Source organism: Salmo trutta, chromosome 26 (genome assembly GCF_901001165.1).
Source record: "Salmo trutta chromosome 26, fSalTru1.1, whole genome shotgun sequence".
Classification (NCBI taxonomy): domain Eukaryota; kingdom Metazoa; phylum Chordata; class Actinopteri; order Salmoniformes; family Salmonidae; genus Salmo; species Salmo trutta.
In genome coordinates this window covers 35,885,915-35,958,003 of record NC_042982.1, presented here as the reverse complement: position 1 = coordinate 35,958,003, position 72,089 = coordinate 35,885,915, and the positions used below count along the sequence as shown (strand labels likewise).

At 44.5% G+C, this 72,089-nt stretch overlaps 1 protein-coding gene across 1 annotated transcript; it reads right to left on the bottom strand.

The window, feature by feature from the left end:
- Positions 1-39,885: 39,885 nt before the first annotated feature.
- Positions 39,886-46,868, bottom strand: LOC115163703 (frizzled-4). Its single transcript, XM_029715807.1, has 4 exons — positions 46,133-46,868; positions 43,442-43,969; positions 42,242-42,387; positions 39,886-42,073 (listed from the first exon to the last, which is right to left on the bottom strand). Exons 1-4 carry the CDS (start codon positions 46,397-46,399, stop codon positions 41,410-41,412), a joined length of 1,605 nt encoding a protein of 534 aa, XP_029571667.1. The 5' UTR covers positions 46,400-46,868; the 3' UTR covers positions 39,886-41,409.
- Between the last annotated feature and the right edge of the window lie 25,221 nt (positions 46,869-72,089).

The following is a 72,089-nucleotide window of genomic DNA, read 5'->3' as shown; positions in this document are numbered from 1 at the left end:
CTATATTTGTATTGGCGCTTTAGTCTTTTCTCTCTAGAGTCTCCTCTGTAATTTTATCTGTCATTGATTCTTGTGAGACGGAAACTCTTCAGTGGTTGTTAGAGTACAGACAGACCATACATGTGTGTGAATTGAGAGCGCGTGAGTGCGTGGGGCAGAAAGTGTGAGTGTGTTTTCAGGCCCGGTGTATCTCCACAGCATGCATCTCTGGAACAATTTGAGGGAGGTGATTTCATACATTTTTCCAGGAATCGCTCTGCTCTCGTTCCGAGTGGAAAATAACTGTAATTACTGCTGACTGCTTACCTGGCGCACCACATGATGCTATGACGAGCTGTCACCGTTTGACAACCTGTAGTGTGTGTGTCAACCTAAAGCAGGCGTGACAGAATGTAATCACTATGCGTGTGTCAGCGCCGCTGTAAAACACATCAAGCACATGCGTGTTTCATGGTAATAGCATGATCTACAACCACACAGGACAACAATATCTTTATGTGGCATGGTGCTTCACTGTCTAATGATCTCTGGTGTCAGACGTGTGTCTGTGTTTGTGTGTGTGTGTGTGTGTGTGTGTGTCTGTGTTTGTGTGTGTGTGTGCGCACATGTGTGTGTTCGAAAATCAGTCACACCTGCACTTTGCAACTCCATTGAGAGTGTTACTATGAGAGATCAGTTATACACACTGAACAAAAATATAAACGTAACATGAAAAGTGTTGATGCCCTGTTTCATGAACTTAAATAAATGATCCCTGTCACGCCCTAGCCCTCTGGGTTCTTTATGGTGTATAGGTCAGAGCGTGACTAGGGGGTTTCTAGCGTTTCTATTTCTGGTCCGCTCCTTTCGACGATCGTGACAGAATATCCCACTACTACAGGGCCAAGCAGTGTACCATAGAGGTAAAGGAGAGCTGGACATGGGAGGAAATAATGGGTGGATGCGAGACCCTTCCTTGGAGGGAGCCGCCAAGGAATCTGGAAGGACAGCGACGACGCCAGGGTCCGCAGCCACAGAAACCCTAAGATTTTTTTTGGGGGGGGCCACAAGGGGCTGTTGGTCGAGCCGCGGAGAGAGCCAGAGACCGTCGATGAGTCGATGGAGCTGTTGGAGGAGAGAGAGCAGAGAGAGATGTTAGTTAGATGTATTCTGCAGCACATTCGCCCTGAAGATCGCCTCCCCAGCCCGGTACGTCCTGTGCCGGCTCACCGCACTCGCCCTGAAGAGCGTGTCATCAGTCCAGTGCCACCTGTGCCGGCTCCACACACCAAGCCTCCAGTGCGCCTCCCCAGCCCAATACGTCCTGTGCCGGCTCCCCGCACTTGTCCACCAGTGCGTGTGTACAGTCCGGAGTCTCCAGCGACGGTCTACAGTCTGGAACCTCCAGTGACGGTTCACAGTCCGGAGCTTCCAGCGACGGTCCACGGTCCGGAGACTCCAGTGCCGGTCTACTGCCCTGAACCTCCAGAGACGGTTCACAGTCCAGAGCTTCCAGCGACGGTTCACAGTCCAGAGCTTCCAGCGATGGTTCACAGTCCGGAGCTTCAAGTGACGGTCAACGGTCTGGAGCTTCCAGTGACGGTCAACGGTCCGGAGCCTCCAGTGACGGTCAATGGCCCGGAGCTTCCTGCGCTGGTGCCCAGTCCAGGCACGGCGTCCAGTCCCGCTCCATGGCCGGAGCCTTCCTCTGCGCCGGTGCCCAGTCCAGGCACGGCGTCCAGTCCCGCTCCATGGCCGGATTCTTCTTCTGCGTTGGTGTTTAGTCCAGGCACGGCGTCCAGTCCCGCTCCATGGCCGGAGCCTTCCTCTGCGCCGGTGACCAGTCCAGGCACGGCGTCCAGTCCCACTCCATGGCCGGATCCTTCATCTGCGCTGGTGTTTAGTCCAGGCACGGCATCCAGTCCCGCTCCATGGCCGGAGCCTTCCTCTGTGCCGGTGCCCAGTCCAGGCACGGCGTCCAGTCCTGCTCCATGACCGGAGCCTTCCTCTGCACCGGTGCCCAGTCCAGGCACGGCGTCCAGTCCTGCTCCATGGCCGGAGCCTTTCTCTGCTCCGGTGCTCAGTCCGGGCACGGTGTTCAGCCCGGCTTCAGGGCCAGATCCGCGGTCTGAGCGGGGGCTACGTCCCGCACCGGAGCCGCCACCAACGCTAGTTGCCCACCCTAACCCTCCCCATCTAGGTTCAGGTTTTTGCGGTCGGAGTCCGCACCTTTGGGGGGGGGTACTGTCACGCCCTAACCATAGAGAGCCCTCTGGGTTCTCTATGGTGTATAGGTCAGAGCATGACTAGGGGGGTTTCTAGCGTTTCTATTTCTATGTTGGTATTTGTGTGGTTCCCAATTAGAGGCAGCTGATTATCATTGTCTCTAATTGGGGATCATACTTAAGTTGCCCATTGTTCCCACTTTTGTTGTGGGATATTGTTTTCAGTTAGTGCCTAAGTGCGCTCTGTGCTGGACGTTTGTTTATTCTTTGTTTGTTTTGTTAAGTTTCACTTTGAAATAAAGTATGTGGAACTATATGCACGCTGCGCCTTGGTCCGCTCCTTTCGACGATCGTGACAATCCCAGAAATTTTACATATGCACAAAAAACGTATTTCTCTCAGATTTTGGGCACAAATTAGTTTACATCCCTTTTAGTGAGCATTTGTCCTTTGCCAAGATAATCCATCCACATGGCAGGTGTGGCATATCAAGAAGTTGATTAAACAACATGATCATTAAACAGGTGCACCTAGTCAGGATCGATTGAAAGATGAACGGAGCAAAGTACAGAGAGATCCTTGATGAAAACCTGCTCCAGGGCTCTCAGAATCTCAGACCTTGGCGAAGATTCACCTTCCAACAGGACAATGACCCTAAGCACACAGCCAAGACAACACAGGAATGGCTTTGGGACAAGTCACTGAATGTCCTTGAGTGGCCCAGCCAGAGCCCGGACTTGAACCCGATCGATCATCTCTGGAGAGACCTGAAAATAGCTGTGCAGCAACGCTCCCCATCCAACCTGACAGAGCATGAGAGGATCTACAGAGAAGAATGGGAGAAACTCCCCAATCTGTGTGCCAAGCTTGTAGAGTCATACCCAAGAAGACTTGAGGCTGTAATCACTGCCAAAGGTGCGTCAACAAAGTACTGAGTTAAATATCACATTATGGAAATGTGATATTTCAGTTTTAGATTTTCAATAAATTGTCAAACATTTCTAAAAACCTGTTTTTGTGTGTAGATTGAGGAGGGGAAAAAACTATTTAATCAATTTTAGAATAAGGCTGTAGGGAAACAAAATGTGGAAAAAGACAAGGTGTCTGAATACTTTCCGAATGTACTGTATATGAACTGTAACTCAGTAAGATCTTTTTTATTCAATGTATAAACATAATGACACATAATCCCACCCACACGCACACATAGTGGCCCAAATACACGAATACCATGTATAATTCATGATGGTTTTGCATATCGGTCATGCTCCTGGTTTGCATATGTGATTAATTATATCAGTTCAATCTGTCAGCCGACCTCCAGCCACTCACCGCTAATACATTACCCCTGGAGAGAGAGAGAGGTAGAGAGAGGTAGAGATAGTTAGAGGTAGAGAGAAGTAGAGGGAGAGAATTAGAGGTAGTGGTAGTGGTAGAGAGAGGTAGAAGTAGAGAGAGAGAGGTAGAGGTAGAGAGAGAGAGGTAGAGGTAGAGAGAGGTAGAGAGGTAGAGAGAGAGGTAGAGAGGTAGAGAGAGGTAGAGAGAGAGAGGTAAAGAGAGAGAGGTAGAGAGAGGAAGCACAAGCCAATGGCATGTACCAGATGCTCAGCAGGCTCTGCTCACACTTACTGGCCTGAGGCCAAACCACACGACCAAAAACATTGGACACTTTAAGGAACTCAAAATCTTCAATATCTCATCCTGGAATATCCAAGGCCTGAGGTCATCTGCCTTTGACCTAAAGAGCAGGAACCTGGACTTCATCAAAGAAATCAGAAATACAGACATTGTCATCCTACAAGAAACCTGGTATAGAGGAGACGGTTGGTTGCCCTCTAGGTTACAGAGAGCTGGTAGTCCCATCCACCAAACTACTAGGTGTGAAACAGGGAAGGGACACAAAGGGGTATGCTAATTTGGTATAGCGCAGATCTAACTCACTGTATTAAATGAATCAAAACAGGAACATTTTACATTTGGCTAGAAATTCAAAAGGAAATGATCTCAACAGAGAAAAATGTCCTCCTGTGTGCTACCTACTGTATATCCCCCCCCCACTAGAATCCCCATACTTTAATGAAGACAGCTTCTCCATCCTACCTATATCCCCCCACTAGAATCCCCATACTTTAATGAAGACAGCTTCTCCATCCTACCTATATCCCCCCACTAGAATCCCCATACTTTAATGAAGACAGCTTCTCCATCATACCTATATCCCCCCACTAGAATCCCCATACTTTAATGAAGACAGCTTCTCCATCCTACCTATATCCCCCCACTAGAATCCCCATACTTTAATGAAGACAGCTTCTCCATCCTGCCTATATCCCCACAGTAGAATCCCCATACTTTAATGAAGACAGCTTCTCCATCCTACCTATATCCCCCCACTAGAATCCCCATACTTTAAAGTAGACAGCTTCTCCATCCTACCTATATCCCCCCACTAGAATCCCCATATTTTAATGAAGACAGTTTCTCCATCCTGGAGGGGGGAAATCAACCATTTCAAGGCCCAGGGACATGTACGAGTCTGTGGTGACCTAAATACCAGAACCGGACAAGAACCTGAAACCCTCAGCACACAGGGTGACAAACACCTGCCTGGAGGTGACAGCATTCCCTCCCCCATATTCCTCCCTAGGCACAACTATGACAACATAACCAACAAAAACGGGTCACAACTCCTGCAGCTCTGCTCACAAACACACCCCACAGAGCCCCAGAACAGCAACACAATTCGACCCAACCAAATCATGAGAAAACAAAAAGATAATTACTTGACACATTGGAAAGAATTAACAAAAAACAGAGCGAACTAGAATGCTATTTGGCCCTAAACAGAGAGTACACAGTGGCAGAATACCTGACCACTGTGACCGACCCAAACTTAAGGAAAGCTTTGACTATGTACAGACTCAGTGAACATAGCCTTGCTATTGAGAAAGGCCACCGTAGGCAGACCTGGCTCTCAAGAAAAGACAGGCTATGTGCACACTGCCCACAAAATGAGGTGGAAACTAAGCTGCACTTCCTAACCTCCTGCCAAATGTATGACCATATTAGAGACACATATTTCCCTCAGATTACACAGATCCACAAAGAATTCGAAAACAAACCTCATTTTGATGAACTGGGTGAAATACCACAATGTGCCACCACAGCAGCAAGATTTGTGACCTTTTGCCACAAGAAAAGGTCAACCAGTGAGGAACAAACACCATTGTAAATACAACCCATATTTATGCTTATTTATTTTCCCTTTTGTACTTTAACCATTTGTACATCGTTACAACACAGTATATATACGTAATATGACATTTGCAATGTCTTTATTCTTTTGGAACTTCTGTGAGTGTAATGTTTACTTTCATTTTCATTGTTTATCTCACTTTTGTTTATTATCTACTTCACTTGCTTTGGCAATGTTAACATATGTTTCCCATGCCAATACAGCCCTTGAGAGAGGGGGAGAGATGTTGAGAAAGAGAGAGAGAGAGAGAGAGGTTGAGAGAGAGAGAGAAAGAGAATGAGTGAAAAAAGAGATGATTCTGGTGTTAGAGTTCAGAGAGAGAGAGAGAGGGGGAGAGATGTTGAGAAAGAGAGAGAGAGAATGAGAGCGAGAGTGAGAGAGAGAGAGGTTGAGAGAGAGAATGAGAGAGAGAGAGAATGAGAGAGAGAGGTTGAGAGAGAGAGAGAGGTTGAGAGAGAGAGAGAGAATGAGGTTGAGAGAGAGAGAGAGAGAGGGGGAGAGATGTTGAGAGAGAGAATGAGAGAGAGAGAGAGAGAATGAGAGAGAGAGGGAGAGAGGTTGAGAGAGAGAGAGAATGAGTGAAAAAAGAGATGATTCTGGTGTTAGGGTTTAGAGAGAGAGATACCATTCTGAATCTCTTGTGCTTATGGAGGGTGAATAATACTTCCCTCTTTCTCTCCCTCCCTTTGTCATGCTCTTATCTCGTTCTTGTCCTCTTACTCTGTCCCTCTCTTTTCAACATGATCTCACACAATTTGACTTCAGATTCTGACGTTCATCCCCGTTTCTATAAACGTGAAAAGTGTTTTTGTCACCCTGGGCTGACTCTTCCTGCTCAGTATCGTTCTGTGTCTCCAAATGTCAAATTTCGAGGTGGCCAAATTTAAGGGTGAAAGGGAAATGTCAAACATTTTCATCTTCATATTCATCATCTCCAGCACCAACCCAACATACACTGCTTGACCAAAAGTATGTAGACACCTGCTCATCGAACATCTCATTCCAAAATCATGTGCATCAATATGGAATTGGTTCCCCTTTGTGGCTATAAGAGCCTTCACTCTTCTGGGATGGCTTTACACTGGATGTTGGAACATTGCTGCAGGGACTTGCTTCCATTCAGCCACAGAGCATTAGTGAGGTCGGGCACTGATGTTGGGTCTGGCTCACAATCGGCGTTCCAGTTCATCCCAAAGGTGTTTGATGGGGTTGAGGTCAAATCTCGACAAACCACTTCTGTATGGACCTCTGTGCACGTTGGCATTGTCATGCTGAAACAGGAAAGGACCTTCCCCAAACTGTTGCCACAAAGTTGGAAGCACAGAATTGTCTAGAATGTCATTGTGTGCTGTAACGTTAAGATTTCCCAACACTGGAACTAAAGGGCCTAGCCCGAACCATGAAAAACAGCCCCTCCTCCGCCAAACCTTACAGTTGGCACTATGCATTTGGGTAGGTAGCGTTCTCCTGCCATCTGCCAATCCCAGATGAATCTGTTTGGACTGCCAGATGGTGAAGCGTGATTTATCACTCCAGAGAATGCGTTTGCACTGCTCCAGAGTCCAATGGAGGAGAGCTTTACACCACACCAGCCAACGCTTGGCATTGCACATGGTGATCTTAGGCTTGTGTGCGGCTGCGGGGCCATGGTACTCTGAGCTTGTGTGGCCTCCCACTTCGCAGCTGAGCAGTTGTTGCTCCTAGACATTTCCACTTCACAATAATAGCACTTACAGTTGACCGGGGAAGCTCTAGCAGGGCAGAAATTTGACGAAGTGACTTGTTAGAAAGGTGGCATCCTATGACGGTGCCACGTTGAAAGTCACTGAGCTCTTCAGTAAGGCCATTCTTCTGTCAATGTTTGTCTATGGAGATTGCATGGCTGTGTGCTCAATGTTAAACACTTTTCAGCAACGGGGTGAGGCTGAAACAGCTGAATCCACTCATCTGAAGGGGTGTCCACATACACTATATATACAAAAGTATGTGAAAATATCACATTTCTATGTTTAGTAGTAAAAAATATAGAGGAAAATAAGTGTTCCCAATTATATCATCAGTGTGCATCATGTGATTTTAGCCAATTAGGCGTAGGCATGTAATTGGTTGATGATGTCATTGGAAACCATATTTTTTACTGCAATACATAGAAATGTGTCATTTTCACATATGTTGAATTTTGGGTCATTATGGAGATGATGAACATGAAGTTGAAAATGTTAGAAATGTCCCTTAAATGTTTTTAAAACATTAAGTTTAGGCATTTTTTATTTAACCTTTATTTAACTAAGTCAGTTAAGAACAAATTCTTATTTATAATGACTGCTTACACCGGCCAAACCTGGACGACGCTGGGCCAATTGTGCACCGCCCAATGGGTCTCCCAATCACGGCTGGTTGTGATACAGCCTGGATTCATTCAGACTGGTGAAGGTTAGGGTTGGGATAGAGTTAAAACTAAACAATAAACAACGATAATCTTCCACATTGAACACGCAACCTTCAGATCTCGAGTCATGGGATGACACATGTCCCCTTCCACAACGCCTTAGCAAAACACAAGCCTCCTAGATGGCAATAGCGCTCACCGTTGCCCCTAGTGGATGGTTCTGAAGGCATTTTCCAACGTCCAATTTCAAAGTCAATCTTGAGCAATCTGCCTGCTCTTTCTCCATACAATGTCAGATCTCAATGGCCAGGGATTACTGGTGACTCATATCGTCAGTAGTTTAAGTGTTTTGAGATAGACATACACCATACACCATAGCTTCCTATTTCGCAACAAAGCATCCTTCACTCACGCTGCCAAACATACCCCTGTAAAACTGACTATCCTACCGATCCTTGACTTCGGCGATGTCATTTACAAAATAGCCTCCAACACTCTACTCAGCAAATTGAATGCAGTCTATCACAGTGCCATCTATTTTGTCACCAAAGCCCCATATACTACACACCACTGCGACCTGTATGCTCTCGTAGGCTGGCCCTCGCTTCATATTAGTCGCCAAACCCACTGGCTCCAGGTCATCTATAAGTCTTTGCTAGGTAAAGCCCCGCCTCATCCCCATATTGTTATTTTTGTTGTTGTTGCTCCTTTGCACCCCAGTATCTCTACATGCACATCATCTTCTGCACACCAATCACTCCAGTGTTTAATTGCTAAATTGTAAATATTTCGCCACTATGGCCTATTTATTGTCTTACCTCCCTAATCTTACTACATTTGCACACACTGTATATAGATTTTTCTATTGTGTTATTGACTGTACGTTTGTTTATTCCATGTGTAACTCTGTGTTGTTGTTTGTGTCACACTGCTTTGCTTTATCTTGGCCATGTCACAGTTGTAAATGAGAATAAAGGTGAAATAGTTATTTTCTCCAACCAAAATAACTGAGCTTGTGGTAATAATGACTCTGTGGTTGAAAGCATGTATTTACCTCTTAGCAGTTAAATATTAGGCACCCACGCACACACACCCACGCACACACACCCACGCACACACACACGTGCACACACAGACGCACGCGCACAAAAAAAGTAAAAGTGGCTAATCTCATCTGAAAGGCGTCCTAATTGCTGATGACTCATCGCTTGTCGTCCAGCAGGCCCTTTGACGGCAACAAAAGAGAACTGTCTGAAAAAAACATGAATACCCCCCCCACACACACATACACAAACACATACACACACAAACACACACACACACACACACACACACAAACACACACATACACACAAACACATACACACACACAAACACATACACACAAAAAAATACACAAACAATTGCATGCCCACGTACATGAATGCTTCTATACAAACCCGCACACACACACATGGCACACTCTGATCTGATGGCATTGTATCACAGGAACGTCATCAGTGGGTATGATCTATTCACAGAGTAATTGAAGGAGAAGGGAGTGAGGGAAAGTGGAGATTATGAAAATGGTCACACACACATGCCCACACAAACACAGCAGAGATAAATATGAGCGTGTTTGTGTGTGTGTGTGTGTGTGTGTGGTGGGGCCCGAAAGATGTCTCATGCTGCGTTTACAAAGGCAGCCTAATTATGATATTTTTTCCACTAATTGGTCTTTTCACCAATCAGATCTTTTCACATCAGAACTTTTTCTGATTTTCTGAATGGTCAAAAGACCAATAAGTGACATTCAGGCTACACAGAAAACTAATGGGACTGTAGCAACTGTGTTGACATCAAAATCTGGGGTGTGAACTACGTTTCTATTCAAGCGTTGATTGACATGGTAATGGCTCTATAGTATTGGAGAAAAGTTGAAAAAAACGGCCCCTCCGATGCTGTACGCTACATCGTGACGTGCCATGGCGTAACAAACAGCACGCATAAAGCAACTATTTCTGTCTTACAGCCTCTCTCCACCAGGTGTAGCACTTCTCTCACCGTTTAATAACAAGAAAGGGACAGAGACAGGGACAGGGGGGATACCTAGTCATTGTTTGCATCATCACTGCAAGCTATAATGACTCTCAAAAGCCACTGTTTACTTCTGAAGATCACTTTAGCACCGCCCTAAAAACATGATTCAAATTCGACACAAACCTTCAAATAGGTATGTAATGACACATTATATAAACTCTTTAGTGTTTTATTTACATTTTAGAGGCGATAAGGTGATAAGTTGGACAGATCGAGTGAAAAAAGCCGTTTCCCCACACGACATCTCTCCTTCTCACTATCACGCAAATGGTTTAGCTTCCCCACCCGCCATTTTTAAAAAGACCAGACGGAGCTCATTGCCTTCTTGAATCATGCAGAGACGGGCATCATGAAGGTCTCGTCACTGATTTTGTTGGAGCTTTACAATGGTATTGACATTACAGTTGACCTGGAAGTATTACGGTTTTTGGCCGCTAAAATAAGGTCAATTGTATGGACCAAGGCGATGTACAAGAGTGAGTTAGTTTACATTACTCCCTCTGTTTATTTTACTCTCTTTCTCTTTCCACAAACCCATACATCCACACACACATCACATCTTCTGGCACACACGTGGGACTCCTGACACAATTATCAGACCTCCATTTAACACATTGGAAATGAGACGTTGGATCAAAATAAGTGGCTGTAGGAGGGGCCCCAATTCAAAGCCTATACAGTGTTACATACAGATAGTTCTATATAGCTGTGGGGAGGCATCAACTTGTCTGTTTCACATGAGATTTAACCATGCGGGTATAGAAGCACCACAGAATTTTAAAAAGCCTATTATATTAAATTAAGTGCCCTTTAAATGGATAATTCAATATATCTTGCTAAAGTGCCAAAATTCACAATGTGTCACTTCTAGGAAGATTTTAACCCACTTAATCCCAAAATGTCTCCAAGTTTCAGCCTCATTGTAAAGCCATAGCTTTTGTTGCTTTGACAAAGTTATTTCTGAAGATTCAGATTTATTTCTGTCCCTTATTTTAAGGTTACCCTGGATACAGTACGTGAAATTAATTCTCGTTTTAATATGGTGAAACTATTCCTTTTTAAATATTTATTTTAAAAGAAACATTGAACATCTAATATTCAAATCACAGTGTAAAATCAGGAGAGCTGGTCCTACTCTTGTTGGAAATGTTCTGGTGTTTTGTGGTGGAAAACTGAGCTGTTCGAGCATAACACGTCAACCCTGTTACCCATAGAAAGACTACGATTAGGTGAAATCAAAGGTTTTTACACTCAAAAGGCACTGAATTAGTGGAACGACCTATCTCTTGTTTTAGGGGCTGGACAAAAGAAAATGCTTGAAAATATGAATGAATGAATTCTCCAGAGAACAATTATTGGGGAGGGCAGGGGATATAAAGAGTGGGCATGGGGGAAGTGGATGGTAGGATTGGACATCAGGGAAGTGGATGGTAGGAGTGGACATGAGGGAAGTGGATGGTAGGATTGGACATGAGGGAAGTGGATGGTAGGATTGGACATGAGGGAAGTGGATGGTAGGAGTGGACATGAGGGAAGTGGATGGTAGGATTGGACATGAGGGAAGTGGATGGTAGGAGTGGACATGAGGGAAGTGGATGGTAGGATTGGACATCAGGGAAGTGGATGGTAGGATTGGACATGAGGGAAGTGGATGGTAGAAGTGGACATCAGGGAAGTGGATGGTAGGATTGGACATGAGGGAAGTGGATGGTAGGAGTGGACATGAGGGAAGTGGATGGGACAGGAGTGTGTCTGCATTCTCTAATCAGACCTGTGTGTGTGGTTAAGGGTGTAGCTGTAAACCTTTAAACCCAGCCGGTGGCTAAATGTCACTGGATCTTCCTCAGCTGGAACCAGCTGATCTTTAAAAACACACACCGCTACGCTCTGCTTGAGCCGACTGTGTGTGTGTGTGTGTGTGTTTATGGCCACACGCCCATTAATTTCTGTATTTGTGCATTTTATTTTCATGGAACACTAACTCTGCAAACAGTTTGATTGCTGACCAGAATGCCAATGAGACAGTAGTCCAAAACCCTCTGATCCCACGCCTTCACTGTTTCCTTCTTATTAGTCCTGGACAAACTCACACAGAATGTAAATATAGCTATGTTTATTGGCCTAACTCAGTGGTGTGTGTGTGTGTGTGTGTGTGTGTGTGTGTGTGTGTGTGTGTGTGTCTGGATCGCCCGCTTGGTCCTCATTTCCATCCAGGGAAGTGGGATTTCAGTTTAAAATCGTGCCATTTGTTACTCCATTGAATCACCTCAGCTAACAGAAAACTCCAGACAGTTTTAATCTGTCTCACTGCAGAATTAGACATTCCAGAATTGGAAATCGGTTGCCGCTCAAAACCCTCAATGCAATGCTCTCTCTATGGGCTGGCTGGCTAGCTAGCAAACGTAGCTACACACAATAATACTACAGTCAATATCAGCATGTGAAGTAGCTAGTTAGCTGTAAAATCACCTGAACAAACCGCACTATCAATTTAGGAGTCTACAATTTCACTGAGTGGAGTCTGACATTTGCAACAGCACCATGAACTGCACCCTGGATTGAAGAGGCAGACAAATAAGAGAAATGTGTTAGACCCTCTGATAAATAAAAAAAATCTTGAGGTAGGAATATCGCAAAAACATGATCAATAGCTCATTTGAGAGAAGACAATGTCCCGCGTTATGACACTGGCCAGTATTGTAATCTGACATGTATGATAGACGTGATCACCATCGAAAAGTCGTATTCCTATTAACTTCCAGTGTAGTGAGAGACTTTATCACAGTACTATGTCATACTGGACGGATTGCTACCTGTTTGAACAGCAATAGCTCAGCTACACATGAAAACATAAAATGACCCAGGGAATCGATAGAACATCGCTCAGAGATGCACAAAAACAATATAACATTCAAAATGGGTGAAACTTTACTTAAAGTTTCGGCACACCCTCCAAATGGTTAAGGTCAGGGTTAAGGTTTAAACCAGTGTCCACGACTGGGATTAAACACACAACCTTCTGATTCAGTGTCATGGGACTCTACCTATCCACCACCCCGTCCACAACACTCTAACACAGCAGTTCCCAAACTAGGGGTCGCGACCGCCTGATATGAAAATGGGGTCATGGGAGAATTTCCAAAATCCTGGTAAAAATAAGAATTATTATAAAATTGTCTTTGTCTCTCAAAATCCTTGTAATGTGGTTAACCTTCAAAATCTAAAAGAAAATCATTCAAATCTAAAAGATAGAATTCAACCAGAGAGCGCCCTTAGATCGTGGGAAAAGGCTGCACTTGAATCATTCCCACAGTGAATGGCTAAGCCCGCTACGCTATGAAACCACACACTGTTGAATCATTCCCACAGTGAATGGCTAAGCCCGCTACGCTATGAAACCACACACTGTTGAATCATTCCCACAGTGAATGGCTAAGCCCGCTACGCTATGAAACCACACACTGTTGAATCATTCCCACAGTGAATGGCTAAGCCTGCTACGCTATGAAACCACACACTGTTGAATCATTCCCACAGTGAATGGCTAAGCCCGCTACGCTATGAAACCACACACTGTTGAATCATTCCCACAGTGAATGGCTATGCCCGCTACGCTATGAAACCACACACTGTTGAATCATTCCCACAGTGAATGGCTAAGCCCGCTACGCTATGAAACCACACACTGTTGAATCATTCCCACAGTGAATGGTAAGGCCCGCTACGCTATGAAACCACACACTGTTGAATCATTCCCACAGTGAATGGCTAAGCCCGCTACGCTATGAAACCACACACTGTTGAATCATTCCCACAGTGAATGGCTAAGCCCGCTACGCTATGAAACCACACACTGTTGAATCATTCCCACAGTGAATGGCTAAGCCAGCTACGCTATGAAACCACACACTGTTGAATCATTCCCACAGTGAATGGCTAAGCCCGCTACACTATGAAACCACACACTGTTGAATCATTCCCACAGTGAATGGTAAGGCCCGCTACACTATGAAACCACACACTGTTGAAACATTCCCACAGTGAATGGCTAAGCCCGCTACGCTATGAAACCACACACTGTTGAATCATTCCCACAGTGAATGGCTAAGCCCGCTACGCTATGAAACCACACACTGTTGAATCATTCCCACAGTGAATGGCTTAGCCCGCTACGCTATGAAACCACACACTGTTGAATCATTCCCACAGTGAATGGCTAAGCCCGCTACGCTATGAAACCACACACTGTTGAATCATTCCCACAGTGAATGGCTAGGCCCGCTACGCTATGAAACCACACACTGTTGAATCATTCCCACAGTGAATGGCTAAGCCCGCTACGCTATGAAACCACACACTGTTGAATCATTCCCACAGTGAATGGCTAAGCCCACTACGCTATGAAACCACACACTGTTGAATCATTCCCACAGTGAATGGCTAAGCCCGCTACGCTATGAAACCACACACTGTTGAATCATTCCCACAGTGAATGGCTAAGCCCGCTACGCTCTGAAACCACACACTGTTGAATCATTCCCACAGTGAATGGCTAAGCCCGCTACGCTATGAAACCACACACTGTTGAATCATTCCCACAGTGAATGGCTAAGCCCGCTACGCTATGAAACCACACACTGTTGAATCATTCCCACAGTGAATGGCTAAGCCCGCTACGCTATGAAACCACACTGTTGAATCATTCCCACAGTGAATGGCTAAGCCCGCTACGCTCTGAAACCACACACTGTTGAATCATTCCCACAGTGAATGACTAAGCCCGCTACGCTATGAAACCACACACTGTTGAATCATTCCCACAGTGAATGGCTAAGCCCGCTACGCTATGAAACCACACACTGTTGAATCATTCCCACAGTGAATGGCTAAGCCCGCTACGCTATGAAACCACACACGATTGAAGAGACTTTGATATTACCGGCCGCAATATGTTGAAAACAATGTGTGGGGAGGCAGAGGCACAGAAATTCAAATCAACACCTAAGAATTATGCTATAGCCAGCAATCAAGAGGCAACTCTTACTGAACGACTCAAAAACCCGTGGGCTGTGAGGGCCGAGATGCATTGACATTTGTTCGCTACCTGTCGGGGGATGCTATTTACAAGGACATATTGTTTTTGTCTCACAATTTCCGGGTATGAAACGGCACAGAGAATGTTCAGTGTGCTGCGTGGCTATATTGAAGAAAAACAGATTCCATGGGATCGAATGGTGGGGCTCCATCTATCACAGGACAGCGGGCAGGCCTCTGCACTCTAGTTATGAATGTCTCCCCCTCTGCCATGTAGACTCATTGTATGATACACCGAGAGAGAGAGAGAGTCAGATAAAAAGAAACAGAGAGAGAGAGTCAGATAAAAAGAAACAGAGAGAGTCAGATAAAGAGAAACAGAGAGAGAGAGTCAGATAAAGAGAAACAGAGAGAGAGAGAGTCAGATAAAGATAAACAGAGAGAGAGTTGAATAAAAAGAAATAGAGAGAGAGAGAGTCAGATGAAGAGAAACAGAGAGAGAGAGTCTAATAAAGATAAACAGAGAGAGAGTCAGATAAAGTGAAACAGAAATTGAGAAAGTCAGATAAATAGAAACAGAGAGAGTCAGATAAAGAGAAATAGAGAGAGCGAGAGAGAGAGAGAAAGAGAGGGAGCAAGAAAGAGAAACAGAGGGAGGGGGGTTCTATAACGCCATCCAGTGAATGGAAGTCAACTGTATTTTCTAACATCAGTCTGACATCTAGTGGTGATAAAGCTGTGTTGCATTCATCAGGATTAGGATGGTTATAGATCATTGGTAATACACACACGTGTATAGTGAAGTGAACACTCATCAACAAAATAATAGACTGTAGCTGTTCATTGACTGAACGATTGATTGATTGGTTTGTTGACTTATTGATTGACTGACTGATGCTTGGCCTGGTTTGCTAACTACCTCTCTCAAAGAGTGCAGTGTATAAAATCAGAAAATCTGCTGTCTCAGCTACTGCCTGTCATCGAGGGAGAACCCCAAGGCTCAATCCCATGCCCCACGCTCTTCTCAATTTACATCAACAACATAGCTCAGGCAGTAGGAAGCTCTCTCATCCATTTATATGCAGATGATACAGTCTTATACTCAGCGGGCCCCTCCCCGGATTTTGTGTTAAATGCTCTACAACAAAGCTTTCTTAGTGTCCAACAAGCTTTCTCTACCCTTAACCTTGTTCTGAACACCTCCAAAACAAAGGTCATGTGGGTAGTAAGAAGAATGCACCTCTCCCCACAGGTGTTATTACTACCTCTGAGGATTCAGAGCTTGAGCAACGAACCTCCCTTGCTGTCTCTGCCTGGCTGGTTCCCCTCTCTCCACTGGGATTCTCTGCCTCTAACCCTGTTACAGGGGCTGAGTCACTGGCTTACTGGTGCTCTTCCATGCCGTCCCTGAGTGGGTTGAGTCATTGACGTGATCTTCCTGTCTGGGTTGACGCCCCCCTTTGGGTTGTGCCGTGGCTGAGATCTTTGTGGGCTATACTCGGCCTTGTCTCAGGATGGTAAGTTGGTGGTTGAAGATATCCCTCTAGTGGTGTGGGGGCTGTGCTTTGTCAAAGTGGGTGGGGTTATATCCTGCCTGTTTGGCCCTGTCCGGAGGTATCGTCAGATGGGGCCACAGTGTCTCCCGACCACTCCTGTCTCAGCCTCCAGTATTTATGCTGCAGTAGTTTATGTGTCGGGGGGCTAGGGCCAGTCTGTTATATCTGGAGTATTTCTCCAGTCTTATCCGGTGTCCTGTGTGAATTTAAATATGCTCTCTCTAACTCTCTCTGTTTTTCTCTCTTTCTTTCTTTCTTTCTTTCTTTCTTTCTTTCTTTCTTTCTTTCTTTCTTTCTTTTTTTCTTTCTTTCTCTCTCTCGAAGGACCTGAGCCCTAGGACCATGCCTCAGGACTATCTGGCCTGATGACTCCTTGTTGTCCCCAGTCCACCTGGCCGTGCTGCTGCTCCAGTTTCAACTATTCTGCCTGCGGCTATGGAATCCTGGCCTGTTCAACAGACGTGCTACCTGTCCCAGACCTGCTGTTTTCAACTCTCTAGAGACAGCAGGAGCGGTAGAGATAATCTGAATGATCGGCTATGAAAAGCCAACTGACATTTACTGCTGAGGTGCTGACCTGTTGCACCCTCGACATCCACTGTGATTATTATTATTTGACCCTGCTGGTCACCTATGAACATTTGAACATCTTGGTCATGTTCTGTTATAATCTCCACCCGGCACAGCCAGAAGAGGACTGGCCACCCCTCATAGCCTGGTTCCTCTCTAGGTTTCTTCCTAGGTTCTTGCCTTTCTTGGGAGTATTTCCTATCCACCGTGCTTCTACACCTGCATTGTTTGCTGTTTGGGATTTTAGGCTGGGTTTCTGTACAGCACTTTGAGATATCAGCTGATGTAAGAAGGGCTTTATAAATACATTTGATTTGATTTTGAGGTAGTCACCTGATACAAGTACTTGGGAGTATGGCTAGACGGTGCACTGTCCTTCTCTCAGCACATATCAAAGCTGCAGGCTACAGTTAAATCTAGACTTGGTTTCCTCTATCGTAATCGCTGCTCATTCACCCCAGCTGCCAAACTAACCCTGATTCAGATGACCATCCTACCCATGCTAGATTACGGAGACATTATTTATAGATTGGCAGGTAAGGGTGCTCTCGATAGGCTAATGTTCTTTACCATTCGGCCATCAGATTTGCCACCAATGCTGCTTATAGGATACATCATTGCACTAGATACTCCTCTGTAAACTGGTCATCTCTGTATACCCGTCACAAGACCCACTGGTTGAGGCTTATTTATAAAACCCTCTTAGGCCTCACTCCCCCCCTATCTGAGATATCTACTGCAGCCCTCATCCTCCACATAGCTCCCTGTGGCTCAGTTGGTAGAGCATTGTGTTTGCAATGGTGTTTGCAACGCCAGGGTTGTGGGGATTGATTCCCATGGGTGGCCAGTATGGGAAAATAAAAAAATGTATGAATTGAAATGTATGCATTCACTACTGTAAGTTGCTCTGGATAAGAGCGTCTGCTAAAATGTAAATGTAATACAACACCTGTTCTGCCAGTCACATTCTGTTAAAGGTCCCCAAAACATACACATCTTTGGGTCGCTCCTCTTTCAGTTCGCTGCAGCTAGCAACTGGAACGAGCTGCAACAAACACTCAAGCTGGACAGTTTTATCTCCATCTCTTCATTCAAAGACTCAATCATGGACACTCTTACTGACAGTTGTGGCTGCTTTGTGTGATATATTGTTGTCTCTACCTTTTTCCCTTTGTGCTGTTGTTTGTGCCATATAATGTAAGTACTATGTTTGTGCTGCTACCATGTTGTGTTGCTACCATGTTGTTGTCATGTTGTGTTGCAAACATGCTGTGTTGTCATGTGTTGCTGCCTTCCTATGTTGTTGTCTTAGGTCTCTCTTTATGTAGTGTTGTGTTGTCTCTCTTGTCGTGATGTGTGTTTTGTCCAATATTTATATATGTCACCCTCTGACCTAGGAGAGCTGTGTTTTCTCTGTTTAGTTAGGTCACGGTGTGATAGGTGGGTGGGCATTCTATGTTTTGTGTTCTATGTTTTGGCCCGGTATGGTTTCCAATCAGAGGCAGCTGTCATTCGTTGTCTCTGATTGGAAGCCATACTTAGGCAGCCTGTTTTTCCCTGTGTTTTTGTGGGATCTTGTTTTTGTGCAGCTGTGTGTGAGCAGCCCCAGAACGTCACATTTGTTTCAGTTTCACCTGTTTCTTGTTTTGTTTCGGGTTCACTAATAAAATATGTGGAACTACCGTCACGCTGCGCCTTGGATGATTTATGACAGGGAATTCGAAGACAGCACTCGTGACAATATATATATGTCCCCGAAGGAGGCCTTTTGACTTTTGGTAAACTGTCATTGTAAATAAGAATTTGTTCTTTATTGACTTGCCTAGATAAATAAAGGTTAAATAAAAATAAATACAAAATCAATTGCAGGCAGCTTGACCATAGGTAAAGACACAACACATCTGTATTTGTATTTATTAGACATCCCTATGGCAGCAGCTACTCTTCCTGGGGTCCAAACACATTAAAGCACTTACATTACATATAAAACAAAAGATAAAACAGTACATCATATAACATTATTGCACAACTACAGGAAGTGACTTCGGAAGGTATTCAGACCCCTTGACTTTTTCCACATTTTGTTAGGTTCCAGCCTTATTCTAAAATATATTAAATCATTTCCCCCCTCATCAATCAACACACAATACCCCATAATGATGAAGCAAAAACAGGTTTGTATACATTTTTTTACGGAAATATTACATTTACATAAGTATTCAGACCCTTTACTCTGCCTCAACGATTACAGCCTCAAGTCTTCTTGGGTATGACGCTACAAGCTTGGCACACCTGTATTTGGGGAGTTTCTCCCATTCTTCTCTGCAGATCCTTGCAAGCTCTGTCAGGTTGGATAGGGAACGATGCTGCATAGCTATTTTCAGGTCTCTCCAGAGATGTTCGATCGGGTTCAAGTCCGGGCTCTGGCTGGGCCACTCAAGGACTTTCAGAGACTTGTCCCGAAGCCACTCCTGCATTGTCTCGGCTGTGTGCTTAGGGTCATTGTCCTGTTGGAAGGTGAACCTTCACCCCAATCTGAGGTCCTGAGCTCTCTGGAGCAGGTTTTCATCAAGGATCTCTCTGTACTTTGCTCCGTTCATCTTTGCCTCGATCCTGACAAGTCTCCCAGTCCCTGCCGCTGAAAAACATCCCCACAGCATGATGCTGCCACCACCATGCTTCACCGTAGGGATGGTGCCAGGTTTCCTCCAGACGTGATGCTTGCCATTCAGGCCAAAGAGTTCAATCTTGGTTTCATCAGACCAGAGAATCTTGTTTCTCATGGTCTGAAAGTCTTTAGGTGCCTTTTGGCAAACTCCATGCGGGCTGCCATGTGCCTTACTGAGGAATAGCTTCCGTCTGGCCATGCTTCCATATAGGCCTAATTGGTGGAGTGCTGCAGAGATGGTTGTCCTTCTGGAAGGTTTTCCCATCTCCACAGAGGAACTCTAGAGCAATCTCCCCCGATTGCTCAGTTTGGCCGGGCGGCCAGCTCTAGGAAGAGTGTTGGTGGTTCCAAACTTCTTCCATTTAATAATGATGGAGGCCACTGTCAACTGTGGGCCCTTATATAGACTGGTGTGTGCCTTTCCAAATCATGTCCAATCAATTTAATTCATCACTGTTGGACAATTTCGTATCTCTTTGCAAAGGGTCTGAATATTTATGAAAATAAGGTATTTCTGTTTCTTATTTTAATAAATTAAAGAAAATGTTTTTACCAACCTGTTTTCATTTCGTCATTATGGGGTATTGTGTTTAGATTGCTGAGGATTTTTTTTGTATTTATTACATTTTAGAATAAGGCTGTAACGTAACAAAATGTGGGAAAAGTCAAGGCACTTCAAAGGCACTGTATCTACAATTGAAAATGTACAATAGAAAATGTATAAGACCACCATACAACATTATTACAATGAATGCGTATGACTGTGTGTCTGTACCTTTGTGTGTGTCTCTTCACAGTCCCTGCTGTTCCATGAGATGTATTTTTACCCGTTTTTTTAATCTGATTCTACTGCTTGCATCAGTTACCTGATGTGGAATACAGTTCCATGTAGTCATGGCTCTATGAAGTACTGTGCGCCTCACATAGTCTGTTCTGGACTTGGGGATTGTGAAGAGACCTTTGGTGGCATGTCTTGTGGGGTATGCATGGGTGTCCGAGCTGTGTGTTGGTAGTTCTAACAGACAGCACGGCTACAAGACGTAGTTGAGGTTTAGGGTTTAGTGAATGATTTGTCCCAAAAACAACGCTTTTAGTTTTGGAAATATTTAGGACAAACTTTTTCTTTACCACCCATTCTGAAACTAACTGTAGCTCCTTGTTAAGTGTTGTAGTAATTTTAGTTGCTGTAGTAGCTGACGTGTATAGTGTTGAGTTATCCGCATACATAGACACACTGGCTTGTTGTTAGTAAAGATTGAAAAAAGTAAGGGGCCTAAACAATTACCCTGGGGAATTCCTGATTCTACCTGGATTATGTTGGAGAGGCTTCCATTAAAGAACACCCTCTGTGTTCTGTTAGACAAGTAGCTCTTTATCAACAATATAACAGGGGGTGTAAAGCCATAACACATACATTTTTCCAGCAGTAGATTATGATCAATAAAGTCAAAAGCCGCACTGAAGTCGAACAAAACAGCCCCCACAATCTTTTTATCATCAACCCCCCACACTACATCACACACTCTTCTATCTCATACAACCCCATCAAATGTGTCCACACAGACATAAACAACCTCCCACCACTACCACAGCTCCACCTCCCCCAGTAATGTACTTGCGTTTGTCGGGAGGTAACTCAGTTATTCATGAACAAGTGAATGAAATGAATAAGGTCAGGCAGAGTAATGTAAAGACTTAACCTGCAGGCTTTTATTACCTGTGTGTGTGTGTGGCTAATATTTAACTGCTATATATTCAACCACAGGGCCATTATTACCATGACCACAGTTATTACAATCTGACATGCCTCAGCATTAATTTATGACATTTTTACTTCTGTTCATAAATACAGTTGAAGTCAGAAGTTTACATACACTTAGGTTGGAGTCATTTCAACCACTCCACAAATTTCTTGTTAACAAATTATAGTTTTGGCAAGTTGGTTAGGACATCTACTTTGTGCATGACACAAGTAATTTTTCCAACAATTGTTTACAGACAGATTATTTCGCTTTTCATTCACTGCATCACAATTCCAGTGGGTTAGAAGTTTACATACACTAATGTCACGAGCGTCTAGGACCAGTAGATAGGTGAAATCAGGAGCAGGAGACAGAGGGCCGGAGCAACTGAGTTTTAATAAGAAATACCAGTCGTAATAGCCGTTGGGCACAGGGCGTGTGGCGAAGTCCGCCAGGAGAAAACACTTTTCTCAATAAAAACAAAGAAGCGCACTGAAAAAACAAACAGCGCGCGGGGCGCAGCCCGGCAATATAATGACTTCTTAATCGGATACAATACAACTGTCCTTCGTGAACAAATGAACAATCCCGCACGAGAACCCCAACTGAAAATACACATTAAATAACCCCCCACTAATGACAAACACAAAACAGGTGCGGGATAGACAGACAAAACCAACAGACACAGAAACAACGATCGGTGGCAGCTAATAGGCCGGCGACGACGACCGGCGAGCGCCGCCCGACCGAGGAGGGGCGCCACCTTCGTTAGATACTGTGACAACTAAGCTGACTGTGCCTTTAAACAGCTTGGAAAATTCCAGAAAATTATGTCATGGCTTTAGAAGCTTCTGATAGGCTAATTGACATAATTTGAGTCAATTGGAGGTGTACCTGTGGATGTATTTCAAGGCCTACCTTCAAACTCAGTGCCTCTTTGCTTGACATCATGAGAAAAGCAAAATAAATCAGCCAAGACCTCAGAAAAAGAATTGTAGACCTCCACAAGTCTGGTTCATCCTTGGGAGCAATTTCCAAACGCCTGAAGGTACCACGTTCATCTGTACAAACAATAGTACGCAAGTATAAACACCATGGGACCACGCAGCCATCATACCGCTCAGGAAGGAGTCGCGTTCTGTCTCCTAGAGATGAACGTACTTTGGTGCGAAAAGTGAAAATCAATCAGAGAACAACAGTAAAGGACCTTGTGAAGATGCTGGAGGAAACAGGTACAAAAGTATCTATTTCCACAGTAAAACGAGTCCTATATCGACATAACCCGAAAGGCCGCTCAGAAAGGAAGAAGCCACTGTTCCAAAACCACCATAAAAAAGAAAGACTACGGTTTGCAACTGCACATGGGGACAAAGATTGTACATTTTGGAGAAATGTCCTCTGGTCTGATGAAACAAAAATAGAACTGTTTGGCCATAATGACCATCGTTATGTTTGGAGGAAAAAGGGTGAGGCTTGCAAGCCGAAGAACACCATCCCAATCGTGAAGCACGGGGGTGGCAGCATCATGTTGTGGGGATGCTTTGCTGCAGGAGGGACTGGTGCACTTCACAAAATAGATTGCATCATGAGGAAGCAAAATTATGTGGATATATTGAAGCAACATCTCAAGACATCAGTCAGGAAGTTAAAGCTTGGTCGCAAATGTGTCTTCCATATGGATAATGACCCCAAGCAGACTTCCAAAGTTGTGGCAAAATGGCTTAAGGACAACAAAGTCAAGGTATTGGAGTGGCCATCACAAAGCCCTGACCTCAATCATATGGAAGATTTGTGGGCAGAACTGAAAAAAGCATGTGCGAGCAAGGAGGCCTACAAACCTGATTCAGTTACACCAGCTCTCTCAGGAGGAATGGGCCAAAATTCACCCAACTTATTGTGGGAAGCTTGTGGAAGGATACCCGAAACGTTTGACCCAAGTTAAACAATTTAAAGGCAATGCTACCAAATACTAATTGAGTGTATGTAAACTTCTAACCCACTGGGAATGTGATGAAAGAAATAAAAGCTGAAATAAATCATTCTCTCTACTATTATTCTGACATTTCACATTCTTAAAATAAAGTGGTGATCCTAACTGACCTAAGACAGTGAATTTTTACTAGGATTAAATGTTAGGAATTGTGAAAAACTGAGTTTAAATGTATTTGGCTAAGGTGTATGTAAACTTCCGACTTCAACTGTACATGAACACCTTAATCTAAATACATACATGAATACCTTAATCTAAATACATACATGAATACCTTATTCTATATACATTTAGAGGAGGAAAGAGGGAGACAGAAAGAGGGAAGCAGACAGACAGAGGGAGACAGAAAGAGGGAGGCAGAAAGAGGGAGACAAAAAGAGGGAGAGAGACAGAGGGAGACAGTCATGACGTGGCCCTTTTTGGGTATAGCTAGTGGCTTCCCTCTCTCTCCTACACCCAGGTTCTGTTATCTCAGGTCGTAAATTCCTGGAGGAGACTCTCTCCCTCTGACCATGCAGAAAGAGACACATAGAGAGAACAAAGGATTTCACATGGCTAACTTCTAAATCCCCAAAATGGGGATTTGATACAAAAGGTCCACTTTTGAGAAGGTGGGTCTGTGGACACTTAAGGGATAGGTGTGATGAGTGTGTTTCATTTGTTGTCCTCAGAGAGGACAGGAAACACACATACAGTGAGGGAAAACAGTATTTGATCCCCTGCTGATTTTGTACGTTTGCCCACTGACAAAGAAATTATCAGTCTATAATTTTAATGGTAGGTTTATTTTAACAGTGAGAGACAGAATAACAAAAAAACGCATGTCAAAAATGTTATAAATTGATTTGTATTTTAATGAGGGAAATAAGTATTTGACCCCTCTGCAAAACATGACTTAGTACTTGGTGACAAAACCCTCATTGGCAATCACAGAGGTCAGACGTTTCTTGCAGTTGGCCACCAGGTTTGCACACATCTCAGGAGGGATTTTGTCCCACTCCTCTTTGCTGATCTTCTCCAAGTCATTAAGGTTTCGAGGCTGACGTTTGGCAACTCGAACCTTCAGCTCCCTCCACAGATTTTCTATGGGATTAAGGTCTGGAGACTGGCTAGGCCACTTCAGGACCTTAATGTGCTTCTTCTTGAGCCACTCCTTTGTTGCCTTGGCCGTGTGCTTTGGGTCATTGTCATGCTGGAATACCCATCCACGACCCATTTTCAATGCCCTGGCTGAGGGAAGGAGGTTCTCACCCAAGATTTGATGGTACATGGCCCTGTCCATCGTCCCTTTGATGTGGTGAAGTTGTCCTGTCCCCTTAGCAGAAAAACTCCCCCAAAGCGTAATGTTTCCACCTCCATGTTTGATGGTGGGGATGGTGTTCTTGGGGTCATAGGCAGCATTCCTCCTCCTCCAAACACGGCGAGTTGAGTTGATGCCAAAGAGCTCCATTTTGGTCTCATCTGACCACAACACTTTCACCCAGTTGTCCTCTGAATCATTCAGATGTTAATTGGCAAACTTCAGACGGGCATGTATATGTGCTTTCTTGAGCAGGGGGACCTTGCGGGCGCTGCAGGATTTCAGTCCTTCACGGCGTAGTGTGTTACCAATTGTTTTCTTGGTGACTATGGTCCCAGCTGCCTTGAGATCATTGACAAGATCCTCCCGTGTAGTTCTGGGCTGATTCTTCACCGTTCTCATGATCATTGCAACTCCACGAGGTGAGATCTTGCATGGAGCCCCAGGCCAAGGGAGATTGACAGTTCTTTTGTGTTTCTTCCATTTGCGAATAATCGCACCAACTGTTGTCACCTTCTCACCTTCTCACCAAGCTGCTTGGCGATAGTCTTGTAGCCCATTCCAGCCTTGTGTAGGTCTACAATCTTGTCCATGACATCCTTGGAGAGCTCTTTGGTCTTGGCCATGGTGGAGAGTTTGGAATCTGATTGATTGATTGCTTCTGTGGACAGGTGTCTTTTATACAGGTAACAAACTGAGATTAGGAGCACTCCCTTTAAGAGTGTGCTCCTAATCTCAGCTCGTTACCTGGGAGCCAGAAATCTTTCTGATTGAGAGGGGGTCAAATACTTATTTCCCTCATTAAAATGCAAATCAATTTCTAACATTTTTGACATGCGTTTTTCTGGATTCTTTTGTTGTTATTCTGTCTCTCACTGTTCAAATAAACCTACCATTAAAATTATAGACTGTAAATGCCTTTCTTGCCAGCTCTTTTCCAACAATGCAGTAATCAGTATCAATAGTACTAATAAAGTAATGTGGAACAAAAACACAAGAGAAATAGAAATAAGAAGAAGATGAGAAAGTAAGACCCCTTCCCTTTCTCCAAATGTTTTTACGTTATAGCCTTATTCTAAAATGGATTAAATAAATAGAAATACTCATCAATCTGGGCTCCCGAGTGGCACAGTGGTCTAAGGCACTGCATCTCAGTACAAGTGTTGTCACTATAATACCTGGTTCAAATCCAGGCAGTATCACATTTGGCCATAATTGGGAGTCTCATAGGGCAGTGTACAACTGGCCCAGCGTTGTCTGGGTTTGGCTGGAGTAGGCTGTCATTGTAAATAAGAATGTGTTAACTGACTTGCCTTGTTAAATAAAGGTTAAGTAAATCTACACATAATACCCCATAATGACGAAGTGAAAAAAGGTTTTTAGGAATGTTTTCTAAATTATATATTTTTTTAAAAAAGCAATACCTTATTTACAGAAGTATTCGGATCACTTGCTTTGAGACTCGAAATTGAGCACAGGTGCTGTTTCCATTTAACATCCTTGAGATGTTTCTACAACTTGATTGGAGAACACCTGTGGTAATTTAAATTGATTGGACATTATTTGAAAAGACACACACATGTTTACATGAGGTACCACAGTTGAAAGTGCACGTCAGAGAAAAAACCAAGCCATGAGGTCGAAGGAATTGTCCATAGAACTCCAAGACAGGATCGTGTCAAGGCACAGATCTGGGGAAGGGTACCAAAACATTTCTGCAGCATTGAAGGTCCCATACTCCCTCTCTCTCTCCTCCTCCTCCTTCTCCCTACTCCATCTCCTCCCTACTCCATCTCCTCCCTACTCCCTCTCTCCTTCTCCTCCCTCTCTCCTTCTCCTGCTCTCCTTATCTCCTCCTCCCTACTCCCTCTCTCCTTCTCCTCCCTCTCTCCTTCTCCTTCCTACTCCCGCTCTCCTTCTCTCCTCCTCCCTACTCCCTCTCTCCTCCCTGCTCCTTCTCTCTTTTTCCTCCCTACTCCCTCTCTCCTTCTCCTCCTCCCTACCTCTCCCCTCCCTACTCTCCCTCTCCTTCTCCTCCCCTCCCTGCTCCCTCTCTCACTTTCTCTCTCCCTCACTTTCTCTCTCCCTCACTTTCTCTCTCACTTACTTTCTCTCTCGCTTTCTCTCACCCGCTTTCTCTCTCTAGCTTCCTCTCTTTTTAACTTTCTCTCTTCCTCTATCTCTGTCTCTCCCTCTCTCTGTAGTATCAGTAGCCCTATCAGTGATAAGGGGAAGAGGTTACCAGGCCCAGATGCCAGCACAGCTCAGCAGCACTCAGGAGCTGGATGTGGCTTCTGGACTCTGACTCTGACTCTGGCACTGGGGCTGGACTGGACTGGATACCCGCCTAATAACCCCTACCACTAATGCAGCTAAAGCCCTGACACACACACATACTCTACTAAGAGATAGCTCTGTGTCTTGCAGAGTGTTTGCTCTGTAACAGGATCTATTGCAAGCTGAGCATTAGAATCGTAGCTAGTTAACTCTGTGCTAGCTGACTGTTTGCTCTGTGGCAAGTGGGGTGTTAGCTTGATGGCTAACTGATTGTTAGCTCTGTGGCTAGCTGATTATTAGCTCTTTGGCTAGCTGATTGTTAGCTCTGTGGCTAGCTGATTGTTGGCTCTAATGCTAGCTGAGCGTTAGCTATGAGGCTAGCGATTGTTAGCTCTGAGGATGGCTAAATGTTAACTGCCAGTGGTGATGTGCTGTGTTCCCACGGCTGAGACTGTTCCCTCTCCCTCTGGAGACGCAGTCTATTTCAAGAAGCAGGAGGAGCGAGACAGGGAAAAGACAGGTGCCAAGGAAACCAGTGAGGAACACTAATAATAACAGACAACACACACAGCTATATACACTAGGCCTACATAGATTATACACTAGTGTCTTCTCACCTCAGATCTGCTTTGGTTTCACATCTGCTTTGGTTTCACATCTGTATTTTACTCAATGCCACTCCGACATTGCTCAATCTAATATTTATATATTTCTTAATTCCATTCTTTTGCAAAACATTTGTGTGTTTTGTTGTGAGTTGTTAGATACTACTGCACTGTTGGAGCAAGGAACACAAGCATTTCACTACACCCGCAATAACATCTGCTAAATATGTGTATGTGACCAATAACATCTGCTAAATATGTGTATGTGACCAATAACATCTGCTAAATATCTGTATGAGATCAATAACATTGTATTTTATTTTATTTTATCTGCTTTGGCTTCAGACCTTCTTTGAGTTCTAGTGTCTCTCTGACTCTCTCTCCCCTCCCTCCTTCCCTCTGTTTCTTTGACTCCCTCTCTGACTCTCTCTCTCCCCTCCCTCCTTCCCTCTGTCTCTCTGCGTCTCTCTCTGACTCTCTCTCCCCTCCCTCCTTCCCTCTGCGTCTCTCTCTGAATCTCTCTCCCCCCCTTCCCTCTGTTTCTCTGCATCTCTCTCTGACTCTCTCTCCCCTCTCTCTTTTTGACATGCGTTTTTCTGGATTTTTTTGTTGTTATTCTGTCTCTCACTGTTCAAATAAACCTATCATTAAAATTATAGACTGATCATTTCTTTGTCTGTGGGCAAACGTACAAAATCAGCAGGGGATCAAATACTTTTCCCTCACTGTAACTAGATCTCTGAATATATACATTTCTCAATTACTGGGATTGCATCTAAGTCTTGTATTAAATGAATGAGTAAAGATGAAACTATTTGTGAAATGGTGTAATGTGATGTTAAATCTTTAATGAAGGAGAATTGTATTCCCTTTGAAGTTTAACCAAGTCATTGGCCCTCCCCCGTGAGCACAGACATGATCTGGCATCATGGAACAGCCCTTTTCTACTGTTACGAATAAAAACCCCTCCTGAGGAAATCCTCTTCAGACCACAAAAACCTTAGTGTCCGCTAAGGTTGCAATGGTTGTGGAATTCCTAACCATACCACGTGGCTCATTGGCTACACGGTTGGAAATGGTTAAACTCTGAGGCTATCGATCCCGACAGAATAAGAGCAAATCTTAGATACTAATTACTAGTCTGCAGCTAGAAATGATGTCAACCTGGGATGCGAAGACCGACAACCGCAGAAACATCTACTCTATGAGAACATTTCTGAATGGTACTCTGAAGTATACATTTTAACCCTGAAAGACTTGATCTTCAGGGAAGCAGAGCGAGAGAGACTCGTATGAACTCTCCAACAGACAGACGGACGATTCCAACGACGACACACTGAGCGTAAATATATATTGATTGCAGTTATTCCCGAATGAGTGAGCGTTTATGTGCAAAGGATTAGCATTTAAATTAATATAATTATCAACTGTGTAGTGATTCCTTTTTTGTCTTTTCCACTGTTCTCAGTCCACACCCACTTCCCATTGTCCACCAAGCCGTCATATCAGCTTAGCCCACTAAAGATCCTCCCATATAATTTCCTTGAAACATATCTACTGTTTGTTTATGCATTTCTGTGATTATTTACTTAGTTAGTAAATAAATGATTAAGACAATTGATGTATGGATGATTCATAGTAAAGGCTGGGTTCATGCAGATAACCAACAATTTACAACGTTTGGAATGAGACTAACGTGAGGTAAAGAATAATTCATTAATTAGAAGACTAATGCTAAAAATAATAATAATAAAAAAAATAACAAATAAAAAAAAAACGAATCCAATGCTTTTATATGAGGGAGGGGCCCCTTGTGGCCATTTATCTTATCTGTACAAACAGGGAAAGGACTGAGCATTGTGGGAAAATATTTTAAACCTCACCCTGCCAAGAGTTAACAGCTGCAGGATTCTCTCAAAGCACTTCATGATGACGGAAGTGAGTGCTACGGGGCGGTAGTCATTTAGCTCAGTTACCTTAGCTTTCTTGGGAACAGGACCAATGGTGGCCCTCTTGAAGCATGTGGGGACAGCAGACTGGGATAAGGATTGATTGAATATGTCCGTAAACACACCAGCCAGCTGGTCTGCGCATGCTCTGAGGACGCGGCTGGGGATGCCGTCTGGGCCTGCAGCCTTGCGAGGGTTGACACGTTTAAATGTTTTGCTCATGTCGGCTGCAGTGAAGGAGAGCCCGCAGGTTTTTGTAGCGGGCCGTGTCAGTGGCACTGTATTGTCCTCAAAGCAAGCAAAGAATTTGTTTAGTCTGTCTGGGAGCAAGACATCCTGGTCCGTGACAGGACTGGTTTTCCTTTTGTAGTCCGTGATTGACTGTAGACCCTGCCACATACCTCTCGTGTCTGAGCCGTTGAGTTGCGACTCTACTTTGTCTCTATACTGACGCTTAGCTTGTTTGATTGCCTTGCTGGGGGAATAGCTACACTGTTTGTATTCGGTCATGTTTCCGGTCACCTTGCCCTAGTTAAAAGCAGTGGTTCGCGATTTCAGTTTTGCGCGAATGCTGCCATCAATCCACGGTTTCTGTTTTGGGAATGTTTTAATAGACGCTGTGGGTATGACATCGCCGATGCACTTGCTAATATACCCGCTCACCGACTCAGCATATTCGACAATGTTGTTGTTCATCGCAATGCAGAACATATCCCAGTCCACATGATCGAAGCAATCTTGAAGCGAGGAATCCGATTGGTCGGACTAGCGTTGAACAGACCTGAGCGCGGGAGCTTCCTGTTTTAGTTTCTGTCTATAGGCTGGAAGCAACAAAATGGAGTCGTGGTCAGCTTTTCCGAAAGGAGGGTGGGGGAGGGCCTTATATGCGTTGCGGAAGTTAGAATAGCAATGATCTAGGGTTTTGCCAGCCCTGGTAGCGCAATCGATATGCTGATAGAATTTAGGGAGCCTTGTTTTCAGATTAGCCTTGTTAAAATCCCCAGCTACAATACATGCAGCCTCAGGATATGTGGTTTCCAGTTTACATAGAGTTAAATGAAGTTCGTTCAGGGCCATCGATGTCTGCTTAGGGGGGATATATTGTGTGATTATACTGTGATTATAATCAAAGAGAATTCTCTAGGTAGATAATGCGGTTGGCATTTGATTGTGAGGAATTCTAAGTCAGGTGAACAGAAGGACTTGAGTTCCTGTATGTTGTTATGATCACACCACATCTCGTTAATCATAAGGCATACACCCCGGCCCTTCTTCTTACCAGAAAGATGCTTGTTTCTGTCGGTGCGATGCGTGAAGAAACCAGCTGGCTGTACCGACTCCGATAGCGTGTCTCGAGTGAGCCATGTTTCCGTGAAACTGTCACATCCTGACCAGTAAAGAGGTTATTTGTTATTGTAGTTTGGTCAGGACGTGGCAGGGGGTGTTTGTTTAATGTGTTTCGGGGTTTGTTGGGCAATGTTCTATGTTAGTCTATTTCTATGTCGGTGTCTAGTTTATCTATTTCTATGCTTAGTTTATTGGTTTGATCTTCAATTGGAGGCAGATGTTTCTCGTTGCCTCTAATTGAAGGTCCTATTTTGTAGGGGTGTTTTTTCATGGGTTTTTGTGGGTAGTTGTTCCATGTGTAGCTGTATGTCTCACAGGACTGTTTTTTCATCGTTGTTGTTTTGATTAAGTGTTTTTGTTTCGTTTTCTTCTCAATAAACAAGAAGATGAGCATACACATTCCCGCTGCGCCTTGGTCCCATCTTTACGACGATCGTGACAGAAACAAAGAACGTTACAGTCTCTGATGTCTCTCTGGAAGGCTACCCTTGCACGGATTTCGTCTACCTTGCAGTCAAGAGACTGGATATTGGCGAGTAGTATGCTCGGGAGCGGTGCGCGATGTGCCTGTCTACGGAGCCTGACCAGAAGACCGCTCCGTCTGCCCCTTCTACTGCGTCGTTGTTTTGGGTCGCCGGCTGGGATCTGATCCATTGTCTTGGGTGATGGGCAAAACAGAGGATCCGCTTCGGGAAAGTCGTATTCCTGGTCGTAATGTTGGTAAGTTGATGTTGCTCTTATTTCCAAAAGTTCCTCCCAACTGTATGTAATAAAACCTAAGATTACCTGGGGTAACAATGTAAGATATAACACATAAAAAAAACTGCATAAAAAAATACTGCATAGTTTCCTAGGAACGCGAAGCGAGGCGGCCATCTCTGTCGGCGCCGGGAGTCATGTACTCAGAACATTAAAAAACCTGTTCCATAAAAACCACAAGTAAACATTAGTAGGCTAATGTTCAAAGAACGTTCTAAGAATATTATTTAAAAGTGTACATTCCGTTCTCAGCATCAACAAAACTCTGTCTTGTTAAGTGTGTTCAGGTGTATCGGCCACGCCCACTAATTGGCCACACATGATCTTAATGAGTGCTTGTTTCCTTTAAATAGGGTCTGTTTGAATAAACTAAAATGAACATGAGTTAAAAAAAACATGGCAACTTTTAGGGAACCATAGAAATACGTTATCACAACCTGCCTGGAAACAAAAACAATTGCATTCCCAGAACAGGCATAATGTTCACTTCTGTTCTCAGAATGTTAAAAAAAGTTCAGTTTTAACAGTCAAGAAACTTCCAAGACACTAAATGTGCTAGCTGGGATGTACTGTATGCAGTGTTGCCAACTTAGTGACTTTGTCGCTATATTTAGCAAGTATTCAGACCCCTCTAGCGACACATTTTCAAAAAAGTGACTAGTGACAAATCTAGCGACTTTTTCTGGTGTTATTGGAGATTTCGGAGACTGACGTGAAAGCACGTATCGTTCTTACTCTTCTCAACGAGCAGCGTGTGCTGCCATGGGCCCCACCCCCAGCAGTCCCTCCCAGCTGCAGTCAGAGTAGGAGATGTTCACCCCTCCGCGTCTAGACTGCAAATGAATTGCTCATGGGGGAAGCCGCCGCTGGCTGATCAGGGCGGGATGTAAATGTAAAAAACTAAACTAAAAACAAAAAAATTAAATAAAAAACGAAGTAACTCTGCCAGAGTGTCTCTTTTGGGTCCCAAGCCCGGATAAAGGAGGAGGGTTGGAATTGTGACATTAAAAAAAACAAGAATTGACAGAAGAAAGTTCATTTGTAGTTCTAAACATATTTAGGGTGTTATTTACTCACTTTTTGTCACAATTACATGCACGTGGCCAATTATGCAAATTCGGTCATGACGTCATTTAGTGACTTCTAGCGACTTTTAGGAAAGCCATAGCTACTTTCCTTATGAGGAGTTGGCAACACTGACTGTATGTTGTTGCTGCATCAGAAATACTTCATCATCATCATGCGGTTTGTTGTTGAGCATGCGTGTCAGTAAACTATAGGCCTTTAAGCCAATCATGTCGATAGTTTTTTTAACACATTTTTTTTATTTAACCTTTATTTAACTAGTCAGTTAAGAACAAATTATATTATTTACAATGATGACCTACAGTGAGGGGAAAAAAGTATTTGATCCCCTGCTGATTTTGTACGTTTGCCCACTGACAAAGAAATGATCAGTCTATAATTTTAATGGTAGGTTTATTTGAACAGTGAAAAACAGAATAACAACAAAAAAAATCCAGAAAAATGCATGTCAAGAATGTTATAAAATTATTTGCATTTTAATGAGGGAAATAAGTACACACATGACAAGAGAGACAACACAACACTACATGAAGAGAGACCTAAGACAACAACATAGCATGGCAGCAACACAAACCATGGTACAAACAATACTGGGCACAGACAACAGCACTAAGGGCAAGAAGGTAGAGACAACAATACATCACACAAAGCAGCCACAACTGTCAATAAGTGTCCACGATTGAATCTTTGACTGAAGAGACTGAGATAAACACTTGAGTGTTTGTTGCAGCTCGTTCCAGTCGCTAGCTGCAGCTTCTTAGAAATGGTTCAGTACTACTTCTTACCTGATCATAATCCAACCAAAATCTGTTGCATGGACATGAAAAAGTTTAGCTTTGATAATGTTTTGGCCAATGTCAATCTCGCGAGCGGGAGCCAAATAACCGAAGTATGTTTTACTCTCGTGGATTTCTATTCCTTTGCTACTACTGGTATGTAACTGACATTTGGCCCTAGTTGCAGGTGGAAATGTTACATGCTTGATTCAGTGAATGTGACTGTCGCCAAATTGTGTTCCTTTCAGTCCCATTGTGTTCAGGGTTGCTGGGTCAAAGTAACATTTCTCGCCTAATGACTTTCAAAACCCGCGCACAAGGCCAGAAAACTAGCCCAAAATGTTAGTTTTTTCGCAGCAAGACAGAAGTTGCCACATTTATCCAATAAACCCTTTTTCCTTAACGTTATCGACCGAATTAAGAAGGAAACTCGATTTAGCTTCTAACACCTAAGATCAAAATTGGGTTTTCCATCGAAATAATAATTATTGCGAGCTAACGTTAATGTGACTAATAAAGGAATTTGAATATGTCGCAAGAGTAAATATAAATCACCCTTTTTAAACTTTTAAAAAGTTAGTCTATTTTCTGGTGCCATTACTATGTACCAGATGTTAAGACTACACACCGTTATAAATGGCCTGCTTAGGAGATTGACGTGTTATTTCATTAGGCATTGGATAGGCCTACTGACTAAAATCTGGGTTTATGATTGTAATTCAATTTTGCCATAGTTAGCTTAATTAGATGCAGGTAACCTATAGCCCCTGATAGGCCTACATCTAATTTCAGGTAGCCTATAGTAGTGAAAAAGTTTAGGCAAGATGTAAGATGAACGATCAACATGAACAGCGAGGCGATTTCGAGGTAGTGCTTCGGTTGCCCAGTAGCCAGCTGGAATAGGCTACTGAATCAAATATTAAAATATGGATATGAACTGAAAAGGCCTATGCTTGTCAACATCAGCCAGTGTTTTTATTTTATTTTAACCTGTATCCTAATCTGACTGATTTACCTTCAATCTAATACATTCTAACAATAGCTGATCGGCAATTGCGATAGAATTGGTGACCATGATCACAATTGATAACTTCCAATTTCATTAGCTAAACATGACCATTAACAATTGCATAATAACACAGCTCCAGGTAGGCTACACAAGTGGCACAAATTGATTTGCAATGACTCAGTGATATCGTCATTTTAACATATTTACTGTATACATTTTTTTATATATTTTATTTAATTTCACCTTTATTTAACCAGGTAGGCAAGTTGAGAACAAGTTCTCCTTTACAATTGCGACCTGGCCAAGATAAAGCAAAGCAGTTCGACAACATACAACGACACAGAGTTACACATGGAGTAGAACAACATACAATCAATGATGCAGTAGAAAAAAATAAGACTATATACAATGTGAGCAAATTATGTGAGATAAGGGAGGTAAAGGCAAAAAAATGCCATGGTGATAAATGGTAGGCTACAGTAGCCTACATTGGGCTACAGAGTGGCGCAGCAGTCAAAGGCACTGCATCTCAGTGCTAGAGGCGTCACTACAGACCCTGGTTCGATTCCAGGCTATATCACAACCGAGCGTGATTGGGAGTCCCATAGGGCGGAGCACAATTGGCCGAGCGTCTTCCGGGTTAGGGCTTGGCCGGGGTAGGCTGTCATTGTAAATCTTTTTTTCTTAACTGACTTGCCTAGTTAAATAAAGGTTAAATAACATTTATTTGAATTTAATATAAAATTAAAATAAATAGGCTACTTGATAGCCAACATATGCAAATGTGTCATTCTCCACATTTAATGTCACTTTCATTGAGGACTTTTAACCATAACAGAAGCATGCAAGTGAGTTCCATAAGGCCCATTTCAAATTTCCACTCCTGCAGCATGCGAGTCGTGAGCATGCGTAAAACCCTTCGAAGCATATGGTTTTACATTAGCAACGTCGACGTTAGAATGCAGTTTAAACCACCTCCGAGCGAGTTTATCTAATGCCTAAAGTCGTTTTCCTGTGCTTTGTCACCGTTATTTTCCGATGCGCATCAGTTCTATCGCGTTAATATGTTTTATGAAAAAAGGGTTGGAAATAGGTGTCTCCGTAATGACAATTTAAATAGCCTACATACAACTGGTAAAAAGTAGTCACGACCTGCGCGTGTGCTGCTCTGTCTCCTCTCACTCACGAGACTCCGCTGCAGCGCTCAGTCTCAATACACACCTCTCCAGCCCTCCTCACCAGCCCTCCTCACCAGTCACTCACTCACTCACTCACTCACTCAGAAATAGGCTGCCTCACTGCCTGATAGTCAGCAGCAACTGACAGCCGTTGAGTTACATTTTAAGAAGCCAAAAAACCTGCGACCAATACATTTTCACCCGCGATATCGTTTTGAAACTGCCCCAATTTTGGGAGAACGTCAAACATGGCAACCCTGATTGTGTTTGGAGTTGGTCTCACCGAGGACCGATTTGACGGACTTTCAGGTTGTAGTTACAGCTCTGAAGCGCTAGAGGGCAGCATTGGACAGTGCACTAGCAGTGGATTGACACTAGGTTGTGGTAAATTTTTTACATTTGTTTTTCACCTTTATTTAACCAGGTAGGCCAGTTGAGAACAAGTTCTCATTTACAACTGCGACTTAGCCAAGATAAAGCAAAGAAGTGCGACACAAACAACACTGAGTTATACATGGAATTAACAAACATACAGTCAATAACACAATATAAAAGCATATACAGTGTGTGTAAATGAAGTAAGATTAGGGAGGTAAGGCAATAGATAGGCCATAGTGTCGAAATAATTACAATTTAGCATTAACACTGGAGTGATAGATGTGCAGAAGATGAATGTGTAAGTAGAGACACGAAGGCAAAGGAGAAAAAAAAGAACAATATGGGGATAAGGTAGTTTGGTGGGCTATTTACAGATGGGCTATGTAAAGGTGTAATGATATGTAAGCTGCTCTGACAGCTGATGCTTAAAGTTAGTGAGGGAGATATGAGTCTCCAGCTTCAGTGATTTTTGCAATTCGTTCCAGTCATTGGCAGCAGAGAACTGGAAGGAAAGGCGGCCAAATGAGGAGTTAGCTTTGTGGGTGACCAGTGAAATATACCTGCTGGAGCGCGTGCTGCTATGGTGACCAGTGAGCTAAGATAAGGCCGGGCTTTACCTAGCAAAGACTTATAGATGACTTATAGATGACCTGGAGCCAGTGGGTTTGGCGACGAATATGAAGCGAGGGCCAGCCGACGAGAGCATACAGGTCGCAGTGGCGGGTGGTATATGGGGCTTTGGTGACAAAACGGATGGCACTGTGATAGACTGCATTCAATTTGCTGAGTAGAGTGTTGGAGGCTATTTTGTAAATGACATCGGCGAAGTCAAGGGTCGGTAGGATAGTCAGTTTTACGAGGTTATGTTTGGCAGCATGAGTGAAGGATTCTTTGTTGCGAAATACGTAGCTTATTCTAGATTTAACTTTTGATTGGAGATGCTTAATGTGAGTCTGGAATGAGAATTTACACTAACTAGACACCTAGGTATTTGTAGTTGTCCACATATTCTAAGTCAGAACCGTCCAGACTAGTGATGCTAGACGGGCGGGCAGGTGCGGGCAGCGATTGGTTGAAGAGCATGCACTTAGTTTTACTTGCATTTAAAAGCAGTTCGAGGCTATGGAAGGAGAGTTGTATGGCATTGAAGCTTGTCTGGAGGTTTGTTAACACAGTGTCAATACAAGGGCCAGAAGTATACAGAATGGTGTCGTCTGCATAGAGGTGGATCAGAGAATCACCAGCAGCAAGAGCGACATCATTGATGTATACAGAGAAAAGAGTTGACCCGAGAATTGAACTCTGTGGCACCCCCATAGACACTGCCAGAGGTCCGGACAACAGGCCCTCCGATTTGACACACTGAACTCTGTCTGAGAAGTAGTTGGTGAACCAGACGAAGCAGTCATTTGAGAAACCAATGCTGTTGAGTCTGCCGATAAGAATGCGGTGATTGACAGAGTCGAAAGCCTTGGCCAGGTCGATGAATACGGCTGCACAGTACTGTCTTTTATTGATGGCGATTACAATATCGTTTAGGACCTTGAGCGTGGCTGAGGTGCACCCATGACCAGCTCGGAAACCAGATTGTATAGCGGAGAAGGTACGGTGGGATTTGAAATGGTCGGTGATCTGTTTGTTAACTTGGCTTTCAAAGACCTTGGAAAGGCAGGGTAAGATAGATATAGGTGTGTAACAGTTTGGGTCTAGAGTGTCTCCCCCTTTGAAGAGGGGGATGACCGCGGCAAATTTCCAATCTTTGGGGATCTCAGACGATACGAAAGAGAGGTTGAACAGGTTAGTAATAGGGGTTGCAACAATTGTGGCTAATAATTTTAGAAAGAGAGGGTCCAGATTGTCTAGCCCAGCTGATTTGTAGGGGTCCATATTTTGCAGCTCTTTCAGAACATCAGCTATCTGGATTTGGGTGAAGGAGAAATGGGGGATGCTTGGGCAAGTTGTTGTGGGGGGTGAAGAGATTTTGAAAGGGGTAGGGGTAACCAGGTGGAAAGCATGGCCAGCCGTAGAAAAATGCTTATTGAAATTCTCGATTATCGTATTTCTCGATTTATCGGTGGTGAAGGTGTTTCCTAGCCTCAGTGCAGTGGGCAGCTGGGAGGAGGTGCTCTTATTCTCCATGGACTTTACAGTGTCCCAGAACCTTTTGGAGTTTGTGCTACAGGATGCAAATTTCTGTTTGAAAAATATAGCCTTTGCTTTCCTAACTGCCGGTTTACATTGGTTCCTAACTTCCCTGAAAAGCTGCATATCGCGGGGGCTATTCAGTGCTAATGCAGTACGCCACAGGATGTTTTTGTGCAGGTCAAGGGCAGTCAGGTCAAGAGTGAACCAAGGGCTTTAACTGTTCTTAGTTCTACATTTTTTGAATAGGGCATTGTTATTTAAGATGGTGAGGAAAACACTTTTAAAGAATAACTAGGCATCCTCTACTGACAGAATGAGGTCAATATCCTTCCAGGATACCCGGGCCAGATCGATTAGAAAGGCCTGCTCGCAGAAGTGTTTTAGGGAGCGTTTGACAGTGATGAGGGGTGGTCGTTTGACCACAGACCCATTATGGACGCAGGCAATGAGGCAGTGATCGCTGAGATCCTGGTTGAAGACAGCAGAGGTGCATTTAGAGGGCAGGTTGGTCAGGATGATATCTATGAGGGTGCCCGTGTTTACAGATTTAGGGTTGTACCTGATAGGTTCCATGATAATATTTGTGAGATTGAGGGCATCTAGCTTAGATTGTAGGACGGCCGGTGTGTTAAGCATATCACAGTTTAGGTCACCGAGCAGAACAAATTCTGAAGATAAATGGGGTGCGATTAATTCACATATGGTGTCCAGGGCACAGCTGGGGGCTGAGGGGGGTCGGCAACAGTGAGAGACTTATTTCTGGAAAGGTGGATTTTTTAAAGTAGAAGGTCGAACTGTTTGGGAACAGACCTGGTTAGCATGACAGAACTCTGCAGGCTGTCTCTGCAGTATATTCCAACTCCACCCCCTTCGGCAGTTCTATCTTGGCAGAAAATGCTGTAGTTGGAGATGGACATTTCAGAATTTTTGGTGGCCTTCCTAAGCCAGGATTCAGACACGGCTAGGACATCAGGGTTGGAGGAGTGTGCTAAAGCAGTGAGTAAAACAAACTTAGGGAGGAGGCTTCTGATGTTAGCATGCATGAAACCAAGGCTTTTACGGTTACAGAAGTCAACAAATGAGAGTGCCTGGGGAATAGGAGTGGAACTGCGGGCTACAGGGCCTGTGTTAACCTCTACATCACCAGAGGATTAGAGGAGGAGTAGGATAAGGGTACGGCTAAAGGCTATAAGAACTGGTCGTCTAGTGCGTTGGGGACAGAATAAAAGGAGCACATTTCTGGGCGTGGTAGAATAGATTCAAGGCATAATGTACAGACAAGGTTATGGTAGAATGTGAGTACAGTGGAGGTAAACCTAGGCGTTGGGTGACGATGAGAGGTGTTGTCTCTAGAGGCATCAGTTAACCTAGGTGAGGTCTCCGCATGTGTGTGGGGTGGGACGAAAGAGCTATTTAAGGCATTATCCAGCAAATCTGAATTGTGAGTTTATTTTAAATCCAGTTTAGAGTTTGACTTGATGTAGTGCTGATTTAAATCCAGGTATAATGGTATATATTACAATGGTTATAATGGGATTATAAATGGGCCAACATTCACACACAATAATTACAAGTAGAACACCTTTTAAAACCAAAACGTTTTTATTTTTCTTCTGATACAAAAGTATTTTATTTTTATAAACTTTTTTTTGTGTTTTTTTATGTATTTTTACAAAGATAAATTAGCATTTCTTATAATAAATTTAATAAACATCAAAACACCTGTTTCTCTTTACAAAAAAGTACTTCATGGATTTGTGGGGTTGGCAGTACCCAAAGGTCTTAGGTACTAACAGGTTATTAAAATCACACTTCAAAAGGGCACTTCCCAAACCACACCTATTCCTCATAGTGTGTAGTGTAGTCACTATATGGGGAATGATAGGGTTGCATTTGAGACCATTTAACCAGAGGACTTGTCCGTCAGACTGGCAACACAGTAGAGATGTCGAGAGACAGGCTGCAGAGTCCCTCTGTCTCTGCTGTGTGTGTTGTATTTGACTGTCTCTCTGCTGTGTGTGTGTTGTATTTGACTGTCTCTCTGCTGTGTGTGTGTTGTATTTGACTGTTTCTCTGCTGTGTGTGTTGTATTTGACTGTTTCTCTGCTGTGTGTGTGTGTGTGTGTGTATTGTATTTGACTGTCTCTCTGCTGTGTGTGTTGTGATGGTTGCAGCTTAATGCAATAATAACTCAGCTGATGCAGCAGATTTGATGGGAGTGGATTGCATAAGTGGCAACTCTACAGACTGTATGAGTGTGACTCTCTCTCTCTCTCTCTGTGTGTTTCACTGTTGGTGTATTATAGCATTTGCATAATGTATTTTGGGGGTTGATTGTCTAACATCATTCATAATAACCCTTAATTCACTTCCATAACTGGTACAAAGAAATACAGAAAGAACCTTACACCAGTTCATTAATGACCGCCATTCCTAAGGGTTCCATGAGTGACTGAAGAAGGTCAAGGGTTAAAGTTCAGAGTTCATAGTTGAGTGTCTGTTTCCTCATTAAGACTGCGTGTAGGTTGGTGGAGGTCAGCTGTGCTGCTTGCTGAGCACTGAGGTAAAGGACATAGGCCTACGTTTCCCAGGTGCCTTAGCTGCAGCACCATTGAGTCAATTCACTACAAATCCCAGGTGCCTTTGCAGTGGCATAGCTTCATAGCCTCCAGAGTGTGGCTGGCTGGGCAGCCCAGCCTCCCGTTCCACATAAGGCATGTTAACCAAGCTACATCCACATCAGCTAGTCATAGTGCATTTCAGTGTGGCTGTAGTTTAGATCTGTACATCATCTGGACCATGACTCTCCAGTGTAAATTCAACCTTTAAAACAACTCTCTAAAGTCAGAAGGTTCTATAGATCAGCCCAGAGCCTGCTGTAGGCTACAGGGTGAGTCTCTTCTCTGGCAGTGGGTTAGTCTGTAGGGAGAGAACCACAGACAACGTGGGCAAAGGAGACCACTGTCTGCTTAGTGGGGCTATTTATCTGTCTGTCCTTCTCTCTTTCGCTCTCTACATCAGGTAGTAGCACTAGCAGTGGGTTTGGGGCCAGGTTTGCTTTAAAAAGCCACCTGGTTCCTATCTTCCCCTCTCTCTTTCTCTCCCTCCCTACTCACACCACCGTCTCATTGCCCTTGCCAGGTTTAATCCAGCTGTCCCCCGGTGCCCGCTTGCCCCTCCCTGCCCGGCCGTCCCTCCACAGGTGGGCAGAGCAGCGTTGCCAGGTGTGAAGGGTCTTGGCCGACCAGATCCACATGCCCGACGTGATGCCCACCAGCAGAGACATAAAGATCCTCAACATCTCTGCTGCCACGTATGAGTCCCTGGCACTGGCCCTGAAGTCCCCCCAGTGGGACAGCTGGTAGAGGTAGCAGCCTATCACGGTGGACGCAGGTACCATGTACAGCACAGAGAACACTCCGATCTTCACCATCAGACGCTCCAGCTTGTCTGTTTTGGCCCCGTCCTTCTGTAGGTTGGAGCGGATCTTGAACAGGGCCACCAAGCCGGCGCAGATAAACAGAGTGCCAATGAGGAGGTATGCAGCGAGCGGGGCGACCACGAAGCCCGTCACTGCCTCCTGCTGTAGGTTACCCACGTAGCACAGCCCCGTGAGGTCATCAGCGTCTACTAGTCGCATGATGAGGATGACGATGGTCTTAACGGCGGGGATGGCCCAGGCTGCTATGTGGAAGTAGGAGCTGTGCATCTCGATGGCCTCGTGACCCCACTTTAACCCTGCAGCCAGGAACCAGGTCAGAGTCAGAATCACCCACCTGGGAGGAGGCAGAGAGACGGGTTAGAGAGCTGGGAGTCCACTGTTCTAACAGTTTCATTAAAGTCTATTCCTTACAGTGTAATACTTTTGTCCAGAGTTTGTGTGTGTGTGTGTGTGTGTGTGTGTGTGTGTGTGTGTGTGTGTGTGTGTGTGTGTGTGTGCCCACCACAACGAGGAGGCCATGCCAAAGAAGTAGAGCAGGAGGAAGACGATGGCACAGCTGGTACTCTTTAACCCCTCCTGTACCAGAACAGGTACCGCTGCCTCCTCCAGGTCACAGGACACACGCTCCCGACCCAGAGTCAGGCGCACCTACAGGGAAAGACAGAGACACAGGGGTTAGACATGGACCAGGTCATCCAGGAGACCAGGGGTCATCAGGTCATCCAGGAGACCAGGGGTCATCAGGTCATCCAGGAGACCATGGCTAGGTCTACGTACTCTAGCATGTCTTCCTGTCCTTGTCTACTTTCCTCATTACCACTGGTAGCTGAAAGGACTAGACAGGTTTACAACAAACTGTTTCCACAGGTCATATTAGTGATCATGGAGAAGAGGAGACTAATTTAAACTATTGAGAAACATCCCAGTGCTTTAAGCATTAGTTTAATCATTTAAGTCAGGGGAAGGCAACCCAGTTTTTTGTTCCAACTATGCACCCTGTAGGTACAGTATGCCTCCAGTCTTGTATATATTATGGATTGATTGTTGTGTATATATATATATATATATATATATATATATATATATATATATATATATATATATATATATATATATATATATATATATATATGTACACACACACACACACACACACACACACACATACATACATATACACATTACATACATACATACATACATACATACATACATACATACATACATACATACATACATACATACATACATACATACATACATACATACATATTAGGGGTATGTGAGACAAGGGAGATGTACCTGCCCAAAGTTGTTTATTAGGAAATGGAACTGTACTAATTAGCTAATTTTATGAAACAAACTATTTTGTCTGTCATTGTTTGTTGCCACTACCATTGCGCCCAACCTTTCTGCAGCCCCCCACCCTTCCCCCTCCAAAAGGACCACAATGGAAATAAGCTTTCTAGCTTTATTGTGTTATCCTTGATGATTTTCTTAAATTGTATGTGGAGGCGTCACTGGCTGGAACACCCTTATGTATATGTTTTAAACGTTTCAAAGTCAAATCAATCAATCAGTTCAGTGGTTGCCTAAATTAGAACACACCTGGTCTTCCAGGTCAGTTAAATCAAACCATGAAGTTTCTACAACAGTCCAGTAGCAGGGCTACCTACCCCTGCTCTAAGTCCTATGTCCTCACCAGGTAGGCCACGCTGTAGAGGTTGGAGCACATGGAGAGGAAGATGATGGGTCTCTCGGGGTAGGAGAAACGTGTTGAGTCCAGGAGGAAGGTGAGGACGGTCAGGGTGGTAGAGAGGAAACACAACACTGCCCACACTGCCATCCACACGTCTGTAAACACCTTGGCCCCGCGCCGGTACAGCCCTGCGTCATACCCACACTGCAGTGCACAGCTGTGGCTCCGCCTCACCCAGGCATACTGGTCTGGCCCGGCCCCCAGGGCCTGGCACTCCTCCTCCTGCGGGGGCAGAGGTCGGACGGGGTGGAACGAGGCCTCCTCGTCCCCCGGACCCTCCATACACATGTGGTTGTGGTCGTTCTGAGGGGGAAACAGGCTGCAGTTCAGCAGCTCTGGCCAGACGAAGCCAAACTCTACTAGGACTGGCAGACACTTCCTCTTGACAGACAGACACATGCTGCCACACGGCCCGATGGGGATGGGAACCTTGTCTGTACACATGGGCACGTACACCGCACACAGGAAGAACTGGAGAGAGAGACAGAGAGGGGTGTTATCTTGGCATATTCATTCATTTCTAAAATAGTTTCTATGATGATTCTGTGTGCATTGCTCTGTCTGCTTTCCCTGTGTTGCATCATGGTCCTTAGTCTGCTTCCTATTCTAATTTCAGACAACAACTGGAAATGAAAGGAATTGTGTTTCAAGCTTAGTCAGGAAAACCAGCCAAGTAGCAGAAAACATTGTGTTGAAACCTTTAGGGAATTTAAAAATGATTATTAAAGCTACTACAACAAATAAACAGGTGATTGAATGGTCGTACAGATAATTCCCTGGAGAGATGGATGTCTCAGGGCCACAGGGGCTACCCTGTAGCATGGGAAGCGCAGGGCAGCATTGTGGGTGAGAGACGATATCAGTGACGCTTGTCTCTGTTGGAGCTGTGCTACTGTTCTCTGATCACTAGCTGGACCGGAGAAGGCTTGTTTTCCTCCCTCTGCAGCAGGTAACCGGACTGCTACCACTGTTCACAGCCAAGTGTGTGTGTGTGTGGATACCTGAGGGATTCTTTCCTATTAGAAAAGCAATGTGCAAGATCTAGTTTCCATTTCCTCGGGTGAATGTCTGACAGTGTGTAAGAAAGAAAGAGCCTAATCTGAGGGATGTTTCTGTGCTCAGATAGGAAATGTCAACATTTCACCTCCGTCACTCCAGAGAGCTCACATAAAACGCTCACACACTGAACCACAAGAGACAGACAATCACAACACAAACTCATAATAACCTATTGCATCCAGACAACTACAATGCCACAGTAATACCACAAAAGCTCTTAAATCAATTAGAATTGGACTAATGGACTGAATGTTTGTTTAATATATGTCAATGGTCCGGATAAGGGATGTCCTTAGAGACAGAGTAGCCAGTGGGTTGCTGTGTCTACAGACTATGGAGTGGTAAACCACAGTAAATATCCACAGAACTGGGTGTCTTCATCCTCATATTTCCATCTAACCACACAAATAACTACACTTAAAGGGTTCTGCGGCTGTCCCCATAGGAGAACCCTTTTTGGTTCCAGGTAGAACTCTTTTCTCTTTTTTGGTTCCAGGTAGAACTCTCTTCTCCTATGGGGACAGCCGAAGAACCCTATTTGGTTATAGATTGGACCTTTTTTTCTAAGCGTGTACTCATTTGTCATTTCAGTCAGGACAATAAAAACCTTATGAAAAAGACAAAATGGGAAGGATTTAATTTCCAGCTTCATGGCGGTTAGGGCAGACAAGCGGCCTTACAGAGAGTAGTACTGAGAGCAGTATTGTTGTTGCCATGTGGAGCTGGCCTGGCCCTCTCCTCAGATATGTATTATCTCATTGCCCCGTGCTGCTGAACCAAGACTGGCTGCCTCCCTGCAACTCTGTCATGTGCTCTCTTTTTCTCTTTCCACTATACACTGCCTGCTCAATCACACATCCCAGCCTGAGAACCAACAGTGTGTGTGTGTGTGTGTGTGTGTGTGTGTGTGTGTGTGTGTGTGCACCTTTAGTCGGCTGGAGTAGCTAGTGTGTGTGTGTGTGTGTGTGTGTGTGTGTGTGTGTGTGTGTGTGTGTGTGTGTGTGTGTGTACCTTTAGTCGGCTGGAGTAGCTAGAGTGTGTGTGTGTGTGTGTGTGTGTGTGTGTGTGTGTGTGTGTGTGTGTGTGTGTGTGTGTGTGTGTGTGTGTGTGTGTGTGGGTACCGGAAATCCGCCAAAGTCCCCACAAGGATAGTAACACAAGGAAAATTCTCCCATGTGAGGACATTTCTCTGGTCCCCACGAGGACAAAAGCTATTTAGGCTTAGGGCTAGGTTTAGGGTAACAATTAGGGGTAAGGGTTAGGGTTACGTTTAGGGAAAATTTGGATTTTTAATGGAAATCAATGTGGTTCACACAAGGATAGTAAAACATATGCAGGTAGCCTAGTGGTTAGAGCATTGGGCTAGTAATAGAAAGGTTGCTGGATTGAATCCCAGGCTGACAAGGTAAAAATCTGTCGTTCTGCCCCTGAACAAGGCAGTTAACCCACTGTTCCTAGGCCGTCATGGTAAATAATAATTTGTTCTGAACTGACTTGCCTAGTTAAATAAAGGTTAAATATGAAAATAAAAGTGTGTGTGTGTGTGTGTGTGTGTGTGTGTGTGTGTGTGCCTACCTTCAACTGGCTGGAGCAGCCATACTGTATGAGTGGTGTGAAGGTGGTGAGCTGGAGCTCGGCGTCTGACTGCAGGACGTTGCCCACCAGGTTGGGCATCTTGGTAACGTTGTAGCCCAGGTCCTGGCACATGGCGATGCGTATCGGGTCGCACGTCATCTCCTCTGTCTCGTCGCCGAATGCACGCACCAGACCAATGGATCCTGGACCGCACAGCAGCAAAAGGGAGAGCGCTACCGCCGCAAGAGTGTACACGACCCGACTCATTGTTACGAAGGGGGAAAGGTCCAAACTAATCCCACTAAGAATCCAAACTGATCAACTGATTGGGTTCCGGGCGTTGCCTGGTGGGCTAGTCCACCGGGTGCTGGGGAAAGATTAGTCCACTTCAGAGTTCACGGTCAGCGGCTGTTTATATCCGCTCCTGTCTCGCCAAGACGAAACTCTCCACTGGAAGCACAGTTGGTAGCCCACTCCGACCCGTCAAGCAAAGTTGGAAACAACGTATCCAACGGCAATAATAAGAGGAACTGTTATATCCAGATTTCCTTCTAATTAAAACTCCTGCCTCGCTTTGCAGTGTCTGTTTCGATAGTTCCTTATGTGGTTTCTCACGGACGAGACATCCCGGAGCCCTGTCCGTCCCAGTTTCCCGGTATAGTATCTCTGTTAGGTCTGCTCTCTATACGCTGTGGTGACAGGTTGCTGGTCGGTCTCTGCGTGTTCTGCCCGCGCGCCTCCGTCCCACTCCGTAAAGAACAAATTCTCCGTTTGTCTCGCGAGGGACAGCCAACCAGCGGCCAGGAGTGGTCTCAGAAGCCAATCAGAAGGCGGAACAGTACTCAAAAGGGCGGTGTTTTATGATGAGGAACGTTGCCTGTGGCCCTCTTCTCATGTTCAGAATCAGAGCGGACTCAACAGTTCTTCTGACGAAATCCAGAACAGAACTAGTATTTCTTTTGGCTTTGGGTCATATTTTTATTTTCCGTATTTTTAGAAATAAAAGGCAGTCTCGCTCCTGAAACGGGACAGTTGTATTGGTATTTTTAAATCACTAATGGTCTTAAAAACAGGCTGCATCTCCACCACAGGCCCATATCTTCAGCTCTTCAACTAAAGTGTTTATGACATTCTAATGGATGTAGTCTACAGCAGTGCTTCCCAACATTTTTCCCTTACTGTACCACCAACGGAATTACGCTCTTCCTGGAGTACCCCTGATTTACCACCTTATGTGCATTTTACCAGTAGGCCTATAGCCTCATGAGTCTTCTCAAGTACCCCCTGTGGATAGGCCAAGTACCCCTGGTTGGGAACCACTGGTCTGCAGTAACCACTGGTCTGCAGTAACCACTGGTCTGCAGTAACCACTGGTCCGCAGTAACCACTGGTCCGCAGTAACCACTGGTCTGCAGTAATGCTGTTGCGTTGGACACCTCTAGCCTATTGGACATCCACAGACTAAAGGCTGTTATTTGGACTGGAATTCCTAGTCACTATCACTGTGTGTGTTTATGTTGGTGTGATGACCCCTGGGTGGGGACGCCCCTGATGCTGGTTGAGATATGACCCGCATATAGGCATTCCATGCCCGACCAACCTAAACACAGGGGTGGTGGGGGGAGGTTAGTCAACAGCTGCCTGGCTCCTACTGGTAGTTTATTCATATTTACAAGAGATAAAGAAAATACAATAGAAGAACAGCATGATCAGCGGGCTGCTTTTGTCTGTGCGTCCTAATTGAAAGGCCACTTGGTTTTCCCTAAAGTGATCCCGTTCAGGGGTATTTAACGTGACACCGACCTCCACCCGCTGGATCCTCCCCGCGCTCCAGGTCAACTCTTCAGTAATCAGCCCGCAGGTGAAACAATGGCACGCGCCATGTCGCTGATGCTGATCGGAGTGGTGGAGAGCGCGCTGTCTGCAGCGGCGTCAAATACTAACATACAAATTAACTACTACTTAAGTCGTTTTTTGGGGTATCTGTACTTTAATTTACTTTTATATATTTTTTTACAACATTTACTTTCACTACATTCCTAAAGAAAATAATGTACTTTTTACTTCATTTTCCCTGATACCCAAAAGTACTCGTTACATTTTGAATGCTTAGCAGGACAGGACAATTGTAAAATTCAGACATTTATCAAGATGGTCATCCTTATTGTCTCTGATCTGGCGGACTCACTAAACACAAATGTTTAATTTGTAAATGATGTGTTGGTGTCTGTAAATAAAAAAATGGTGCCATCTGGTTTGCTTAATATATGGAATTTGAAACGATTTATACTTTTACTTTAGCTTTAAAAACATAAGTGTATTTTAGCAATTACATTTGACTTTTGATTACTTAAGTATATTTAAAACAAATACTTTTAGACTTTTACTCAAGTAGTATTTTACTGGGTGACTTTCACTTTTACTTGAGTCATTTTCTATTCAGGTATCTTTACTTTTACTCAAGTATGACAATTGGGTACTTTTTCCTTCGGCTCAGCTCACGAGCCAAACGGCTCTTTAAAAAAACTATGTGTTGTATTATTTCAAGTCAAACAGTTTGCGATAGTTTGACTATGATTGGTGTTAAAACAATTCTAATTAAATTATTAAATGAAATCATACTCTACCTTAACCACAATGCATTTAAAAATGCATTGGTTTGTTATGAAAAATAGTGCTATTAAACATTTGCATTTAAAGTATAACTTTTTAATGTATATAAACAAAGTGCATATAAATCTAAACATTCAAAACTAATACAATCTGAACAGCATAATAGAATATTGCACCATATCAAAGAAAAATAAATAACAATGTGCACAACTGCAGCATCCCACTTAAAACATTAAACTGGTCCCTCTTTTCTCTCCTCTTTATTGTCATGTTAAAACCAGCAGCACACAGCAATGCTGACCATATTTTGCTTTTATGAGAGATTTGCATTCAGAAATGCAAGCTGCCTTACTTTCGAGGGGCTGATGCAGTTTCTTCTCTCAGTAATTATTTGTCCTGTTTTCGAGAAGACCCTCTCGGAGGGAACGGATGTGGCCACTATGCAGAGTCTCCCTGTCATGACTTGAGTAAGCCGTGGGTAGACAGAGGCCTTGTTCTTCCACCAGCTCAGAGGATCTGCAGATCTTTCAGAACAAATGTGTGTGCGCTTGAGCATTTAGGCCTATATTATTTTATTTATTTTTTCATTCTTTGAATTAGTTAATTCTATTCATTTAAATATTTTGATTATTCATATCTTAATTTTTGTATATTTTTATAAATAGATTCGGCTCTTCTGATATGCGAGCCGGGTCCCAACGTTCACCTACAAGATCCGGCTCTTTGAGCCGACTCGTTCGCCAACGACCCATCACTAGTGTGTGTGTGTGTGTGTGTGTGTGGGGGGGGGGGGGGTTCTGAATGGTGGCTGGTGGGAGAAGCTGGTGTGGTTGAGGAAAATAATGCGCCATCTGATGCATTTATTGTTCCCGATTAATAACATAAAGTAAACTGTTAAAACACAAGACCCATGTTTACTTAACAGTAAGAGGGTACACACTATTACTACGGAACTGTTGTATTTACCAGGACACAAACACATGCCATAATAAGGGGTTCTTCTTCTAACCTTTCAGTCAGTGAAAGGCAGTATACCCTGCAGACAGAAGTGTGTATCAGTCACCCGACAGCGTCTCATGGCTCATTGCCCAATCCCTCAGTCCTTGAAGTAGGCTATCAATAGGGATGCAAACTCCTTGGAATGACAAGTGTGTGTTGGAATGGCTGCTTAGAGAGACTGGGGGTCCACAGATGATGGTTCCCCTCTGGTGCAGTTAGCTAGCTCACATTACATTGCTTCAGCGTAATAAGGGGCTCTGAGGGGCTGTCAATAGTCTTCTCTCTCTACCCTCACCCTCTCCCATCCCTCTCTCTACCCTCACCCTCTCCCATCCCTCTCTCTACCCTCACCCTCTCCCATCCCATCCCTCTTTCTACCCTCACCCTCTCCCATCCCTCTCTCTACCCTCACCCTCTCCCATCCCTCTTTCTACCCTCACCCTCTTCCTCTCTATATCATGTTCTCTTTCCCATATGCCCCTCCCTCTCCCTATCATGTTCTCTTTCCCACTCTGCCCTCACCCTCTCTCCACCAAAATACAGTGTTTCATTGCAGAATTCTCAATACTCTCAGCTGGTAATAATATTGTGGAGACCTACTGTACAGCTTGTGTGTATGCTCTCTGGTAGCTGGTAGTAGTATTGTGGAGACCTACTGTACAGCTTGTGTGTATGCTCTCTGGTAGCTGGTAGTAGTATTGTGGAGACCTACTGTACAGCTTGTGTGTATGCTCTCTGGTAGCTGGTAGTAGTATTGTGGAGACCTACTGTACAGCTTGTGTGTATGCTCTCTGGTAGCTGGTAGTAGTATTGTGGAGACCTACTGTACAGCTTGTGTGTATGCTCTCTGGTAGCTGGTAGTAGTATTGTGGAGACCTACTGTACAGCTTGTGTGTATGCTCTCTGGTAGCTGGTAGTAGTATTGTGGAGACCTACTGTACAGCTTGTGTGTATGCTCTCTGGTAGCTGGTAGTAGTATTGTGGAGACCTACTGTACAGCTTGTGTGTATGCTCTCTGGTAGCTGGTAGTAGTATTGTGGAGACCTACTGTACAGCTTGTGTGTATGCTCTCTGGTAGCTGGTAATAGTATTGTGGAGACCTACTGAACAGCTTGTGTGTATGCTCTCTGATAGCTGGTAATAGTATGGTGGAGACCTACAGTACAGCTTGTGTGTATGCTCTCTGATAGCTGGTAATAGTATTGTGGAGACCTACTGAACAGCTTGTGTGTATGCTCTCTGATAGCTGGTAATAGTATGGTGGAGACCTACAGTACAGCTTGTGTATGCTCTCTGATAGCTGGTAGTAGTATGGTGGAGACCTACAGTACAGCTTGTGTGTGCTCTCTGATAGCTGGTAGGTGGATAGACTGCTTTTACCATACTTCTACCAGCTATCAGAGAGCACACACAAGCTGTACTGTAGGTCTCCACCATATTTCTACCAGCTATCAGAGAGCACACACAGGAGTTTGTTTTCTTTGTTTTGATTTGTAAATGTCTACATATCATATTGGTTTGCATTATCTCTTGTGCGGGAACGTTACAGTAGGCCTATACCCATATGCTGAGGTTATCGAATATCTTTCCGTGCTGGTGTGGCAGTGTTGAGGTTGAGGAGGCCAATGGGGTAGGGTTGGAATGCCTCAACAGAATTCCGGGAGGACTCCGGAGTCTGGTGCTCCTGATGATTGTGACAATGAGCAGAGCGCTGATGAATGGCCGGTGTCCGCGGCAGTAAATCTGGCCTCATTGTAGCGTCAACCCCTCTTCACCCTGCAGTGTGAGGCTTGCAGTGGCACTAAAGAGTCAGCTGAAGCAAGGACTTCCTTCTCAGAAATAGTGAGACTAGACTAGGGTCTGATGTCTATACGTGACAGGCCTATCAGTCTAATGGGAGGGCCTGTTGTCCGGACCTCTGGCAGTCTCTATTGGGGTGCCACAGGGTTCAATTCACAGGCCGACTCTTTTCTCTGTATATATCAATGATGTCGCTCTTGCTGCTGGTGATTCTCTGATCCACCTCTATGCAGACAACACCATTCTGTATACTTCTGGCCCTTCTTTGGACACTGTGCTAACAAACCTCCAAACGAGCTTCAATGCCATACAACTCTCCTTCCGTGGCCTCCAACTGCTCTTAAATGCAAGTAAAACTAAATGCATGCTAGCATCACTACTCTGGATGGTTCTGACTTAGAATATGGGGACAACTACAAATACCTAGGTGTCTGGATGGACTGTAAACTCTCATTCCAGACTCACATTAAGCATCTACAATCAAAAATTAAATCTAGAATCAGCTTCCTATTTCGCAACATAGCCTCCTTCACTCATGCTGCCAAACATAACCTCGTAAAACTGATTATCCTACCGATCCTTGACTTCGCCGATGTCATTTACAAAATAGCCTCCAACACTCTACTCAGCAAACTGGATGTAGTCTATCACAGTGCCATCCATTTTATCACCAAAGCCCAATATACTACCCACCACTGTGAACTGTATGCTCTTGTTGGCTGGGCCTCACTACATATTCGTCGCCAAACCCACTGGCTCCAGGTCATCTATAAGTCTTTGCTAGGTAAAGCCCCACCTTATCTCAGCTCACTGGTCACCATAGCAACACCCACTCATAGCACGCGCTCCAGCAGGTATATTTTACTGGTCACCCCCAAAGCCAACACTCCCTTTGGCCGCCTTTCCTTCACGTTCTCTGCTGCCAATGACTGGAACGAATTGCAAAAAAATCACTGAAGCTGGAGACTTATATCTCCCTCTCTAACTTTAAGCATCAGCTGGCAGATCAGCTTACCAATCACTGTACCTGTACACAGCCAATCTGTAAATAGCACACCCAACTACCTCATCCCCATATTATTACTTACCCTCTTGCTCTTTTGCACCCCAGTATCTCTACTTGCACATCATCATCTGCACATCTATCACTCCAGTGTAAATGCTAAATTGTAATTATTTTGTCTCTACGGCCTATTTATTGCCTTACCTCCCTACTCTTCTACATTTGCACACACTGTATATAGATTTTTCTATTGTGTTATTGACTGTACGTTTGTTTATGTGTAACTCTGTGTTGTTGTTTTTGTCGCACTGCTTTGCTTTATCTTGGCCAGGTCACAGTTGTAAATGAGAACTTGTTCTCAACTGGCCTACCTGGTTAAATAAAAGTGAAATAAAAAAAATAAAATCTACTTATTGTCATGTGGGGTCTACTAGGCTGTTTATTTAGCATAATCAAATGAAACACATGACAAAACAAGTTTACAAAATCACATCAGATGAACAAAAGCCAATAGAGTTTATTCCTTCTCCCTGTGCCCCCCCCAACCCACCCCATTCTCAACTCTCTCGCTCACTCTCTCTGTCACACACACACACACACACACACACACACACACACACACACACACACACACACACACACACACACACACACACACACACACACACACACACACACACACGCATGCACACTAAGAGAGTGAGAGGGGGAGAGAGACCTCTCCTCCTGCTGACCTTCTGAAGGGACAGCTGGATCTCATCGTCTGACTGGGGCGTTTTTAATGTGTTGTAACTAAGTAACCCCATAATATGTGTCTGCAGGCCTGTTCACATGGTGATTTGTCCTCAGCATGTGTGTGCATCAATGCATGTCTTTGTGTAGGGTATATCTAGTGTGTCCCCGGGCCATTCCTACTGTATGAAAAATATCTCTGTGGGAGAAAGGCAGCATTACAGAATGTGTGTGTGTGCGTTTTTATGTCTGTGCGTTTCTGTTTAAAGGATGACTGTCATCCTCTGTAGGTCACGGTAGGCCTACTGGTGTATATAATGTGTGAGTTGTAGTGGCTTGTCTGTCTGTGTGTTCCAGTGATGTGTGTGGGTGTGGGTGTAACGTGTGAGTTGTAGTGCCGTGTCTGTCTGTGTGTTCCAGTGATGTGTGTGGGTGTGTGTATAATGTAGGGAAGTGTGTGTGGGCTATGCGGTTTATGATCCACCTCTCACTCCCTCTGAACGTGTGTCTGTGGTGTTTACATAACAATTCCCTGTGTGTGTCGGCAGCACACAACCATTTGTGTGTATGTGTGTGTGTGTGTATGTGTGTGTGTGTGCACATTCAGCTTGTACACTGGGAATGTGTCCAAGACATGGACTCTGCTGGACCGTGGCGACACCATCAGGCGAGAATGTGGGTCTCGTCAACCCCTTGTGTGCTTGGGGGGTGTACGGGGAGGATGGGGTGGGGGGGTGGGTGGGGTCTGCTGAACAGTTTTTGGGTGATATCCTGTGGCCATGGAGGTAGGGGGCTGAGGGGGGGAGGTATGGATTGGGGAGTTGTACAGTGCTTGGCTGAGTGGTGTGTGGTGTGTGTGGGGGGAGACACTAAAGGAGTCTACACAATCTACACAAACAGAGCCGACGGAGGTCCATTTGCGTTGCTCGCTACGTAGTTCTACGTACATTTGTGCGGATGAATTTTTCTAATGCGACTCAAACTGACCTCTGTCGGCTCTGTTTCCGAAGACTATTTAGAGTCCTTATTAAAGTGAAAATGTTCTGTCAAATGCTGTGCTGAAAAGGTGAAGGGCTGGGGGCTAACAGTCAGCTGTGGTGAGAAAGAATCTAGAAAGAGAAAGGGTGTGTGTGAGAGAGGGAGACAGAGAAAGACCCAGAGAAACAGAGGGAAGGAGAGAGGGGAGAGAGAGTCAGAGAGAGATGCAGATAAAGAGAGGGAAGGAGGGAGGGGAGAGAGAGTCAGAGAGAGACGCAGAGAGACAGAGGGAAGGAGGGGAGAGAGAGTCAGAGAGAGACGCAGAGAAACAGAGGGAAGGAGGGAGGGGAGAGAGAGTCAGAGAGAGATGCAGAGAGACAGAGGGAAGGAGGTAGGGGAGAGAGAGAGTCAGAGAGAGAGTCAAATAAACAGAAGGAAGGAGGGAGGGGAGAGAGAGTCAGAGAGACATTAGAACTCAAAGAAGATCTGAAGCCAAAGCAGATAAAATAAAATAAAATATAATGTTATTGATCACATACAGATATTTAGCAGATGTTATTGGTCACATACACATATTTAGCAGATGTTATTGGTCACAATCACATATTTAGCAGATGTTATTGGTCACATACACATATTTAGCAGATGTTATTGGTCACATACACATATTTAGCAGATGTTATTGCAGGTGCAGTGAAATGCTTGTGTTCCTTGCTCCAACAGTGCAGTAGTATCTAACAACTCACAACAATACACATAAATGTTTTGCAAAATAATGGAATTAAGAAATATATAAATATTAGATTGAGCAATGTCGGAGTGGCATTGAGTAAAATACAGATGTGAAACCAAAGCAGATGTGAAACCAAAGCAGATCTGAGGTGAGAAGACACTAGTGTATAATCTATGTAGGCCTAGTGTATATAGCTGTGTGTGTTGTCTGTTATTATTAGTGTTCCTCACTGGTTTCCTTGGCACCTGTCTCTTCCCTGTCTCGCTCCTCCTGCTTCTTGAAATAGACTGCGTCTCCAGAGGGAGAGGGAACAGTCTCAGCCGTGGGAACACAGCACATCACCACTGGCAGTTAACATTTAGCCAACCTAGGAGCTAACAATTGCTAGCCTTATAGCTAACACTCAGCTAGCATTAGAGCCAACAATCAGCTAGCCACAGAGCTAACAATCAGCTAGCCAAAGAGCTAATAATCAGCTAGCCACAGAGCTAACAATCAGTTAGCCATCAAGCTAACACCCCACTTGCCACAGAGCAAACAGTCAGCTATCACAGAGTTAACTAGCTACGATTCTAATGGTCAGCTTGCAATAGATCCTGTTACAGAGCAAACACTCTGCAAGACACAGAGCTATCTCTTAGTAGAGTATTTATGTGTGTCAGGGCTTTAGCTGCATTAGTGGTAGGGGTTATTAGGCGGGTATCAATCGCCAGGACAGCGTAGTCAATCACCACCTTCCGGAGACACCTGAAACCCCACCTCTTTAAGGAATACCTGGGATAGGATAAAGTAATCCTAACCCCCCCCCCCTAAAAGATTTAGATGCACTATTGTAAAGTGGTTGTTCCACTGGATATCATAAGGTGAATGCACCAATTTGTAAGTTGCTCTGGATAAGAGCGTCTGCTAAATGACTTAAATGTAAATGTATCCAGTCCAGTCCCAGTGCCAGAGTCAGAGTCCAGAAGCCACATCCAGCTCCTGAGTGCTGCTGAGCTGTGCTGGCATCTGGGCCTGGTAACCTCTTCCCCTTATCACTGATAGGGCTACTGATACTACAGAGAGAGGGAGAGACAGAGATAGAGGAAGAGAGAAAGTTAAAAAGAGAGGAAGCTAGAGAGAGAAAGCGGGTGAGAGAAAACGAGAGAGAAAGTAAGTGAGAGAGAAAGTGAGGGAGAGAGAAAGTGAGGGAGAGAGAGAGGGAGCAGGGAGGGGAGGAGCAGGAGTGAGGGAGGGAGGGAGGGGAGGAGAAGGAGAGAGGGAGTAGGGAGGGGAGGAGAGAGGGAGTAGGGAGGAGAAGGAGAGAGGGAGTAGGGAGGAGTAGGAGAGAGGGAGGAGGAGGAGAGAGGTAGGGAGGAGGAGAAGGAGAGAGGGAGTAGGGAGGAGAAGGAGAGAGGGAGTAGGGAGGGGAGGAGAGAGGGAGTAGGGAGGAGAAGGAGAGAGGGAGTAGGGAGGAGAAGGAGAGAGGTAGTAGGGAGGAGAAGGAAAGAGGGAGTAGGGAAGAGAAAGAGAGAAGGAGCAGAGAGGAGGAGGAGAGAGGGAGGAGAAGGAGAGGGAGTAGGGAGGAGAAGGAGAGAGGGAGGAGGAGGAGAGAGGGAGTAGAGAGGAGATGGAGTAGGGAGAAGGAGGAGAGAGGGAGGAGGGAGGAGGAGAGAGGGAGGAGGAGGAGAGAGGGAGTATGGGACCTTCAATGCTGCAGAAATGTTTTGGTACCCTTCCCCAGATCTGTGCCTTGACACAATCCTGTCTCGGAGTTCTATGGACAATTCCTTCGACCTCATGGCTTGGTTTTTGCTCTGACGTGCACTTTCAACAGTGGTACCTCATGTAAACATGTGTGTGTCTTTTCAAATAATGTCCAATCAATTTAAATTACCACAGGTGTTCTCCAATCAAGTTGTAGAAACATCTCAAGGATGTTTAATGGAAACAGCACCTGAGCTCAATTTCGAGTCTCAAAGCAAGGGATTCGAATACTTCTGTAAATAGGGTATTGCTTTTTTTTAAAATATATAAATTAGAATTTTTTTTGTCACTTTGTCATTATGGGGTATTATGTGTAGATTTACTTAACAAGGCAAGTCAGTTAACACATTCTTATTTACAATGACAGCCTACTCCAGCCAAACCCAGACAATGCTGGGCCAGTTGTACACTGCCCTATGAGACTCCCAATTATGGCCAAATGTGATACTGCCTGGATTTGAACCAGGTATTATAGTGACAACACTTGTACTGAGATGCAGTGCCTTAGACCACTGTGCCACTCGGGAGCCCAGATTGATGAGTATTTCTATTTATTTAATCCATTTTAGAATAAGGCTATAACGTAAAAACATTTGGAGAAAGGGAAGGGGTCTTACTTTCTCATCTTCTTCTTATTTCTATTTCTCTTGTGTTTTTGTTCCACATTACTTTATTAGTACTATTGATACTGATTACTGCATTGTTGGAAAAGAGCTGGCAAGAAAGGCATTTACAGTCTATAATTTTAATGGTAGGTTTATTTGAACAGTGAGAGACAGAATAACAACAAAAGAATCCAGAAAAACGCATGTCAAAAATGTTAGAAATTGATTTGCATTTTAATGAGGGAAATAAGTATTTGACCCCCTCTCAATCAGAAAGATTTCTGGCTCCCAGGTGTCTTTTATACAGGTAACGAGCTGAGATTAGGAGCACACTCTTAAAGGAAGTGCTCCTAATCTCAGCTTGTTACCTGTATAAAAGACCTGTCCACAGAAGCAATCAATCAATCAGATTCCAAACTCTCCACCATGGCCAAGACCAAAGAGCTCTCCAAGGATGTCAGGGACAAGATTGTAGACCTACACAAGGCTGGAATGGGCTACAAGACCATCGCCAAGCAGCTTGGTGAGAAGGTGACAACAGTTGGTGCGATTATTCGCAAATGGAAGAAACACAAAAGAACTGTCAATCTCCCTCGGCTTGGGGCTCCATGCAAGATCTCACCTCGTGGAGTTGCAATGATCATGAGAACGGTGAGGAATCAGCCCAGAACTACACGGGAGGATCTTGTCAATGATCTCAAGGCAGCTGGGACCATAGTCACCAAGAAAACAATTGGTATAACACTATGCCGTGAAGGTCCCCCTGCTCAAGAAAGCACATATACATGCCCGTCTGAAGTTTGCCAATGAACATCTGAATGATTCAGAGGACAACTGGGTGAAAGTGTTGTTTTCAGATGAGACCAAAATGGAGCTCTTTGGCATCAACTCACCGTGTTTGGAGGAGGAGGAATGCTGCCTATGACCCCAAGAACACCATCCCCACCGTCAAACATGGAGGTGGAAACATTATGCTTTGGGGTGTTTTTTTGCTAAGGGGACAGGACAACTTCACTGCATCAAAGGGACGATGGACGGGGCCATGTACCATCATTGAAAATGGGTCATAGATGGGTATTCCAGCATGACAATGACCCAAAACACACAGCCAAGGCAACAAAGGAGTGGCTCAAGAAGAAGCACATTAAGGTCCTGGAGTGGCCTAGCCAGTCTCCAGACCTTAATCCCATAGAAAATCTGTGGAGGGAGCTGAAGGTTCGAGGTGCCAAAGCCTCGAAACCTTAATTACTTGGAGAAGATCTGCAAAGAGGAGTGGGACAAAATCCCTCCTGAGATGTGTGCAAACCTGGTGGCCAACTACAAGAAACGTCTGACCTCTGTGATTGCCAACAAGGGTTTTGCCACCATGTACTAAGTCATGTTTTGCAGAGTGGTCAAATACTTATTTCCCTCATTAAAATGCAAATCATTTTATAACATTTTTGACATGTGTTTTTCTGGATTTTTTTGTTGTTATTCTGTCTCTCAATGTTTACATTTTAGTCATTTAGCAGACACTCTTATCCAGAGCAACTTACAGTAGTGAATGCATACATTTCTTCTCCATACTGGTCCCCCATTGGAATCAAACCCACAACCCTGGCATTGCAAACACCATGCTCTACCAACTGAGCCACACAGGACTCAGTTGGTGTTCAAATAAACCTACCATTAAAATTATAGACTGATCATTTCTTTATCAGTGGGCAAACGTACAAAATCAGCAGGGGATCAAATACTTTTTTCCCTCACTGTAACTCTACTTGAAACCTCATGTTTAAGAAAATAAAAACTGTATTCTGAATTGAAATCTCCCTGGATGATTTTGTGGCTGTGTGGGACTGGTGCAGTAGGCTAGAGGGCACTCCAGTGGGATTCTGCTGTGTCTGCAGTGTAGACAGTTAACCAGCCAACTGGCCATTGTAGTGTGTTGAGGTGAGTGTGTGTGACTGTGTGTTTCCCTCTCAGGACAATGCTGTGGTGCTCAGGGATGTTGTTAATATTGGAATGTCTTTCGCAAAACAGAAGTCAGCCGTTTCTTACTACCATGAACAGAGGGAAATATTCGGAGAGAGAAAGAGAGAGATAGCGACCTCTTCTCCAATCCTTTTGGCCCTATAACAAAGACAAACATGATCAAATACAAATATTAGAATCAACTCTTAAAGACTACCATAACCCACTGGATTCTCCATTTACATTGAATGAACCACAGGAGAAAATTCAAACCCTCCAACCCAAAAAGGCCTGTGGTGTTGATGGTACTCTCAATGAAATGCTAAAATATACAGACAACAATTTCCAATTGGCTATACTAAAACTCTTTAACATCCTCCTTAGCTTTGGCATCTTACCCAATATTTAGAATCAAGGACTGAGCACCCCAATCCACAAAAATGGAGACAAATTTGACCCCAATAACTACAGTGGGATATGCGTCAACAGCAACCTTGGGGAAATCCTCTGCATTATCATTAACAGCAGACCCGTTCATTTCCTCAGTGAAAACAATGTACAGAGCAAATGTCAAATTGTCTTTTTACCAAATTACCATACGACAGACCACATATTCACCCTGCAAACCCAAATTGACAAACAAACAAACCAAAACAAAGGCAAAGTCAAAAAAGCTTTTGACTCAATTTGGCATGAGGGTCTGCTATACAAATTTATGGAAAGTGGTGTTGGGGGAAAAACATGTGACATTATAAAATCCATTTGCGGTTAAAAACACAAACATTTCTTTCCACTGGGCCGTGGGTTGTGACAGGGATGCAGCTTAAGCCCCACCCTCTTCAATGTATATATATCAACGAATTGGCGAGAGCACTAGAACAGTCTGCAACACCCGGCCTCACCCTACTAGAATCTGAAGTCAAATGTCTACAGTTTGCTGATGATCTGGTGCTTCTGTCCCCAACCAAGGAGGACCTACAGCAGCACCTATGTAGATCTTCTGCACAGATTCTGTCAGACCTGGGCCCTGTCAATAAATCTCAGTAAGACAAAAAGAATGGTGTTCCAAAAAAGGTCCAGTCGCCAGGACAAGTTCCATTTAGACACTGCAAAGAGGTGCCTTCTATGCCATCAAAAGGAACATACAATTCCACATACCAATTAGGATCTGGCTAAAAATACTTGAATCAGTTGTAGAACCCATTGCCCTTCATGGTTGTGAGGTCTGGGGTCCGCTCACCAACCAAGAATTCACAAAATGGGACAACCCCCAAATTGAGAATCTGCATGCAGAATTCAGCAAAAATATCCTCTGTGTACAACATAAAACACCAAATAATGAATGCTGAGCAAAATTAGGCCGTTACACGCTAATTATCAAAATCCAGAAAAGAGCCGTCAAGTCGTTAATTTCTACAACCACCTAAAAGGAAGCAATTCCCAAACTTTCCATAACAAAGCCATCACCTGCAGAGAGATGAACCTGGAGAAGAGTCCCCTAAGCAAGCTGGTTCTGGGGCTCTGTTTGCAAACACAAACAGACCCCACAGAGCCCCAGGACAGCAACACAATCAGACCCAACCAAATCATGAGAAAACAAAAAGATAATTACTTGACACATTGGAAAGAATTAACAAAAAAACTGAGCAAACTAGAATGCTATTTGGCCCGAAACAGAGAGTACACAGTGGCAGAATACCTGACAACTGTGACTGACCCAAACTTAAGGAAAGTTTTGACTATGTAAAGACTCAGTGAGTATTGCCTTGCTATTGAGAAAGGCCGCCGTAGGCAGACCTGGCTCTCAAGAGTAGACAGGCTATGTGCACACAGGCCACAAAATGAGGTGGAAACTGAGCCGAACTTCATAACCTCCTGCCCAATGTATGACCATATTAGAGACACATATTTCCTTCAGATTACACAGATCCACAAAGAATTCGAAAACAAACCTAATTTTGATAAACTCCCATATCTACTGGGTGAAATACCACAGTGTGCCATCACAGCAGCAAGATTTGTGACCTGTTGCCACAAGAAAAGGGCAACCAGTGAAGGACAAACACCATTGCAAATACAGCCATTATGTTTATTTATTTTCCCGTTTATACTTTAATTATTTGCACATCGTTACAACACTGTATATAGACATAATATGACATTTGAAATGTATTTTGTTTATTATCTACTTGCTTTGGCAATGTTAACATATGTTTCCCATGCAAATAAATCCTTAACATTGAATTGAATTGAGAGAGTGAGAGAGAGAGAGAATGTCTGGCTGAAGCATGATGGGACACAGGAGACAGATGGGATTCTGGGAAAGATACAGAGAGGACATTTACTTTACCGCTTCATGTAAGAGAAGCCGCAGATGTGTGTGTGTGTGTGTGTGTGTGTGTATGAGGAGTCATGAATGTGTGTGTGTTCACTGACTGCCTGCTGAATGCAATCCTCTTCCTGTGTTTGTCATTCCCTGAGCTGGACTGGGAATCCATTCAGTAGGACAGGACGTACTGCTGGGATCCCAGGAATAACCACCAAAAACACACACATACACAGTTAACCTTGTGGGAACATACAATTCAGTCCCATTCAAAATCCTATTTTCCCTAACCCCTACCCCTAACCTAACCCTAACCCTAGCTCCTAACCCTAAAGAATAATTCTAACCCTAGCTCCTAACCCTAATAATAATTCTAACCCTAGCTCCTAACCCTAAAGAATAATTCTAACCCTAGCTCCTAACCCTAAGAATAATTCTAACCCTAGCTCCTAACCCTAAGAATAATTCTAACCCTAGCTCCTAACCCTAATAATAATTCTAACCCTAGCTCCTAACCCTAAAGAATAATTCTAACCCTAGCTCCTAACCCTAAGAATAATTCTAACCCTAGCTCCTAACCCTAAATTCTAACCTTAACCCTAATCCCCCTAGAAATAGCATTTGACCTTGTGGGGACTAACAAAATGTCCCCAGTTGGTCACATTTTTGTTGGTTTTCAATTCTTGTGGGGACTTCAGCTCCGCACACACGCACGCACGCAGGCACGCACGCACGCACACACACACACACACACACACACACACACACACACACACACACACACACACACACACACACACACACACACACACACCCCAGGTGCGTCAGGTAATATAGAAACAGTTGATGTGTGTTTGTGTGTTGGCATTGTGCAGCATTAACAGAATAGGGGTGAGTAGCAGCTGATTGGGACCAAGACAACACTCTGTGATCCCTGGTCCCACATCACATATTACTGAGAGGGAGGAGGGGAGTGAGGGAGCGGGGAGAGAAGAGGAGAGGGAGGGGGAGAGTGGGGGGAGAAGGATGGAAAGGAGAGAGGAGAGGGAGGAGGGGAGTGAGGGAACGGGGAGAGAAGAGGAGAGGGAGGGGGAGAGTGGGGGGAGAAGGATGGAAAGGAGAGAGGAGAGGGAGGAGGGGAGTGAGGGAACGAGGAGATGAGAGGGAGGGGGAGAGTGGGGGGAGAAGGATGGAAAGGGGAGAGTTCAGAGCGGGGGAGGGAGGGAGTGAATGATGGAGAGGGGAGAGGAGTGAGAGGGGGAGAGTGGGGGGAGAGGAGAGAGGGGGAGAGAAGGATTGAGACGGGAGAAGAGAGAAAGAGGGGGAAGAGGAGCGAGTGGGAGAGAAGAATGGAGAGAGCGGGGGAGAGACCGGGATGCAGTGTTAAATGTAATACATTTTTTTCAGGCAGGATGTCCGAGACATGAAGCCTGTCAGGCCACACACTGTGTGAGTGAGTGAGTGAGTGAGTGAGTGAGTGAGTGAGTGAGTGAGTGAGTGAGTGAGTGAGTGAGTGAGTGAGTGAGAGAGAGAGAGAGAGAGAGAGAGAGAGAGAGAAGCAGTGTTGTGAGTAAGAAAATGTCTGTTTATGCTTTTCCAAATGTGCGTATTACCATGTTTCTGTCAGTAAGTGTGATTGTTTTCTTTAGATATGCATGTCTGTGCATGCTTACTGTTATGCTACTGTTTACAGTAAGTAGGGCTGGTGTGTGTGGCTGTTTATATTAGATTTGCTTGAGTTGGTGGTTTCACAGTATGTCTGTCATGTGTTGTGATGTGTGTGTTGGTCAGGGGAATGCCTGCTGATACAAATGACTTATTCATGTTGTTGCAGCAGTGGGCGCCTCCCTAACATTCTCACCATACCAGCTCCACTCAATGCACGGTTTCCTGTGTGTGTGGGGGCGTGTGTGCATGAGTGTGTGTGTGTGTCTGTCTGTCTGTCTGTCAGTGTGTTTGAATGTCTATAAGTATGTTTCCTGCCTTTGTTTGAAACCCGTACCACACTGTATCTTAATCACTGACATGCACGCACACACGCGCACACACACACACACACACACACACACACACACACACACACACACACACACCACACACACACACACACACACACACACACACACACACACACACACACACACACACAGACACACACACACACACTGCCTCTTGTGTGAACTGTCCTCTGGTAGACCTTGTAGGGGAGGTTGAGTCTGAGAGAATACATTTTCTCTGCAGCTGGGATTCCTATTCTCTAACCCCTGTCTCTCTACTCTACCCCACTGCTCCCATCTCTCTTTCTTTCTGTCTCCTTCCCTCCTTCTTATCTTTCTTCCGTCTGTCCATCCCCCATCAGCTCATACTGTATCTCAAAAAATACTCATCTTAGACCTGCTTCTTTCTCTCTTCTTAGTGTGTTTGTCTTTCTACTGTTGTTCTTTCAGAATGTACTGTGAACTCTGACCCCTGTGAGGTCGTGGCTGGCCCTAGCGGACACCATCTTGTTCTCCTGGCTGCCGTGCGTCGCTTGCTCGGTCACATGGATTTATTTATTTCCAATTCCTCCCTTTTTCCTTTTCAGCAAAAAACCCCACATTGGTTCTGCTGTCTGTGTTTCAGGACATAAAGTTTTCATTCAAAAAGCCTCTAGTAGGCGGTGAAAGGAGAGGAGGGGAGGTGTGTGTCTGTGTGTGTGGTGTGTGTCTGTGCGGTGTGTGTGGTGTGTGTGTGGTGTGTGTCTGTGTGTGTGGTGTGTGTGTGTGGTGTGTGTGTGGTTTGTGCGTGTGTGTAGTGTGTGTGGTGTGTAGTGTGTGTGTGTGTGTGTGTGTGTGTGTGTGTGTGTGTGTGTGTGTGTGTGTGTGTCTGGGTGTTTGTTTGTGTGTGTAGAAGGGTCCAGAGGGGCTTTTGGCTGCAGATGTAAAAGTCATTCCTATGTTGCCAATTACACTCTTTCCCCACTGTCTCCCCCTCTCTCTCCTCTTCCTCCCCCATCTCTCCCCATATTTATTTCTCTTTCCCCTCTGTTCCCCTCTGTTCCCCTCTCCCTCCCTCTCTCCAGGGTAGTGTGTAGCTGTGTACCTGGCAGAGGGTTTTATTGGGCTGTCAGGGGGTTGGAAAATACTAATTTCACCCATAAAAGTAGTTAAGAACAAGGAAACTGTGAGGGAAAAAAGATTTGGGACAATTTATTGGAATAGTTTCATTTCTAAGCTTTGCACAAGCTATTATTTTCCCTCTCTACTTTCTCCTTCTTTCCATTCTGGCAACAGAGCAGCTCCACTGCTGATTGGTATTGCTAAACACACACACACACACGCACGCACACAGACACACACACACACACACGCACGCACGCACGCACGCACGCACGCACGCACGCACGCACACACACACACACACACACACACACACACAGTGAGTGGCAGCGGTTGGGTTAGTGTGTGTGTTTGTTTGCCTTGCTGAGTGCTACCGCGTACCACAGAATGTGTTCCCAACCACAGAGTGTGTTTAGTAAGGCAACCATTTTGTATGACTTTGGCAGCCGGCCCGGGTGTCGCGACTGAGGCTTAGCTAGAGGAAAATAAAAAAACTCAGAGTTCACAAGATAATGGAGATATCGGCTTGTTTTTGTGTGGGAGTCTGTTTCTTAGTCTCTTTCTCTGTGTGTGTGTGTGTGTCTGTGTGTGTGCGTGTGTGTGTATAGAATGCACATCACATACAAGTATTTCCATTGCTTTCTCAAGCTTTCCCTTGGAATGAGAAAGGATGTTTCCTCCCAAGGAAGGAAGCACAGAAGGAAAAGGCCTTTCCAGCCAATCATGTCTGTGGATATCTTAACACAAGCTATTTACAGTATATACACAACATAGATATGCAATAACGTTATGCAGATATATGGTGTTAAGGTATTGAAAAATGTATGTGAAAACCAATGTCTGCCGTTAAAGTTTTCTTGAGATATCATTTTTTTAAATAGATTTTTATCTCCTAAAAAGGTAAGAATGGTAACGAGGCTTCAGATTCACCTTTGGTAACTAAAAATGAGCAATGTTACTGAAAACACAGTCAGGTCAGTCCAGATCTAAGGCAAAATTCAACGTTCATCCATGTACCCAGGACGTCGTGAGATGCATTCAAAACCGGCCACCTGGGGGCAACGGTGAGCGCTATTGCCTTCAAGCAGGCTCGCGGCTTGCTAGGGCATTGGGGATTAAGATAGCAGTTGGAAGCTGCAAGCTCCGGCTTCGCGGCTCGTGAGTTCAATCGCAGTTCTAGGAACTTGTTTTTATTTTGGGAGTTTTAACCCTATTCCCAACCTTAACCCTTATTTTAACCCTTAATGCCCAACCTTAACCCTTACCTTAACCCTTAATGCCCAACCTTAACCCTTACCTTAACCCTTAGTGCCCAACCTTAACCCTTAATGCCCAACCTTAACCCTTAATGCCCAACCTTAACCTTTACCTTAACCCTTAATGCCCAACCTTATCCCTTACCTTAACCCTTAGTGCCCAACCTTAACCTTTACCTTAACCCTTAATGCCCAACCTTAACCCTAACCTTAACCCTTAATGCCCAACCTTAACCCTTACCTTAACCCTTAATGCCCAACCTTAACCCTTACCTTAACCCTTAATGGCCAACCTTAACCCTAACCTTAACCCTTAGTGCCCAACCTTAAGCCTTACCTTAACCCATAATGCCCAACCTTAACCTTTACCTTAAGCCTTACCTTAACCCTTAATGGCCAACCTTAACCCTAACCTTAACCCTTAGTGCCCAACATTAACCCTTACCTTAACCCTTAATGCCCAACCTTAACCCTTACCTTAACCCTTAATGCCCAACCTTAACCCTTACCTTAACCCTTAATGCCCAACCTTAACCCTTACCTTAACCCTTAATGCCCAACCTTAACCCTAACCTTAACCCTTAATGCCCAACCTTAACCCTAACCTTAACCCTTAATGCCCAACCTTAACCCTTAATGCCCAACCTTAACCCTTACCTTAACCCTTAATGCCCAACCTTAACCCTTAATGCCCAACCTTAACCCTTACCTTAACCCTTAATGCCCAACGTTAACCCTTACCTTAACCCTTAGTGCCCAACCTTAACCCTTACCTTAACCCTTAGTGCCCAACCTTAACCCTTAATGCCCAACCTTAACCCTTAATGCCCAACCTTAACCTTTACCTTAACCCTTAGTGCCCAACCTTAACCCTTACCTTAACCCTTAATGCCCAACCTTAACCCTAACCTTAACCCTTAATGCCCAACCTTAACCCTTACCTTAACCCTTAGTGCCCAACCTTAACCCTTAATGCCCAACCTTAACCCTTAATGCCCAACCTTAACCTTTACCTTAACCCTTAGTGCCCAACCTCAACCCTTACCTTAACCCTTAGTGCCCAACCTTAACCCTTACATTAACCCTTAGTGCCCAACCTTAACCCTAACCTTAACCCTTAATGCCCAACCTTAACCCTTACCTTAACCCTTAATGCCCAACCTTAACCCTTAATGCCCAACCTTAACCTTTACCTTAAGCCTTACCTTAACCCTTAGTGCCCAACCTTAACCCTTACCTTAACCCTTAGTGCCCAACCTTAACCCTAACCTTAACCCTTAATGCCCAACCTTAACCTTTACCTTAAGCCTTACCTTAACCCTTAATGCCCAACCTTAACCCTTACCTTAACCCTTAATGCCCAACCTTAACCCTTAATGCCCAACCTTAACCTTTACCTTAAGCCTTACCTTAACCCTTAGTGCCCAACCTTAACCCTTACCTTAACCCTTAGTGCCCAACCTTAACCCTTACATTAACCCTTAGTGCCCAACCTTAACCCTAACCTTAACCCTTAGTGCCCAACCTTAAACCTTACCTTAACCCTTAATGCCCAACCTTAACCCTTAATGCCCAACCTTAACCTTTACCTTAACCCTTAATGCCCAACCTTAACCCTTAGTGCCCAACCTTAACCCTTACATTAACCCTTAGTGCCCAACCTTAACCCTTACCTTAACCCTTAATGCCCAACCTTAACCCTTACCTTAACCCTTAATGCCCAACCTTAACCCTTACCTTAACCCTTAATGCCCAACCTTAACCCTTAATGCCCAACCTTAACCTTTACCTTAACCCTTAGTGCCCAACCTTAACCCTTAATGCCCAACCTTAACCCTTAATGCCCAACCTTAACCTTTACCTTAACCCTTAGTGCCCAACCTTATCCCTTACCTTAACCCTTAGTGCCCAACCTTAACCCTAACCTTAACCCTTAATGCCCAACCTTAACCCTTACCTTAACCCTTAGTGCCCAACCTTAAGCCTTACCTTAACCCTTAATGCCCAACCTTAACCCTTACCTTAACCCTTAATGCCCAACCTTAACCCTTACCTTAACCCTTAGTGCCCAACCTTATCCCTTACCTTAACCCTTAGTGCCCAACCTTAACCCTTACCTTAACTCTTAGTGCCCAACCTCAACCCTTACCTTAACCCTTAATGCCTAAACTTAACTGTCAAACTTTGACGTTTATCTCCCCCCTGGACAAACGTTAAATACTGAAGTCCAACCGTGTCAAACGGTGAGATCTTGTTGTGAAAACCCAACCTGATCTCATAGTTTGACTTTGGAATTTGCCGTAAAACCACCATGAAGCTCCATAATGAACTGATTGCTGACACACACACACACACGTACATACATACATAAACACACATGAACACGCACGGCACTGCCAGGTTTTTGGGGTTAGATCCAGATAGAACATTTGTTTTCCACACACACACAGTAGGGTTTCTGATGCCCCCCACCAGGCAGAACCTCTCATCTCATTTGATTTCCACACACACCCAGTAGGGTTTCTGATGCCCCCCCACCAGGCAGAACCTCTCATCTCTTCAAACACATTTGTCTTTGACATAAATTTATGATTTATGCAAAAGTCGAAGTTTTGTGTGCAGAGTTCAAGTTAGAATTGATCCCACTGTGTCCAGCCACACACACACACACACACACACACACACACACACACACACACACACACACACACACACACACACACACACACACACACACACACGGTGGGTTCACCCCCCACGCCCCCGGAGTGTAGCGTGTGCTAGGATGCTAACCAGCACATTACTTGACAACCATATGACCTGAGACAGCTTATGATACTCCCTTAGTGTGTTAGCACAAGACGTGTGTGTGTGTTACAGAGGATATTTGGTGCCCAATGGGGACCGAACAGGATCCAGGAAATTCCACTGGCAGCCAGTTGTTTTGTGTCAGAGTTCACCTCCATATACCTGACACTCACCCCCCCTCCTAAAAATCAAATAGCTAAATAAACCTTGGTATAACCATCTTAAAACATTTCCATATGTTAGCTTAGTACCCCCCCAGAGGCAAATCTTTAGCGACCTGGCTGGTGTGTGTTTGTGTGTGTGTGTGAAGTCATTAGTAATAATTAGCTGTGTTCAAGGTGATTAAAGCTGAAGCCCCAGGAGTGGTTGTTAGAGGCCCACTGAAGGAGCAGAAACATCCGGACTAAATCACACTTCTACAGTTACATCTCTCTCTCTCTCCTCTCTTCTCTCCTTATCTCTCACTCATTTCCTCACTCCGTCTGACCTTTAACAATCGCTAGCTGTGCTCCCTGGCAAGGGTGTGTGTGTGTGCTGTAAGTAGATTTTATTTCAAAGGCATTTCTGAAGCCCATTTGAATCATTAAGTGTGATTAGCGGAGAGGGAAAGAGGCCTTCTGCACTACCCCTGAGAGAGAGAGAGAGAGAGAGAGAGAGAGAGAGAGAGAGAGAGAGAGAGAGAGAGGAGAGATGGATGAGACGAGAGAGGAGAGAGGAGAGAGAGAGAGATGAGATTGAGAGAGAGATGAGACGGAGAGAGGAGATGGAGAGCGAGAGAGAGAGAGAGAGAGAGAAAAGGTTATACTGCACTCCCCCTTTGAGAGAGAGAAGGAATGAAGAGGGAGAGAGATATGGAGAAACACATAGAAAGGTTCTCCTGCACTCCCCCTTTGAAAGGGATGAAGGCTGGTTCCCAATCCCCTACTAGTATGTCATAATGGAACTGGGGCCAAATTGCCTTCCCCTGCCCTTACTATTCAGACCAGCAAGGGAAGGACACCAAGGCCAGGAGATACTGTATGTGTTTTGATTCAGTGTGGAATGCAGTGGGATTCCTTGCTGTAGTTTGTGTTTGTTGTGAGTCAGGCTGAAACAGCCTTCTGATGGTTTTCATAACTCTCTGTATAGTTCAATTATTATTCTTGGCAGAGTTTTGCTCCAATAAAAACCCTCACAAACAGCTCCCACTGTTCAGAGCTGATGGCTGTGTGTGAGAGAGAGAGAGAGAGTGTGTAAAGTATCCCTCCATCAGTGCTCAGACTGTCTGCAAAAGGCTGAGAGAGGCTGGACTGAGGGCTTCTAGGCTTTTTTGTAAGGCAGGTGCTCACCAGACATCACCGGCAACAATGTCGCCTATGGGCACAAACCCACCGTCGCTGGACCAGACAGGACTGGCAAAAAGTGCTCTTCACTGACGAGTCGCAGTTTTGTCTCACCAGTGGTGATGGTCGGATTCACGTTTATCATCGAAGGAATAAGTGTTACACCGAGGCCTGTACTCTGGAGTGGGATCGATTTGGAGGTGGAGGGTCCGTCATGGTCTGGGGCGGTGTGTCACAGCATCATCGGACTGAGCTTGTTGTCATTGCAGGCAATCTCAACGCTGTGCGTTACAGGGAAGACATCCTCCTCCCTCATGTGGTACCCTTCCTGCAAGCTCATCCTGACATAACCCTCCAGCATGACAATGCCACCAGCCCTACTGCTTGTTCTGTGCTAGATTTCCTGCAAGACAGGAATGTCAGTGTTCTGCCATGGCCAGCGAAGAGCCCAGATCTCAATCCCATTGAGCACGTCTAGGACCTGTTGGATCGGAGGGTGAGGGCTAGGGCCATTCCCCCCAGAAATGTCCAGGAATTTGCAGGTGTCTTGGTGGAAGAGTGGGGTAACATCTCACAGCAAGAACTGGCAAATCTGGTGCAGTCCATGAGGAGGAGATGCACTGCAGTACTTAATGCAGCTGATGGCCACACCAGATACTGACTGTTACTTTTGATTTTGACCCCCCTTTGTTCAGGGACACATTATTCCATTTCTGTTAGTCACATGTCTGTGGAACTTGTTCAGTTCATGTCTCAGTTGATGCATCTTGTTATGTTCATACACATGTAACACATGTTAAGCTTGCTGAAAATAAACGCAGTTGGCAGTAAGAGGACGTTTCTTTTTTTGCTGGGTTTATTTATATTTTTGACAATTTTTTGCTTTTACTTCACTACATTCCTAAAGAAAATAATGTACTTTTCACTGACACCCAAATGTACTCTTTACATTTCGAATGTTTAGCAGAACAGGAAAATGGTCCTATTCACCAGTTATGAAGAAAACACCCCTGGTCATCCCCTGCCTCTGATCTGGTGGACTCACTAAACACAAATGCTTTGTTTGTAAATGATGGCTGAGTGCTGCAATGTGTCCCTGGCAATCCGTAAATAAAAAAAAACTGAAAATCATGCTGTCTGGTTTGCTTCATATAAATAATTTGAAATAATTTATACTTTACTTTTGATTCTTAAGTATATTTTAGCAGTTACATTTGCTTTTGATACTTAAGTATATTTAAAACCAAATCCTTTTGACTTTTTCTCAAGTAGTATTTTGCTGGGTGACTCACTTTTACTTGAGTCAGTTTCTATTAAGGTACGTATTAAGGTAAGAATGACGTTTGGGTACTTTTTCCACCATTTCTCACAGTCTCACTGCAGAATCTGACATTAAGTTTAGGCATTCATTCCAAATGGTTAAGGTATGGGTTTGGGATAGGGTTAAAACTAAAAATAATGTGTGTGTGCAGGTGTCACGACTATCAGTGTAGCAGGAAGGGTCAGAGTCAAGGGCAGGAGACGGAGGTCCAAAAACACAGATGTTTATTAACACCGTTTGGAAGTAATAGGCAGTCGTAATACTGGGTGCGCCTAAACACCCGACAGGAGCACAGCTCCAAAACAATAAAGAGAACGGGGCGCAGCCCGGCAATAATAAATTGACAGCTCCACAAAACGCTGCATAAACAGGCAGCGTAAATACGAACAGCCCTTCGACATGACACAAAACAATCCCGCACGAATACCTGAACAAAAAGGACAAACTAAATACCCCCCCACACTAATTACAAACAAGGAACAGGTGCAGACCTAGACAGACAAAACCAAACAACACAGAAACATAGATCGGTGGCAGCTAGTAGGCCGGCGACGACGACCGCCGAGCGCCGCCCGACCGGGGAGGGGCGCCACCTTCCGTGGAAACTGTGACAGTACCCCCCCCCCCGACGCGCGGCTCCAGCAGCGCGCCTACGCCGGCC

What these genes read in the sequence shown, in the direction of transcription:
- LOC115163703 (XM_029715807.1), bottom strand. Translation starts at nt 46,399, where the DNA reads ATGAGTCGGGTCGTGTACACTCTTGCGGCGGTAGCGCTCTCCCTTTTG. An exon ending in GCTGCTCCAGCCAGTTGAAG is followed by an intron (nt 43,970 to 46,132) that starts GTAGGCACACAC and finishes CTCTCTCTCCAG; the next exon opens with TTCTTCCTGTGTGCGGTGTA. An exon ending in TCTACAGCGTGGCCTACCTG is followed by an intron (nt 42,388 to 43,441) that starts GTGAGGACATAG and finishes CTTTCCCTGTAG; the next exon opens with GTGCGCCTGACTCTGGGTCG.